This window comes from Brachyistius frenatus, unplaced genomic scaffold (assembly GCF_029030835.1).
Source record: "Brachyistius frenatus isolate BFR_SWC_R1_liver_20210118 unplaced genomic scaffold, ASM2903083v1 Contig_183, whole genome shotgun sequence".
NCBI classification, from domain to species: Eukaryota; Metazoa; Chordata; class Actinopteri; family Embiotocidae; genus Brachyistius; species Brachyistius frenatus.
Window position 1 is genome coordinate 1 of NW_027210782.1, and position 51,232 is coordinate 51,232.

The 51,232-nt window shown below is 41.8% G+C and overlaps 4 protein-coding genes across 11 annotated transcripts; 1 reads left to right on the forward strand and 3 right to left on the reverse strand.

Moving 5' to 3' along the window:
- Window positions 1-2,667: 2,667 nt before the first annotated feature.
- Window positions 2,668-11,135, reverse strand: adka (adenosine kinase a). 4 transcript variants are annotated; one of them, XM_069717916.1, is made up of 11 exons: window positions 11,088-11,135; window positions 8,184-8,258; window positions 7,513-7,566; window positions 5,862-5,940; window positions 5,521-5,693; window positions 5,324-5,432; window positions 4,973-5,143; window positions 4,836-4,871; window positions 4,614-4,728; window positions 4,438-4,524; window positions 2,668-4,335 (listed from the first exon to the last, which is right to left on the reverse strand). In XM_069717916.1, the coding sequence occupies exons 2-11, from the start codon at window positions 8,237-8,239 to the stop codon at window positions 4,211-4,213; spliced, it is 1,005 nt and encodes a 334-aa protein (XP_069574017.1). In that variant the 5' UTR covers window positions 8,240-8,258; window positions 11,088-11,135; the 3' UTR covers window positions 2,668-4,210. The 4 variants fall into 4 exon arrangements, with proteins under 4 accessions (XP_069574017.1, XP_069574014.1, XP_069574015.1 ...); XM_069717913.1 differs by lacking the exon at window positions 11,088-11,135 and adding an exon at window positions 10,373-10,548; XM_069717914.1 differs by lacking the exon at window positions 11,088-11,135 and adding an exon at window positions 10,090-10,228.
- A 78-nt stretch (window positions 11,136-11,213) lies between these two features.
- Window positions 11,214-16,071, forward strand: ap3m1 (adaptor related protein complex 3 subunit mu 1). The gene is made up of 9 exons (XM_069717934.1): window positions 11,214-11,527; window positions 11,855-12,175; window positions 12,701-12,872; window positions 13,009-13,146; window positions 13,266-13,351; window positions 13,477-13,610; window positions 13,837-14,044; window positions 14,744-14,888; window positions 15,082-16,071. Exons 2-9 carry the CDS (start codon window positions 11,903-11,905, stop codon window positions 15,180-15,182), a joined length of 1,257 nt encoding a protein of 418 aa, XP_069574035.1. The 5' UTR covers window positions 11,214-11,527; window positions 11,855-11,902; the 3' UTR covers window positions 15,183-16,071.
- A 545-nt stretch (window positions 16,072-16,616) lies between these two features.
- LOC138632361 (vinculin-like) lies at window positions 16,617-41,864 on the reverse strand. Of its 5 annotated transcripts, none has more exons than XM_069717872.1 (23): window positions 41,443-41,864; window positions 33,925-33,995; window positions 32,613-32,763; window positions 31,888-31,996; window positions 30,687-30,809; window positions 29,674-29,834; window positions 27,646-27,736; window positions 27,399-27,546; window positions 27,153-27,306; window positions 26,410-26,585; window positions 25,196-25,386; window positions 24,759-24,785; window positions 24,208-24,407; window positions 23,774-23,902; window positions 23,514-23,663; window positions 23,307-23,415; window positions 22,863-23,165; window positions 22,642-22,766; window positions 22,001-22,186; window positions 20,773-20,949; window positions 19,520-19,723; window positions 19,326-19,430; window positions 16,617-18,595 (listed from the first exon to the last, which is right to left on the reverse strand). In XM_069717872.1, exons 1-23 carry the CDS (start codon window positions 41,608-41,610, stop codon window positions 18,449-18,451), a joined length of 3,405 nt encoding a protein of 1,134 aa, XP_069573973.1. In that variant the 5' UTR covers window positions 41,611-41,864; the 3' UTR covers window positions 16,617-18,448. The 5 variants fall into 5 exon arrangements, with proteins under 5 accessions (XP_069573973.1, XP_069573972.1, XP_069573975.1 ...); XM_069717871.1 differs by having other exon boundaries at window positions 24,759-24,788; XM_069717874.1 differs by lacking the exon at window positions 24,759-24,785.
- Window positions 41,865-46,624: 4,760 nt separating this feature from the next.
- On the reverse strand, window positions 46,625-50,579 carry plaua (plasminogen activator, urokinase a). Its single transcript, XM_069717905.1, has 11 exons — window positions 50,458-50,579; window positions 49,634-49,727; window positions 49,496-49,529; window positions 49,264-49,402; window positions 49,102-49,184; window positions 48,938-48,982; window positions 48,656-48,833; window positions 48,377-48,522; window positions 48,146-48,286; window positions 47,906-48,054; window positions 46,625-47,162 (listed from the first exon to the last, which is right to left on the reverse strand). The coding sequence occupies exons 2-11, from the start codon at window positions 49,682-49,684 to the stop codon at window positions 46,968-46,970; spliced, it is 1,161 nt and encodes a 386-aa protein (XP_069574006.1). The 5' UTR covers window positions 49,685-49,727; window positions 50,458-50,579; the 3' UTR covers window positions 46,625-46,967.
- Window positions 50,580-51,232: the final 653 nt, after the last annotated feature.

Here is a 51,232-nt window from a genome sequence, read left to right on the forward strand (position 1 = left end):
AATTCCAGAATTTTTCCCTCATTCAAACACACACAATAAGAATCTGGATTATGTTCATAAGGATCAGTGGTGGCAATGCCAAATGTGCTGATCACCCCTTCTAGAAAATGCAATGAATGAAATGATTCCACCATTTAATTACATGGACAGGCAGCAACTACTCAAAATGTTGGCCAACAATACTCAACAGCTTGCCGTTTCCTTGAAAGAAAGACAAATGCAGGTTGAGGGTTAAAGAGCAGTTTTACTCCTACTTTATTCTGTGTGAGACTGGATTAGAGCTGTGGGTGTCTGGTTCAACTCTAATCCACGAGTTTACATAAGTGGTTTGGAGTGGACGCAGAGCTGGAACCCAAAGGAGCCTTTTGCCCTGTCAGGTCCACTCAGGTCCCGGAGGATGTGCCCCCAGTCCTGCAGACCCCTCACCGCTATCTCATCAGCATATACAGGGACAAGCTCTTCTTCCTCTCTGTCATCCAGACCGAAGTCCCCCCGCTCTTTGTCATCGAGTCCCTGCACAGAGTGCGCAGATGCATTTCAGGTGAAGCACATGTCTTAATATTGGCCTTAAAAAGTGGAACAAAACTCAGACAACCGTTGGCCGGCTTACGTCACTTCAACGTTCACATTAATGGTGTGAATGCAAACAGAAAATATCCCTAAAGGTGTGTATTTCTTAGGAGAACTCTCCTGAACTGCTTCGTCCTACAGCGCCTCCTGTCATGGACCAGCCAGCAATTTTAGACTGTTCTTACTGGCCTACATGACTTGACAAGACCGCAGTAGATTTACAGTGAAGCAGCTGGGTGGAAATGTGACAAGAAGTGGAGGACTTGGGGAGAGTGTCTATTTTTGTTTTATCAACTGGTTCCTGATGCATTATGTACCATTTTCTTTTGATTTAGCATTAATATTTGAATTATATTTTTTTAAGTGACATTTGTTGAAACAGATCTGTACTGATCAAGTCATCTAACAATAACTCTTACTGTCTGTCACTTGAACTTGTGGTTACAAAGAAGTGACATCTGTTATACCCAACAGCTGATGAAGTTTCTCCACCCCCAGAAAAACCTAAATGAATGGAGAGTATGTGTGAAAGCAGCTGATCACATTTAATTTCCTTTTTTAGACAAATTTGTGACTGGGAGCTTGCAATTTTTTCAAATTCCCGCCATTTTTCCGCAAAAAATGTCATCAGCAGAAGCTGTGCTAAAAGTATTCACGGCATAAAGTAAGTCTTTTCAGACAAAACTCGCTTTATTAAGAAAATAACTCATTTACGGTCCTGTAAAAAAAAAAGGGATTTCGGTATGTTCTGTTTTTTGGTGAGTGGTTCAAATTGAGTGAATGTGTCGTCTGTAAATAAGTCGCAAAAAAACACCAGACCGTTACTGTGCCAATGCTGAAGTGCTTTGTGTGGGACAGACGGTGGGAACAGCTGGTTGTTTGCTATTGGAAAGAGCCTGCTTGTATGTTTTAATCCAAAATGTCTTCTAAACTGTAGCCATATTCTGAGTGAAACTTTAACCACCGGGTTAGTTAATATGTATATTGCCGTTATGTGGCAGCGGAGAAGTAAGTGTGGGTCGGGGATTGGATACGAGTTCCATGTGAGCCCAGTCGGTGCCCTGTTTGTTCTCGTAAGTAAATGCCCAGTGGAGAAGTTTCACAAAGTTTGCAGCCCAGTAGTAGCCGATGAAGCTGGTAGACCCAGTCCCCTCTGCCTCTTTAGGAACCTCCAAATATATCTTCTAGGTTTAACTATCCTAGGGTTCGAGTTGTTCCAAATAAATGATGAAATTAGCCTATCTGGTTGTTGAAAAGTTGTCTTGGGTATGAATGTGGGAATCATTTAGAAAAGGTAAAGAAATTTAGATAGGATTGTCATTTTAACAATGTTGGTACGGCCCGCTAATGAAATTGGCAGTGTTGACCATTTTTTGAAGTCTTGTTTTGTTCGTTCTAGCAGTAGTTTAAAGTTATAGTTGTAAAGCCCCCCTATTGTGTGAGACTTTGATTCCTAGGTATGTGAATGCTTTACGTTCAAGTTTAAAAGGGAAGTTGGAATAGTCTTCACCAGTGTGGTTAATTGGGAAGAGCAGGCTCTTTGAGTAATTTATCTTGTAGCCAGATGGACGGCGAAAGTTCTCTAGAATAAGTAGCAGTTTCGGTATAGATTCTATTGGATGAGATATATATAGCAACAAATCGTCCGCATAGAGCGATAGTTTATGACATTTACCACCTCTGGAAACGGCTCTGATGCCATCCTCTGATCTAAGAGCAATCGCGAGCAGTTCCATTGCCGGGACGAAGAGGGGCTGCAACCTTGCCTGCAGCCCCTATGAAGTGGAAAGAAGTCAGACGTCACATTATTCGTCCGTACTGCAGCTGTCGGTGAGCGATATAACATCTGTATCCATGACCGGCATGATGGGCCAAAGAACAAACCTTTCCAGGGTAATAAACCTGTATTGCCGTTCTACACGATCAAACGCCTTCTCGGCATCCAGGGAAATCACTACTTCTTTCTGATTTGTGGAGTGTGGCGTACACAGCACATTTGAGTAGGCGGCGCATGTTGTAGAAGGCCCGTCTGCCTGGTATGAAACCAGCTTGACCCGGATCAACGGCCGTTGGGACCACAGCATCAAGACGGGTGGCTAAAATTTTAGATACTTTAATTTTGATCAGACAGCTCAGAGGCACATGAAGCTCTTTCACTTATACGTTGGTTTTGATTCGTCACAAATAAAATACATTATTAAAGGTATTTAACATTTAAAAAAAAAAAAAAAACAATCAAACAAAAACAAACAATACAATTAATATATTCATAATATTAATACAAGTTTTGTTTTTCAGTTTGAGGCATCAGTCTATTGCAGAAATAGGCAACTTGTTTGTTACTGAGACCAGGAATAATGGGTCAAATAAGGCTTGTTGGTGGTTCTGAAATATGTAAAGACAACTTATTAAATAGGTAACAGATAAAAAAAAGTTTCAACGCACCCCTAGCAGAGAACTGTATATAGTGTTACTTTTTAACAGTATGTCTATATTCAAGTATTCAGTGTTGCACAGATCACAACAAAACAGAAAGCCAAGAAAATACAGAGGACTTGAAATGTTTGGCCCCATATCACAGCTGGCTTCTGTTCTTGATATTCTTTGCTCCAATTTCTTTTATATCTTCCATTTGTACGAAGAGGTGTCACCCAATGAAAACATTAGAATCTGATGAGGTACAAATGGACATTTACATTTAATTTTTATCTGATTTAACAAAGTTTTCAGTCCTGAAGTTGGATTAACATAAACCAATTAAGAACACAGGTCACAAATTCAAGTGGAAAAGAATAAAAAAATTTAAAAAAAAAAATTGTTTTCTTCTGACAAAAACTTCAAAATAAAATGATCTCTTTCCAACAAACCACCTACCTTCCATGCATTTTAGCAATGTTGTGTCTATCTACACCCCTACGAGCCACCAGTTGCCCGTCACTGATGTAGCTTGCAAGACAGGTTCAAATAACACCTGCAGGCCTCTGCTCATCAAGTCTGTAAACTCTACACACTTGCAGAGGAAGACAGAAAGGCACTCGTGACTTGACGCAGCTCCTCACAAACTTCTGAGTACCACTGGCACGGTAAAACATTTAACAGCTGTAACAGGACTTGGTGAACAGACGCTTTGACACATTAAAAACACGTGCGCTTAATAAAACACTTTGGTTTCATAACTTGCCTGCTAAATTAAATCAAAGCAAAATTCCAAGAGGAAGAAGCAAGATGTCGACACGAATGCTTAACGGGTGTTAGTGCAGCCTGCTGCTGGAAGTGTCGGAGCCAAAATACATATAGAAAAAAATCCCCAAAACAACTGACCATTAAAAGAGGATTGTACATTTAGATCCCTTGTTTAAAGACAAAATGATCACGTTCCCTGATGATTCCTTTATGGCCATTTATAGGAAACACTTGACTCCCTTGTAGTTTAGTTGCACGATCCTCTAATGCCCCCTAGTGGAGAACATGGAGACAGGCAACCAACTATTAATAGGTAGGAAATGATGGGTGGATAGATAAAAAAAAAAAAAAAAAAAAAAAAGTGGTATGGACTGGTTACTGATTGGAAACCAAAAAAGGTTGTGGCTGCAGAGTGAGTACAAGGTTTCAGGCTGAAGGAAAAGTTTTCTGGGATTCCTCAGTTGAAGTCAGGTTTTTCTGGGAAGGTGCAGCCTGTTTGTCTGATGATGACATTGGCGGAGTAGTGAGCCGCCTTCACACACTGCTCCAGAGATTTCTCCTGGACCAGCTGAGAGAGGAAACCTGCATCGCAAAGGAAACGCTTTAACAAGAAATCGAAAGAAAACTCAGGACAGAAGCAAAACAACCAAGAAATGTATCTAATAAAAAACAGGAAAGTCTCACCTCCTACAAAGGCATCACCTGCACCGTTTGTGTCAACAATGTCCTTGGGGTCAATCTTTAGTACAGGGAAAGTCTTGACCTTGTCACCTGAACGGACAAAAGTAGAAAAATTATACTTTGCAGAAAACTTCTACAAGAGACATTAGAGAAAATGAAATAAAACTAGGAAATCTTACTTTGAGCCATGACAGTCCGATCCTTCCCCTGAGTAAAAACTACAATCCTCTGTCTCTTTGCGTTTTCTTTTTTTAAATCCCGAGTTTTCTCTGCAATTTCCTCGATGTCCTCAGTCTGCATACAAAACACATATTTACACAACCAGTTGACGACGCACAAATATGTGGAAAATGCAGCGTTGTTCATGTGCAAAAGCAGAACAAGACTGTCAGTCCGCTCACCTCGAAGTCCTGCTGTTTAGCAAAAGTAGCTGCCTCCTGAGAATACAAAAGCATTGCGTTTTACTCTTCAACATTTTGCGGATATTAACGACAGTACAAGTAATGTGTGGAGAATGTCCATTCAAAGTGTGGCTCACTGTCTCATTGCCGAACAGCACGTCGACGTAGGGCAGAACCTGCTGGAGGTTCTCCTTGAAGAACTCGCAGATGAAGGGCGCAGAGAGGTTCAGGCAAAACAGCTTGTTATTTTCAGACGCGTGCTTCGCCACTTTCAGGATGGACTCCAGAGAGACGGTCAGGAAGAAACCCTGGAGGGAAGGGATGACACTGGGTCAACACTAATCTGCTTTTTATATATACATATATATATATATATATCTGATGGTGTCTAATGAATCATATACAATAAGGTCATGAACAGAGCCATGCACCAGTACGTGACCTGAGTATCAGAAGCAAAAGCACAATCAGCCGTATTTAATACTCACAGCAATATAGAAGACTTTCGCTTTCTCCACCAGCTTCCAGTTTTCTTCCAGGTCTAGATGCTTATCCTTCTTATAACAGTTGGCAGCGGCTAAGTTGGCGACCAGAGACCTGAGAGGAGGAAACAGCAGGAATAGGGAGTTATATACAGATATGATCATGTTGAGGGAACATATGCTTTTGTATTTCAAATGCCCACCTGTCATCTCCGGTGATGAGAGCTGCACATGAGCCTGTGGGCTCCTCCTCTTGCTCGTAGTAGCGGGCGTCGATGTGGGCCTCCTCAGCCTTCAGCTTCAGGGTCTTTCCGAACTCGTCTTTGCCAATGCAGCCAAAGAAGGTTCCCACAAGATGGGGCTCTTGGATCATCCACTGCAGACAGCAACGACAGCTTGGATCAACACCAGCTGATTAACTCCGCTCACAGAGGCTAACATTTACAGTAAAACTAGTGTGTGTGTGTGTGTGTGTGTGTGTGTGTGTGTGTGTGTGTGTGTGTGTGTGTGTGTGTGTGTGTGTGTGTGTGTGTGTGTGGCTGACCTGTGCGATCTTTATAGAGTTCTGTGTGGCTCCTCCAGCGTGGTACTCAACCTCAAACTTTTCCACCAGCTCCTCAAATCTACACACATAATACAAACAATTATTACGATAATAAGAAAGTGAATCTGTAACTCTCCCAAAATGTTGAACTGCTCCTTTAAGTCTTACTTTTTCTTACACTGGAAATGTACAGTACCCAAGTACAATTTAGAGGTCATTTACTTGAGAATTTCCATTAACTATCAGGAGTTTGTTTTTTCTTCTATTCTCTCCCAGTACTCGACCAAATAGATCATGAATCACTTGTTTTGTTAACAAGTCATTTTGTGGGGATTGATACCCTAAAAACAGTTTATCCATCATTTTACAGCCACAGCCTTCGTAAGCACATGTTGACAGTGCTTTTGTAATTACTGCAAGTACAAGTATGATTTTTCATGCAGCACTTTTACCTGTAACGGAGTATTTCTACACCGTTGTATTGGTAATTTTACTCAAGTAAAGGGTCTGAATACAGCTTACACCACTGGCAGGGGGAAGCCTCATATTTCCTCCAGGTACAGTACACAATATATGCATGACTGACCCGATTACACAATCTGAATCTTTTACGTCTGTTATGTAATCCATAACACAATGACTACAGCCACGCTTTGATGTTCTGCTTTGAGCTAAAGCATCTCTAATACGCCATGTCAGGCCGTCCAAATATAGCTGGCGTATCGACCTGTATACCGATATGTGTTTGTGCGGTTGATGTTCAGAGATGTCGTGGGGAACTGTAACCGGCCCACTGCTGCTAAAGGCCCTGAGACTCAGCCAAAGGTTGCAGAGGGGGAGTCATCTGGGAGATGGGAAGAAACATGGAGTAGGGGTGACTGTCTACTGTTGGAGTGATATCACTGTTGCAGTCGCGTCCCTCAAGCATTTTCACCAGGGGGGGAAACCGTCAGCACATTTGGAGTCACTACCTGAGCACTAAAACAAGCGAGGGCACGCCAGACTGACAGGTTAGACGTGTGTGAACTCCCACCTTCATGTGGCCAATGACTCCTCTAGTAGGACCAACCCCCACTGATCTCTAGAGTTTAGTATAAATCGTTCCCTGACATTAATGGAAATCATTTCTAGGATGTAAAGTGTTTATGATGTAAACATCTGGCTTTATCAAATGTCATTTATCCTCAATAACATATAAAGTGTAAATGTGAGTATATAAAGGCAGATGTTACTGAGGGACAACCTGTGGATATATATATAACTGTAAAGAGTCAGAATATATCAGTTTAAACACAGTCACATACGACTGTCTTATCTCCTGCTGTTAAATGTTTGCTTTCTGGCTCTTGTCTCTGAGGGACTGGGAGGTGAAGTGTCCTGGGTTGCTATTGGATGAGACTGTCTCACTGCGCTGTGTCTGCTGCTCTGCCAATGGCCGTCTATACAGGGACAGAGGTCAATCATGGTGATTTCTGGTGTGCGCCTGTTTTGACTGGCCAGCTCCAGATCGGAGAGGCGCAAACGGGATGAACTCAGACGCAGTATTTTTCCTCCCTGTACTGAATAGAAACCCTGTGAGAAGGTTAGGTCAACTGACTGAGACCTCAACCACAACCTGTACAGCAAATGTTGCGATATTAAGGATACGTACAGTGGTTTGTGTTTGTCCTCCGCCAGGATCTGATCGTTGGGTTTCAGTCTGTACCTGCAAATAGTCAAAGGAGAGAAAAAAAAAAGAGGGATTATTTTCTCAGTCATCAGACATAAATTCCAGAATTTTTCCCTCATTCAAACACACACAATAAGAATCTGGATTATGTTCATAAGGATCAGTGGTGGCAATGCCAAATGTGCTGATCACCCCTTCTGGAAAATGCAATGAATGAAATGATTCCACCATTTAATTACATGGACAGGCAGGACTTCCATTTCTGCTGACGCTAATTATTGGGCTGCTCTGCTGTTTCCTGTGCTCTGCTCTCCTTTATTGTCATTATCTTGTTTCTCCATTGATCCAATTACATCAAATCTCTCTCTCACTGATACCAAAAGTCACTTGAACTGGTTGTGACTCAGCTTTATGGAGATTTCGCAGTATCAAAAAGATGGATTTATTAGTATTATTTTTGCTTAAACGTACTGGGGTTAATGGAAATGGTGGCAATCATTGTGTGCATTCATGTTTTGGAAATAAAGCAGCAGTTCAGGAGTCGCCAGCGTATGCATTATTTTATTTCCACTCATTATTACTCAACCGATCAGAAGTGAGGACTACAACCTCTTGTGACTACTTTCTTCAACTGCTGCAGTCTTCTAACTTACTTGTCCAACAAGTCTTTGTCCACAACAGCAGAGATGTCCAGTAACGGGTTTCCCATCCCGAAGAGAGCATTAGGGCTAAAACAAAAAGACCAAATGTTAAAAAAAAACAAAAAACAGAAACACACCTCTTAAATAGCTGCTTATAACCTGGACTAACTATCTTAATTAAATTGGCCTGGCAGTAATAACAGACATGTATTGTAGAGCTCATGCTGTCTTATCTCATTTATACAGATATATATATATATATATATATATTATAATAATAGTTCAACTGGATTGAGAGTCTGTTATGGCTTTAGACTGTTCGATTAATTCAATAATCAGGCGGCCCTCGTTTCAGCACTGCATGGAGATGATTTTCATGGCCTTGAAAATACATCTTTGTTCAATCCAATAACTGCGCTCTGCTTTTATCCCAGTGTTGAGCATTGATTTGCAAAAGCCACAGCGTTGCCTTGTGACTTCGGTCACATGTCTCAAAAGCTTCAACACACACAGAAAGAAAATCAGAAATGTCTTTTAGTTTAATGGAAACATGCGTGACTCATCTACAAACATTATGAAAAAATGTGGTCGTTGGCCTGGATTTAGTCAGTCGTGCATGCTATGACATGTACAGCAACGCAACATCAGGGAGGCAGCAGCAGTGTGTGTGTGTGTGTGTGCACTCTTTTCAGAGGCAAAAACTGAACACGGGGTTTGAATATCACAGTAAATCGTAGTCTCATGACGCCAAAAAGCACCATTGTAAAACAACACGGCGACATTCGCTCCACAGGGGCTCAACAAAATGAGACTAAAAGGCACCTCTGCGCTTTGTGTCAACACATAACAATCCCTCTGGAAACCGTCTTACACATCTGAAACAAATTACAGCCGTTGAGTCAGTCTGCAACTTGTGAGTTATTGTCCAGACTTATTGCTGTCGGCAGGAATGATCTCCTGTATCTGTCCAGGAAATTATGCAAAGTAGATGGCTTTTTATCACCAACAATACAGAAGATGCATCTCGCCAGCAGATGCCACACCCTTACTTCCATCTCCAACAAGCACATACATCTGCCAGTGATGATAACCGAGGTGGTGCAGGGAACCACGGCCATGCCTGCCTGTAGATCAGCTCTCCACATACGTCAACGTGCTCTTACCTTGCAGCAGACATGGTGTCCCTTTCTGTGCGCACCAGCTAGACAATGACAAGACCTGTTGAGTAACCCTAAAAACCGGCTCAGAAAAAGCTGAGCGTTCAAAAAACAACAACAACAACAAACAAAAAAAACTTCACAATTTCAGGTCGAGATTATCTGCTTGCACCGGCAGCTCCTCCTCCTACCCGGGGCCGACTGATTGGAGGCATCTGGAGGAGGAGGAGGAGGAGGAGGAAGGGCCACAGCAATGTGTGTGTGTGTGTGTGTGCGTGTCGGTGACCGGCTCGCCTTTTTGGGGCTAAATAACGCCGTGAAAAGCGCGCTGAGGAGAGACGCAACGATACAACAGCTGGCTGCGGTTCAGTTGAATATTTATCAAGCTGCTATCCAATTTCTTCAGGGAGGGAGGGAAAAGAGCTCCAAAAACAACATGACACATCATCGGCCATTTGACCGCTGTACGCTTCATTGTTTGTTTTTTGGTTTTTTTTGGGGGGGGCTGTGTGGACCAGGGGTGCCATGACCAGTCCAAGCAGCTCCTTCCTGCAACTTTTTTTTAATTTTTTAAATATGCACCACATGCGGTGGTCACGTTGCATTTAGATTAGATATTGGCACGCTTACGTGCCCCCCCCCCCCCCCCAAAAACAAAACAAAAACAAAAAAAAAAAACACCCTGCTGGAGTTTAGAGGACCTTCATTTAAACAAAACAAGTCACGCAGCTGACCTCGTGGGCTAACACGTTAGCTCTAACCCGGCTCTGCGTATCAGCATGTGACTAGATAACCAGACCCAAAGGACAAACCCGCGACCTCTCCTCCACCGCCGTGCCGGTTTTAAAACACGCGTTTAAATTTCACGACAGACACCAGATTGTCCAACCTCGACTCTTTCGTGCAAAACGTGCAAAAAAACCTCGATATTTGATTTTGCACGCTGGATGCAACCAAGAGGAGGAGGAGGAGGAGGAGCAGGAGGAGGAGGGTCGCGTCTCCTCGTTAAGTCACTATTTGAATTATTTTAAGGTTTCGGGTCACCTTAGTTTTGCGGGAGTCTTTTTGGTCGGAGACTGCGTCTTCTCCTCCTTTGTAAGTTTGAGTTTCTTTGCTTTCGGTTCTCCAGAAGCCATTGCTGAGTGGTCAAATCACGTCGGAGTCGTCTGGGTCGAAATGAGTTCAAACAATCAGGAACAGAGGATCCCCTTCTTCTTCTTCTCCCCGAGTTCAGACTTGAAGGCAGCGTGAAGCCTTTCACAGAGCCGCACCAATCAAAAGCCTTATATTTAGGTCAACTCTATTCGTGGAAACACTTGTGCCACCTTTATGGCTCTGGGTGGAAACGGTGGGTCTGGATCGGGAAGGTGAAGACACCCCCCCCCCCTCCTGCTCACCGATAGCAGAAAACTGACGTGCACCTGCACATATGTCTGATATCTAATCAATTGGGGAAGTATTTTCAGATGGGCTGCCAGAAAACGAATAAGTGAAGTACACCATTATGACGTGTGTACATTTTTTTTTAATTGACGTTGTATTTCATGATAAAGCTGAATATATATATATATATATATATATATGTGCTGTCACACCTCCCGCAGTTGAAGAGACCGTGTGAGTCACCGTAGTGTCCAATCTGCCCTCAGTCCAACATGAGAGGACGTCTTGCGGCAAATTGGAGGCGAGACAAGAATTAACATTGGTATTAAATCTCACATGTTGCCCCATTAAATTAAGAGGTAAAATTAATACGTACCGAGTAAGTAAGAGTCGAATTGTGTGGAAAAATAAAATACAACTTGACGTGATAGTTCAAGTTTAGGTTTAACACCTGCAAGACGTTACCCAGGGTGAAGAAAAAAAAAATCCATTTATGACCCCGCGTCGCTGGGGTGTAGCTGCCCGTAAATGTTGCCTGATTGAAAAAAAAAAAAAAACAAGAAACTTTACAATCAAACTATCGATCGGGTCAACGACGGGGTTTATTGATATTTAAACCGTCCGGAATATATTTCAACACCTGGATTACAGTACGCGGGCTTTATTATTGTGATTTCTTTTTTTTTTTAACTTGAGCTCGTGACTTTATTTTGTTTACGTGTGCAAAAATCCCGCAGGCGTCTCCTCAGCAGCTCGAGGCTTCGCTGCCATATTGGCACCAGTCAAATTGTTGGCAGACCCAGCTGGAGTCAGCAGGTAAAACTTTGAACGAACTGTGTAAACTTTGTACATATTACCCTCTGTTTAGAGTTTCCTCGTGTCTGTGACGCTTTTTAACTATCAAGTTTTTTGTTGTTTTTTCATTTATTTTCTTTCGTAAAATGTCAGATTGGTAGTCAGCCGGTTGAGTTACTTGAAGTTAATTTGACAGATTGACAGAACTTGAATATTAACAAGTGACACTTGCTTTGCATTGTTTTTAATTTAGGCACAACTAACTAGTGAGGAGTTATATATATATATATGTGTGTGTGTGTGTGTGTGTGTGTGTGCTGATTCAATCTCTGCTTGTCAATAACACAGAGCATCACTAACAACAACAACAACAAGCGCCTCATTGTTGCTGCTGAGATGATCCACAGTCTGTTCCTGATTAATCACTCGGGAGACATCTTCCTGGAGAAACACTGGAAGAGCGTCATCGGCCGCAGCGTCTGCGACTACTTTTTTGAGACAAAGGAGAAGGCAGAGGTCCCAGAGGATGTCCCCCCGGTCCTGCAGACCCCTCACCACTATCTCATCAGCATATACAGGGACAAGCTCTTCTTCCTGTCTGTCATCCAGACCGAAGTCCCCCCGCTGTTTGTCATCGAGTTCCTGCACAGAGTGGCAGACACATTTCAGGTGAAGCACGTGAAATGGATGTCTCCAGCGATCAGGCTTGCACTTCCTCGAGCTGACTCGGGGTTAAGTTTCAGTTTGGGGAACGAGGCAGATTACACAGTTAAGAGAGGAAGATGTTTGTTTTGTGTGTTTATACACAGACGCTAAATATGAGAACGGACCCAATAAACTGAATAGCTGCCAGATGATGATCTTGTTTCACTCCAGATCAGAGTTGTGTAGTGGTGCAGGTTTTTTTTTTTGTAGTGTGTTACATACTTACCTGAAAACAGTCACAGTTGCGTCTCGGTGCAGAGCTGACGGTAATCTTGCGGTCTTATCTGTGGTGTTATCTGTTCACGGAGACTTTTGTTTCCTTGAAGGCAGTTTCCTTGTTTGTAGTGTGGATTTGGGGAACAGCTAATGGAAAAGACAATCAGTGTTTTGTGAGACAACTGAAAAACCAAACGCATATTTCTGCTACAGGCTTTCCTTCGTGCGAGTTGAGTTTTAGCTTTCGAGTAACGGGTCTTTTTTTGTGGACAGGATTACTTCGGAGAATGCTCGGAGGGTGTTATTAAGGAAAACGTGGTGACGGTTTACGAGCTGTTGGAGGAGATGCTGGACAATGGGTTTCCGCTAGCAACAGAGTCCAACGTCCTCAAGGAGATGATCAGGCCGCCCACCATCCTCCGATCGGTCGTCAATACGCTGACAGGTAAACAGAGGTCGCCCTGACTCTGGGGTTAAAGGTCAGCCTCGCCGTCTGTGAACCTCTAAACTAAACTTCATGTCAAATCTCTAATGTTTATGTGTGTGTGCATGTTTTTGACTTTCTTCTGTGTGTTTTCCAGGAGGCAGTAATGTTGGAGACATGTTGCCAACAGGCCAATTGTCCAATGTCCCGTGGAGGCGAGCTGGAGTTAAATACACCAATAATGAGGCCTATTTTGACGTGATAGAGGAAATCGATGCCATTCTGGACAAATCAGGTACAAACAACCACTTGTTCAACCACCAGAGATGAAGAGTGTATTCATTGTTGACAGCAGTGTTTTCTTTATTCTCTACGGCTATATACTTATACACTCCTTCGATCTTTGTTGTCCAGGTACGACAGTCTTCGCAGAGATCCAGGGTGTAATTGAAGCTTGTGTGAGGCTCACTGGGATGCCTGACCTGACTCTGTCCTTCATGGTGCGTTCATTTCCTCTCAGCACTGTTTTGTTTTTTGTTTTGTTTTTTTATTTTACTGCAGTGGTCTTTTTGTACGTTTTGTCCAGGTGTAAAATTCACACACTGTGTTTTGTTTTTGTTGACAGAATCCTCGCCTTCTTGACGACATGAGCTTCCACCCGTGTGTGCGGTTTAAACGCTGGGAGTCGGAGCGCGTCCTGTCTTTTATCCCGCCTGATGGAAACTTCACACTCATGACCTACCATGTCAGCTCTCAAAAGTAAGAACAGACATCACTACGTGTCTTATTTCTTAATACGTACAGACTTGGCTTTTGTTCTGCTCACTAGTAAGAACTGACGAAAACAAATTCAATCAGTTTATCATTTTTCTTTTTTTTCTTTTTTCTTAGGTTTCAGCCTAGAAAAGTAGATTGAAACTCTGGTTTTATTTCTATAATGACACGTAATAAACACAAGCTGGTTGACGTCTATGTCGTTCTGCAGTCTCGTAGCCATCCCCGTGTACGTGAAGCAGAACATCTGCTTCTTTGAGACGGGATCTTGCGGTCGCCTGGACATCACCATTGGACCCAAGCAGACCATGGGGAAGACAGTGGAGGGTTTGATGGTCACTATCCACATGCCGAAAGCTGTGCTGAGTGCCAACCTCACAGCCACGCAGGGAAACTACAGCTACGACATCGCTACCAGGGTAACCAGTCAAATTGGTCAGCAACGTAACAATATAGCTGCCAGGAATTTCAGACCGAGGGTACTTTAGGAGGGTTTTAGGAGCTGTTGGAAAAAGAACCCTCTGTTTCTTATGTCTGCACTAGAGGAACTGAGGATGATCGTAGTTCGAGGAACGCCGTTTTGATTTTATTTAGCTCCTACTTCAGGGTAGGTACTTTCCTGGCAGAAGAGGAACTATAGTGATGTGAATATACAGTGTTTAGTCGAACATATGAGCCAGTGCAGCACCTGCAACTGCCGTTTTAGAAAACTTGTGTAAAACCTAAGCTGTTTAAACAACGGCTCTTAATATTAGCCTTAAAAGGTGGAACAAAACTCAGACAAATGAACCTTTGTTGTTGTTGTATGTCGCAATGGAGTGACGTTGCTTCACCAACCGTTGGCCGGCTTACGTCACTTCAGCGTTCACATTAATGGTGTGAATGCAAACAGAAAATATCCCTAAAGGTGTGTATTTCTTAGGAGAACTCTCCTGAAGTGCTTCGTCCTACAGCGCCTCCTGTCATGGACCAGCCAGCAATTTTAGACTGTGACTTGACAAGACCGCAGTAGATTTACAGTGAAGCAGCTGGGTGGAAATGTGACAAGAAGTGGAGGACTTGGGGAGAGTAAAGCTAAAAAAAAAAATTCAAAGCATTTATTCTGTTTGTTTTGCTAGGTGTTGGTTTGGGACATCGGGAAACTCAACCCGCAGAAGCTTCCCAACTTGCGCGGAAGTCTGAGTATGCAGGCGGGAGTCCCGAGACCTGAAGAGAACCCCTCACTCAACATCAACCTGAAGATCCAGCAGCTGGCCATATCAGGTAATCCACATTGCATGACCGCTTAATCTTCTAACTCTGACAAGTTTAAGTCCCAAACAATTTAACTAATGAGTCTTTTCAGCCCCGATTACCTCTCTCTCCACCTTTGTTGAGGATATCCGGTTTGATGTTGTCAAAGTTGATGTCATCGATTTTGATCTCCAACGCCTTTTCTTGTCTCCCCTTTGTGCAGGTCTAAAAGTGAGTCGTCTTGACATGTACGGAGAGAAGTACAAGCCCTTTAAAGGGGTCAAATATGTGACTAAAGCAGGAAAATTCCAAGTGCGGACCTGAGCAACGACTATCAGAGGCCAAATGTTAGCAATCCAACGTGCCAAATCGGGGTCCAGCTTACCGCTGACTCCGGCTCGTCGTTATTAACGAACAGTTCAGCATTCTAACAGTTATTTATTATGTGTTTGGCATTACGTAAATATGTGACCGGATGGTTTTGTGGCCTGTAAAGGGAAGCCTTAATAATCAATGTGACTCTGTTGAAGTGCTATTAATTTCTGTCCAGTTTAAATGTGCTGCATTGTGCAGATCATTCCTTTCTATTTGGATTATTATTATTATTTAAATCTAAACACCTTCTGAGTGTCATCTAAGGGAAATATTTAGGTTTGAAAAAGAACACTTGTTCACCACACCACCTAACCGCATATTGCCTGCACGTTGCCTGAAGTAAACACACATGCCTTTAAAAACCTTTTTACAGGATATAAAGTAGCCAGTTAAATATACATATATGTTTATTTTAAAAACAAATCTAATGTCGTATCTACTTTTGAGTAGCTGCAGTGTGTCTTGAGGCACTGTCTTCAGTGCGGGTATTTTTGCACACTCACTCTTCAATGTGGCCTTGTTCGAGTCAGTGCTTTGTAATGTATCACTATAGCACAAACTGCATGTTTTGAAGACCTGGGGGAGGTATATTTAAAAAAATATATCATATTTGTGGTACATACTTTGGTGCACAACTATCTGCAGGGTGCAGTTAGTGATTCAGGCAGTCTGTTGGGAACAGTAGTGTAAAAATTACACATCTTGAATGCAACCTCTTCACTCAGCACAGCATTTGCACAATCAAGTATCCACATGTAAAATAAAACTTAAAAGCTGTTGTATGAAATTGAATTTGTATCTCGGTTTATAAGATGTCTTATAAAAGCTTTAAAATGTGTTCATGTGTGTTTTATTTCTACCCATTATAGCAGCATGGCAGTGGAGATGGTCAGTTTGTAGATCCACCACTTTGGGTTGGAAGGATTGCCAGGAAATATGCCGTGAGTTAATTAATCTCGCTGACTTTACGCCTTAATGTTTTTTCTAGCTCCACCATGAGGTTGACTTTTGTGGTTATGTGATGTCTTGACAACTGTGTGGATTACCATGAAGGTTGGTGCAGGCATTTATATTTCACAGTAAAATGTAAGTACGGGTGATCCTTTAGCTTTGTATGGCGTGCCACCAGCTGGTCAAAATTTACTGTCGTTTATTCTCATCTTGTCAGCTTCAGCTTTACTGTGTTTTCAGTGCTAAGTAACAAATGCTGGCACCTTACAATAATCCAAGATACATGTCAAACTTCAGCCTCACAGCACTGTTAATATGAACATCTCAGCACACTGGAGATGAGTTTTTAGCAGAAAGCATCACTGTGCCTCAGTAACCTCACTCATTTCATGTAGTGCTACTAATGGAAGCGAGTTAAGAGGCCGACTCCAGTCATCATTATAGTCTTTTATTCTTCCAAGGCACAGCAGATGTGTTGGCAGGGCTAGAAGCTATCAGAATACATTCAGGGTGTGAATGAACACACCAAGTACACACAGATCTACACTCTGTCGCTCTCAGTGAGGGGTCAGTGACTGCTACATGCTCAGTAGGCCCAAATAAAAATAAAACCGCAGTGAACATTCTGTGCTGCTATTCAGAGCTCCGTCCAGAACCACCGTGGCGACGGCTCGCTAATACTGTTTAAGTGAAGGGACTTCACACATACACATACAAGTTCTCCATTAAACAGTTAAATCTACCCAGCTATTGTTAAAAAAAAAGAAATAAAACCTTACTGTTTAGGGAATGAAAATATGCATTCACTGATCTGTTGCATGTGATGTCGAGTTTCTGAACTTTAATCTTTTAATCCCAAACAGAAGCACTCGTTTTAAAACAGTATTTAGATTTAAACCTAAAAAACATCGAGACTGGTAGGCTGGCATTAGTGCCGGATATCACATGAAAATGTTGTTTTTGTTCTCAAACCACCAGGGTCACTGAGAAAACGTTTTAAAATAATGCCGTAGAGTGTTCAGAGTGGGACTGCTGAGCATACACATGGAGACGAGTCGGTCTAAAATCATTGGCTTTGATGACTTTTTGAAAAGTCCCAAACAGTTCAACTGTTACAGAGAGTGCAGACAGAAAGTTCAACAGGTTGATAAAAAAAAATTAAAGCAGAGCAAAACAATCACTTTTGTTCTTGCTAAAAAAAAAATAACAGACCTCAAAAAGTAGTCCAGGATCTCAACAGAAAACGCTCTGTATTGTTTGTAATAACCTGGATTATGAACTTTATGAAGCTTACAGTAATGTAAAACAAATCCTTTGGCATTGTTCACTGTGAAATTTAAATAAAAATAAAACATAGAACTCAAAAACACACATTAAAAACATGTCAACTTAACTTTTACCTTCCTGTCACTCATACTGTTGCTGTCAAGTGAAAACCTCTCAGCTATTAAGAATCAACCTTCCTGCAATCGACAAAAAACAGCTGTGTGATTGACGACCGTACAATTTCTCTAATAACACAATTTCTTTTAAAACTATCATATACTATATTTGTATACATCACACTTTAAATCCAAAAGACCTTTTAGTTCTTCAAGTATAAACATCTCCAGATCAGACAGCTGTGATGATGAATCACCTGTGAATTCATAGATCTTTAGCTAATAACACCGTTATTACTAAAAGTAAACTTGGAGAGGAGAGCCCACCAGCTCGCACAAGACTCCACACTTTAGTGTTAAACTCAGTGAATAAAGCTCATAGCGGAGTACTGTCTATAACACAAATAATTGTTGTATATACAATAGACAATAAGAAACTCTCACTGAAAAAACTGAATGCAAAGTAAACATCCTCTAGGTGATGAGAATCTTAATGTCATAATTCACCTTTAGAAAATACAAAAAAATGTTCATGCAAAAAATATATAGCTACCTGGGATTTGGATAAAGTCTTGTAACACAACATACCAAAAATATATATTTAAAACTGTCTCCGGTAAGCCTGCGTGATTCCACAGTTACATATAAAGGGAACTGGAGAGAAAAGCTGACTCGATCCAATAAATAAAACCTGCATGGTACCACATCTAATGGTTCCTGGAGCACACACCCAAACTACAGTGGAGAATGGCTCAAAACCCTGCAGTTTCCTCTTGGATGCTGACTCATGTTGAGTACGCACATTGCTACTTTTACTCATGGTTTGTGCTATCGATGCCAAGTTAAGAGTACAGTGTAACTAGTTTCATAGATCAGGTGTGTTTATTGGTACCAGGGGGTCTTGCGCACCCAGCGCAGGGTGCATCCTGCGTCTGTGCGGATCTTGATGGAGGCTGCTTCTGCTTCTCTGACCGTCTCCTTCACCGACTGCATCAGATTCTGGGCGTTGTGGACCAACATGTCTGTGGCCTGGTCGGGGAAACATTCAGAAGTGAAGCAGTTATGGGCGAAATAACAACAGGCATGAAACAAAATGAAGGAAACGTTTTCAGATCCTTCAAAACAATGTACGAAAGTATCAAAAGTAAAAGTAAATGTCCCTTATAGCTGATATATTGTAATGCATGACCTTATTATATTGCTAATACTGATGCATCTGTGTGTAAGTGGCAGTTTACTGTTGTAGCTGGCTGCTATGGAGAAACTTTTAAGTACTTTATATGCTTTTATAAATCTGTGGGGTAGTTATTTGATTACTAAAGTATGTAGGAAATAAAACAAAAAAAACCTTATTCTATATGTATTAATTTTTACCTTTACTCAAAGGTTTTTGTGTGGAATTGTAAATTAGTTGACTTCTTCTAAACCATCTGCTAAGTTTAGAAGGCAAATGTCTCCATTTTGGTTGAATTACAAACACCTGACATCTGAAACCTGAGTTGAGTACCTCAGAGGTATTTACAGTACTTGTGTAAGTGTACTTCGTTAATTCCCACCACTGTGGAAGTTCTCAGAGATGCACTGATCCAAGACTCAATTCAGTGAATTGGCCATGATATGACCGATCATAAAAACAGGGGAAAAAGACAGCTCTGGTCTTGAAGTGGTACTCTGCAACAGCAGATTGAAGTATCTGTACAAATATAGAGAAAAGTTGATTGTGCATCCCTCCAAGTTATGTGCAGTTTTGTGAGTTTACCTGCTCAGACTCCTCTTCACTGATGTTTGTTCGTCCCAGCATGGTGGCTTTGACAGTCGAGAGGATCTTCAGCTGAGTGCTGATGGTTGGGATTCGTTCACAGACCTTTGGGAAGGAGGGACATATGTAAATTGTTTCCTCTTCAAGCTAAAGAGGGTTTTTTTCAGTTTGTGTCTGTGTTGAGATGTCCTTACCTGCAGCAGGTTAGTTCTGATGCGTCTGTCAGTGCACTGCTTGGCTACTTCTTTAGCCAGTCTCGTCACCTCATCTGAGGCCTTGGCGATGTCCTTAGCGCACTGAATCAGTGCCCGCTTGTTCCCACTTCCACCGCGCACCAGCCGAGACATTTCTGCCATGAGCAGAGCCATCCGCTTGGCTGCTGCTATGATGTCATTGCCCTGTGAGGAATGGGGAGGAGGTGGAGGAGGAAGCGGTGAGAGGTTTGATCAGAGAAAAATGACTTTAGAGAAGAGATCAGAATGGGAACATTTTGTATGAGGCATGTGTCCGCACATTTCCCAATAACCAAATGTAGGACAATGAAAGCAGATTTATCGAACACTTAACAAATGCTAGTGCTTTGTATGAATGGAATTAAAGTACAAAAGCAAAACAGGCATTCAATTTAAGCGTGGATAGCAGAAGGCTGCATGCAGTGTCAGTGCAAGTCACATATTCTTCAACCCTCAGGGCAGAAAATTTGAAATCTAATCGATTTATTTATAATTTGAGGTTCTCACCGTCTCCCTCACATCAGTCAACCTGAGGTTAGTACCGATGAGGTGATGTTCACAGTGTTGGAGTGATTAGTGCACACCCTGAGACTAAGAAGCAGAAGCAGGTGACCATACTTGGTAAGCAGGCGGTCTAACGTCAAAGCTACACCACCCAGAAGTCTTTGGAAAACTGTCATCCTTGGCTTCACAGGTTGGCCAGAACAACCAATGACTGACAACAGTGGCAACAGCGAGGCAGCGCACCTGGCTCCTCCTTTGAACCACTTTACCTAACCATGAACATAAGGGAGGAACTTGTGAAGCCAGTACCAGTTTATCCATGTGGTGCAACAAACAAACTTGCCATTCCCAGTCCTCGACTTTTAGTGCAACCTCAGCATGGCATCAGTGGAACTGTGTGTCAACCATGTCTGAGTGTAATGCAACAAGAGTAAGACAGCAGCAGCAGCCGGTTGGAGGCTTCCACGGTAGTTTCAGATGCAGAGCTCATTGTTGGCAGAGTCACTGTCAGCTAGTGCTCCAGAGGGTGCATCTTGTCCTGCAGGGCTTTCCTTGAGTGGTGCATTTATGTTGGCATGCTTGGATGTGAGTGCGTGCGTGTGTGGGGTCAAACAGTACTTTATGATACTCAAAGCTGCTGAGACTTCTACAACTACTGTCTGACCAGCGTCTGGTTGTGTGTGCGCTCATGTGCATGTATGTGCGCAGACCTTGCTGGACCACTTGCGCGCCTCCTGGTGGAGAGACTGGGCAGCTGCCAGAATGGGTTGATTGACAGGCTGGTTGGAGGGCATCATCAGCAGTTCTGGCTCATAGTCATCCTCACCATCAGTAAACTCATCTTCATCATCTACCTCCCTCTCCTCCACTGCCTCCTCATCCTCAGGCTGGGCCAGGCAGGGAGGGAGGGGGGGTTGGAGTGGTGGTGGTTGGAGGACCAATTGAGATGGGAAGGAAGGGGAAGGAGCAAAAGGGGAGGGAGGAAGAGGGAAAATAAGGAGAAATGTGCAGAAGAAGGGGGAGGAGAAAGCCAGGGATGGCGAGAGGGAAGGAAGCATGGGAAAAGGAGGCATTTAGTACAGTATGAGAGGCATTTGGATGGAAGAACAGAGGACAGGAGGTTTACAGGAGGGAGGAGGAGCGTATGCAAGCACGGTGAAGGAGCAGGGACAGGGGAGGTGAAACTACACTCACAGGTGCAGATGGCTTTGAGGCAGAAAAAAAGAGGAAAGAGGAGCTGGTTTGGGATGGCAGCAGGAGGATGATGCGCCTTACTCTGAGGCAACAATCAAACAACTATGACCAAAACCAGTGGTTGGAGTCACTTCAGTGTATATAGGGGACTAGCAGTGTGCAGGGACACCGAGTTTGACCCAAGAGATATTTGGTGCCTTGGTTCCAAAGACACCTAAAACATAAAACAGCTGTGGAAAAACTGTTCGCAGCGCCATCAAGAGGAAAATGGTTATGAGCTCCACAGAGAGGTCATCACTCCTGGATAATCATGGGTTATTCATACACAATTTATACTGTTCCTACGGACAGTTCTTCAACACAAAAACAGTTGGATGCACACATACAGACACTGACAGGAGGAGGGAACACAATGTCTACTGCAAATACCGTGAGCTTGTTCTGTACCTCAACTATTTTGTGTCTCCGCAGATGACTGTTTTTGGTCTTACATGTACTTTGTGCATGTAACAACCTTACATGCGACACCCTGAACACATGACAGTTTCCATATACCCTCTGAAAGTGGAATCGAGCCTCTGATCTCCACATTTCAGGATTGAAGTGATTTCAGAAAATTCCGATTTTCACAGAATTCAAAAAGGCAGATTGAACAGACAGAGAGAAAAAGTATCCTGTTATTATCACTGTTTGTGTACATGTGTATCGTACTATATGTTCCTGTGTGTGTTTGTGTGAACTGACCTTGCTGGACCACTTGCGTGCCTCATCGTGCAGCTGCCTGGCTGCCACCATCATGGGCTCGCTGAGCACCTCTCCAGCCTTCTGCTCTGGGAACTCCTCATCCTTTTCCTCTGGAGGAGGCGGCCGAGGCGGAGGCACCTCGCCCTCTGGCAAGGGCGGCTTGGGTGGTGCCTGCTCATCACTAACCTGGAAAATACACACATAGACACACGTCGCCTGTGAATTTGTAGTTCAGGAACAAAGGAAGTGTGAGGAGAAGATGATTCAGTCACAATATTATATATTGCCTGGTTTACTTCACGTGTGGCTGCTTAAATTAAAATGTTTTCAATCTGAAGTTGACCGATACAAAAGCTGACAACATCTTATTCCCACCATTAAAAAAGTAAAAGTAGAATTAAAACCCCTGTGAATTTGGTTTAAAATCAAGTTTTTAATCTGTAACAGGGACACTTAGATATTTAGGACCGAATAATTAATCAAGTTAATTTTTGGAAGATGAAAACATTGTTGTTTTTTTGTTATTATTTCAGGGTGACTCAAAAACTCAGCTGACAAGTCACAAAAGTGACATTTAGTGAAATGGTCATTCAAAGGTTTGCCATGAATAACAGAGAATATGTGTGTGTGAACATGTTTACATGGAGCTGATCCAGGTCAGGAGGTGGAGGCGGGAAGTCCGGCTCCTGAGGTTGGAAAGCTCCTCTGACTTTTCCGACCGCAGCCAGGATCCTCAGACATGAGTCCAAGTAAGCTTTCTGCAGAGCTGTGGAAGAGAGGGGAGAATTATAGACATCAAGATGTGACGAGGTAAATTAACTTGTGTAATTCTTTGTCGTACAGTCTCTCATTTGTCCTGTACCTTTATCTTGTATGTTCCCAGCCACAGCTTTGGCATCCATCACCATGGGTGAGATCGTGTGTGAGAGGATGTCCGAGGCATGTTTCACCGTGTCTCTGAACCGCGGATCTTCTGAGTTCTCAACTTCCCTCTTGGCCACCAACAGGACACGATTAGCTCGTCTTGCTATGCTTGTTGCCCCGGCAACAAGCATTTGGGGCTGAACATTTGCCATGGCAACTCGGCACTTGTCGATGTCCTTCTTTATAGCCTCCTCAGAAGCATCTAACAGAGATTTGGTGTCGATGGCCTCGTCCACCAGACCTAGGGGCGCAAACACAAAAATACACACTTAATACACATCGAGTCATAACTTATGTCGTTATTGCAGACTGCTGTACCAAAGCAACTATTATGACCCGTCTCTATTTTAAGTAACACAAGAATTGTTGAGAAAATCCTCACCGGTGAGTCTCTCTACGTTGTCAATCCACTGGTTCTTCATGGTGTCAAAGTGCTCATATGCTGCTTTGTTTCCAGGATTCTTCAACAAGATCTGAGCGGCTGAGGTCACCTGGACATCAACCAAGATGCCACACTCAGATTATTGTGTGACAGCCACATGCTTCATCCACATTTGTAATCATTCACATCAGGAAAACCAAAGCAAACCTGTGGCGTGAGCTCCCTGGCATGTTTCACAGCAGCATGAATCCCTTCTACTGTGCTCTTATTGCCTGTTCCCACGGCAGCAGCTTTCTCTGCGGTCGCCCCCAGCCGACCTGCGTGGGTCTCAAAGTTCCCTGCGCGCTCTTCGAAAACCTTCGGCAAACATTATAGATGTCATCATCCTGCTGCATTGTACAACCAAAACAACAGTAAACAGCTAAGTGGGAGGAATTACTGGGACCATGGTTTTGTACATTTCTGACCTCCTCTCTGTTGGGGGCATCGGGAGGAGCAGTTGCAGCCACAGCCAGCAGTTTGATAGGGGTGGTGGTGTCACTGAAAACATCCGATACCTCCTGGGTCATCACCTCCTGCATGTGCTGCCTCAGAGCCTGGTGGAAGCAAGAGTGTGGTATCAGTCCACCAGGTGGAGCTCTGCACCTTTACTTTCAATAATAACAACCCTGCATGCATTGTAGATTAAACAGTATTTTATAGCTGTCTTATTTAATCAAATTAAATTTTCCAGACACCTTGTGCAACCTTTTATTGACAATATTAAGCCAGACATATATGGTATATTTGCAATTTTTTTTATTTAAATTTATATACGTTTGTAATGAAAGTGCAGGTTAAATGAACTTGGGCATTCATTCATTAATAAATCAATGTGTGTGTTTGTGAGAAGCTGAGATACCTTGAGGGTGTCCTGCAGTTGTGCAGCAGTCGCTCGTGCATGAGGAGCCTCAGCCTCACCCCTGCCAGCCATGTCGGCCAAATTCGTCATGAGGGCCTCTGTTCGTTCGCAGCGTCCAATCATATCCTGTCGATACGGGCCTAACAGGCCTCCTGCCAGCCTCCTGCCTTCCCCAACCATTCCTCTGATTGCTGCCTGACCTGTGGAGTGACAGAGGGCAGAAATCACTCTCACACAACATCTGGATACTGAATATCTTCTTAGTGTTAAATAAAAATTTTAAAAAACACAGACACAACAATCATAGGTCCTTATTTGGGCATGGAAGTCTAAATTACATCGCAGTGTTTTTGTATTTGTTGGTAACATGAGCAACAAGTTTTAGGACTGGCAAGCGTGAGAAATGACTGTACATATACCTTGTAAATTAGAGAAGAGGATGTTGAATTTTGTGGTACATGCTGACATCAGAGTTTCTAGGAAGTCATTATGTTATCAATATCTGTAGTGTTTAGTTGCATCTTCTAAGAAAGCCTACAGTGGGACGGTACCTGTTATCCACTGTAGTCTCTCACACTCTGCTTCCATAGGGAAGCATGGGAGAAAATAGGAAACAATCAAATGACAAAACAGGAAGATAACAAAGCATGAAAACAATACAACACTCCCCGACTGACTAGGTCGTGTTAGTCACACACTGATTCATCATGCATGAGGTACATCACTAGGGGCATTTAAGGAAATGGCATGCATATTTCTGTACTACATTTAGATATGTTTCCTGCCTGAGACACTTTGCAGTCACCTCACAGACCACAAACACCTCACATCCTCCATGATTCATAACTAAGTACCAGGTGCTGACTACTTTCACACGCCGTCCATCAGCCACACACGCTGCCAAAAAGGCACGGAAGGTCAGAGTGCTTATTTTTGAGCCACACCACTTGATCATCCCTCCCTGGAGTCGTCATCCAACCCCGCTTACCTACTCCTCTGTCGTCCACTCCAGGGTTGTTCACCCAACGGAGGGCCTGCTCCATCTTGCCTTCCAAGGTGACGGCAGGCTTGGCTGGTCTCATGTTGGCCACGGCCCGGTTGGTTTTGGACTGCAGGGTCAGCAGTGCCCCCCCAATCTGCTTTGCCAATGCACGGGCCTCCGGGCTGTCACCTTTACCCCTGAGACAGTAAAGAAGGAAAAGAGAGGCATGACATGAGAGATCAAATTTTTTTTAAAAAGAGCCAATAAAAATACAGACTTCAAACCCATCAAATCTTTAAAGTCTCAATACAAACCCAGTAGACGCCATTTTGAAAGGGAAATACCACTGATGTCACTATTTCATGTGTCATATAAATATAGATATAAATATAAATATAAAATGTTGGCATTTCTGGTTTCTACTGGAAGTATTTGTATCTATTTTACAGACAAAAGGTAGAAATTCTTGCTCAGGACAATAATTCAGGGTTCTTGAAGCATATTTTCAGCAACGTGCGTGAAATGTGAATTACGTGTAATAATTTTAAAGATTACAGACTTTATAAATGTATTTCTTTTGCGGCCCCAGTCAGTTCTCACAAGGTCACACAGGGGTGATATATCTACCGAGCCACATATTGTAAAAGTTCTATCTGTTCCAGATTAGAAAATGCTTGATAATCCTCTCAAATCCTCCTGTGTACTACTGTAGCCACATTTTCTCCTTATACAGCTCAGATCCGTAGCTCATGTATGAGTCTGGACAACAGTTGAGTCATTTGGTTTACTTCTACAAATTTATATCTATCTGTTTTCTCTTCATGGTCAATAAAAGTGCAAAAAATATATTCCTTACAGCTGTCATTATCTGGATGAGAGTACAATTTAGTAGTAAAAACTTCTGTATCAGAAATGTTTACAATTTTAAAGTCTGTTGTTAAATCAAGTGGTATTTCCCTTAAAATTGTACTATGTTTTGTCCCTCAAACTGTTATCGAGCCTCCACAAATATACACCATATTCAAACAGTTAGAAGCCTTATTGTAGGACTGATACCCAAGGTTGACAGGCAACAACATCTTTTCCAGGCAGGTAAAATATGCCAGCTATTGGTGGCATGAGGCTGCAGTCTCAGCCTGGAAAAAGAGGATCTAAGAATTACGTAACGCATTCACAGTACATCCTCGATCATGCACGTAACCAGAGGAGGGAAAGCATACTGTCTGCGTAGCTCCATGAGCCGGGCGGTGAGTCCTGCAATCTCACTTATGGAGCGCAGGATGTCATCCCTCTCTTTGGGATCTTCACACAGATCTGCGATGCGTTTGGCCTCTGCTAGTAGCGCTCGGATGTTCTCCTCTCCCTCAGGACCGCCATTAGGATCAGCCAGCCATGCCTAAAAATGCACAGATACGATTATTAGATTCACAGCTGATGAAATAAGCAATACACTCCGGTAGAAAAACACCACGAGGAAGCTTCAAAGATGAGAGGAGTCAATTAATACTGAAAAATTAACCCTGAGTAACTGGACAACCACTAAGTTGACACTTTAGTTTGTTATAAACTGCAGCTTTGAAAAAAACATACACGCATATATTGTATTTTTGTGTTGAAAAAAAGAATGAAATGGAATAAATTCCACTGTTGTTTTGCTTTTATATTTAGATATTTAGAATATGGTGAGGGTGCTGTAGTATTAAAGTAATGAAAACTATCAAAGAGTTTCTTGCTTGTATTTCATAGGACTGAATTTATACTGTTTTTATAAAGTGAGCAGCAGCAGACCGCAGAGGATTAAAGCATTAAGTTTCAACTCTTATCCACATTAGCTTGACTTGGGAGCTGAAAACAATTTAAAACCACTTGCTTGGAGAAGATTTACAGCAAAAGAGACACAAATAGGATGACTATAGCACAGGGAGGGTGCACTATTCACTGGATTACTGTTGTTCTATCTGACCTGCGCAGCGTCCAGCCTCCTGGCAATGGCCTGCTTGGCATTGATTAAAGCCTCCAGTCTGCGTGCAGCACTGTCCACTTTGCCAAATAACAAGTCTAAGCCCTGTGAGCACTGGCCGGCACGCTGCACACACCCCGGGGTCGGGCCCTGGCCTCTGTCAGACAAATGATAAACACTTTCAGCAGACGCGTGACAACAAAATACGTTTCTGTAAAGGCAACTTGTTATTTTGCACAAAAACGCTACCTGGCTCGTAAATCTGCGATCTGGTCAGTCATTTGTCCCAGAGCCTTGGTGGTTGCCAGTATGTCTTTCCTCTCCTTCCCGGCACAAAGCTCTCCCACCTTACCAGCTTCGTCCAGTATCACACGCAGCGCCACCTCACCGGGGTCTCCTATGAACAACAACATACCAACGCATGGAGTAACATAAAGTGGGGATGTTTTAGCTGGAAAGTCAACAAACAAGAAAAAAAAAAAAAAACAACAGTTACCTGGCTGTCCATGAGGGTCTTTGAGCCAGCTTTTAGCGTGTGCCATCTTTGACTCAATCAAAGCCAGAGATCTCTTCAAAGCCTCCATATCCTGAGGGAAAGAGAAAAGACAGTTGTTGAGCACTTTACGATATGGCAAACAGTAAATAAAGAGTTGTCAGTAATGACTTTGGTGGTTTATAATAACTGTTTTGCCAACAAGATGCTAAAATAACCTGTATCTTTACTGAAAAAATTTTAGATTTTGCATTTGTTGGGGACTATTTTCAGCTGTGGATTAATATACATTTGGTGGTTAAGTCAGTATTTATGGCTTTTGGACAGTGTACAAGACTAACTGAAAACAAACTACAGGTCGTGTGTAAATGGTAATGAGGGGTCATGTCACTAATAGTGTGACAACAGTGTTATCAGTATTTAGGCTTTGACTCGGTATGATACTTTGTTATTTTGGTCTTCTAATGGAATTTATTTAAAATGAGAAAAAATACTAACTATGACCGAGGTATTAGAGCTGTATTTATTTAGTTAATCATTTTACCAGCGATATACAAACATTTATAGCTGTAAACTAAAGTTTACAATGTGTGTTTAATGGCCACTAATAAATGAACTGCAATCTCTTTCATCTTTAAGCAGTATTATCTACTAATTTTACCATGAGTAGAGCCATTTGAAACAACACAGGTCTTCATGTTGTACTGTAAAATGGGGTTTTCAGAAAAACGCGGCACTAACCCAGTAATTAACAGATACAATGTAAAAATAATTACTGATCATAAAGGGTGCAATGAGACATTTAATGGAGTTTAAACATCGCACATCTAAAATGTCACAACCTCTTTCACTGCTTCATATCAGGAGAAAAAAAGAAAGAAGATTTTTCTGGCTCAGAGAAGAATGAACTGCTTAAGTGGAACCGTTCAATACAGCACATCCATTATGGATGTGTCTGGAAACCAAGCAGCTTATTTCTATAATTCATAACCCGAGAGGAGCACAGTCATCGTGTGCCAGAGGTTTCCCCTCACACACTGACAGTAAGTGCTTATCACAGCTCGTACACAGAGTATGCAGTATTTCCACAGAAAACACATACGCGCACACACACACAGATCATTGTCTGAGGAAGCTTTGTGCAGAAACATGCAGGTTTGAGCAGAGCTTAACTTTCCCATAAATGACATCATTACACAGTTTTTCCCCCAAAAATGTCTCTCTGAAAGAGAATATTCTGCCCCAAACAGCATCTTGTTGTGAAACTGACAGCTTTATCTCACAGTAAACATGAGCAACACAAGAGAGAGAATACCATAACTGAAGATGGACTGAATCATTTTAAATGAATATAAGTAATAAGGCTGAAAATAAACTGTCATCTGTTTCAAGCCATTTGACTCAAATGGACATCTCGAGACAAACGGATGCACATATAACAATATAGTGAAGAAGTATGCGCACTGTACATCATCACATCAGCTAACAGTCAGTAAAACAGATGACACACTTATTGTTCAATACCAGCATGACAGAAATACATACGTACATGTAAGCATGAGGACATAATGTATTTCCTTCTGTCTGTCTCTGTCTCTCTCTGTCTCGCGCGCACGCACCGCACGCACACACACACACACACACACACGCACACACACGCACACACACACACGCACACTTGCATGCTGGAAACTGCAGAGGGGGAGAGAGACGGGCTTACCTTCTACAGGGAGGAAAAGAATGGAGGAGGAAGTTAAAGAAAGAAAAGAAAAAGAAAAACCAGGAGTTATACTATCGAGCAAAAAGAAAAGTGGAGACAGAAAGTAAAGGGTGATTTTCTTTTTAAGAGGTGCAGCTCAGTGGGACATGTTGACAGAGTGTGTGGCTATGTGTGTGTGAACAGGCACTCCAAATCAAAAGTGATTATCTGATTTATGCATGTGGGGCTTTTTTTTAAAAGTTGTTTATTTGTGAGGGTTCAGGGTTTAAAATGAAGAAAATCAGAGTCTTTGTGCGCAGCACAGCTCGTACCTTATTGGCCCAGGCGTCTTCATCCCACGTGGTGAGCTGTAAGACTCTAATGATCTCACTGATTTCAGCGCTCATCTTTTCAAAAGTAAACCTTCGGTTTCTCTCTGCCTCCTCAACGCCGGCACCTCGGCTGCTCTTGGTTGCGACAAAAATCTTAATAGCTAAGGACAAAAATATGAGTATTAATGTTTACAGTCACATTTTTAACAAGCAGAAAGATAACCTATTATTAAAAATTGGATTTATTTGAAAAACCCTAGTTAGACATTCTCTCACCACAATTTTTTTTTTTACTTAAAGTAGTTTAAAGCTGTCTTTGTGTCCCTTTGGTGGAAGCTGAAACAACTTTATTAAAAACTGAATCATTGGTACACATTTGGAGTCGTGTTTCTGGCCACTCGGTGAATGCAAGGATAACATTTCATGTCCTTTTAGCTCCATTTTTGGCCTCCCCCAACTCTTTCTTTTGAAATATCCAGATGTTTAGCTGCTCAATGCTCTACTTTGTTCACCAATGAATTGCTTATTTTGTCTGAACACTGTTTGATGCTTTGATATATGAGCTTTTTCACTGAAACAGCTGCCTATTAGGGATTTATGCAACGCACAAGAGCAACGTGAGTAAACTAAAAGAGTTAGTTTGTGACCTTCAAACCATTATTGCCTCGATGAGTTGCCAAAAGGTTTGTAAACTTTCTAGAATAAAGTATTGACACAAACGTTTCTGACACTGCAGCCACAGTAAACATGCATGTTTGAATGAACAGCTTGTAAACGCTTAAAGTGTTTCGCTTAAACAGTGTTTCTCTTCTTTGCTGGTGGAGTGCAGAGTATGAGAAATGCTAGTACTGCTAGGAGTTGATGATGTATGTGTGTAGTCAGTCTAACATCCACAGTACCTAATGACTGGAATTATCAGCGTTGCTATAACAACTATTGGATGTTCAGTGGCCTGCACTATCATTTGCCCCCCCCCCCCCCACACACACACACACACACACACACACACACACCTGAGATAAGGACAGGCAGCAGCTCTTTGATAGTGTTCATAGAGTTGACAAGCATCTGTCTGTGTTCCTGGTGCGTCAGCTCCTGCTGCCTCTCCTCAATCATCTTTGACATTTTGGTCATCCCTGAGGGAAACAGAGAAAAACGGGGAGAATTTATCATCCTGTGAGAGTTAGAGGTTACAAAAATCACAGGTTAAATGTAGAAACTGTTTGTGACTTTAATATTGGCACAGTTGTAACTGCAACACATTTAAACATCATGGGTGATTGAGCTTGCCCAATGACAGCATCAGTTGAGTGTTAGGCAACCTTGGCATCAGATTTCCACCAGCTCATTATGACACAGTGCACTGACCTGTTGCCTCAGATGTTAAATAGCCTGTTTATGGCGCTCCTGCCAGTGAAAAGGCCGAAGATGCTGTAATTATTAATCCCAGTATTTTAGAGTCAGAGGAGCAGTCAGTAGTTAATTCAGTTTCTAATCATAACAGATGGATCTTTAACCTAAAAAAACTGTCAAAAACAAAAGGTTTCTACTTTCTGAAGCTCTGCCACCAAATCCAAATAGTGTGATGCGCTATTTTCTATATTATAAAGACAATATCTGTCTTATCTGTGCAGTTTACAGACTCTATAAGGACTTTGTATACTTTGAAAAATTTGTGTAAAACATTCCGCTCATTTCAGATTGCTTAGTTTTTTCTGACTCAAAAAAGTACTTGTTTTTCAGATGAAGTAATTGTTGATTGTCTCACTGGTGAACCGACTAGCTGCTCTGTTGAAACGCTGCTGTTGCAGCCTGCTGTGTGTTGTAGATGCATTTTAAGGCTATTACGGTTCACATGAAATGGGAGCAGTAAAATATTACCTTTTAATTTCCTATCTGGGGGTTGTTTAAACCATCTGTCCCTCACTTCACATATTTGAAAACTGTTTGCACTATCAACTATTGAATAAAGGCACAAATGACCAAAACATAACCTTTACATATATGTTTTGATTGAAATGAATACATTTAAATGTTCCAATAAATTGTCACGGGTGTCTCTTTTTACGAGAATTCTGAGTTATTTTTAATCAAACTGTGAGAAACGTCTTCTTAAAGTGTCATTTCAAGAAGCAGGTGGAGTCATCTTCACAGAGGAGTGGCTATGAAACAGTGCTTTTTTCTTCTTCTTTTTTTTAAAAAGCTCCTGCTGACCTGGTCCGAGGTTCTTGGTATATGTGATGAGGTCCTCCATGGTCTCCACCACCTCAGCAACTGCCAGATACTCTAGGATACCTTTACACACTCGGATTATCTTACGCACCTACAACACAACAGACACAATCATAAGCAGATAAGATCACGTATAGAAGCATAAAACGCAAAATAGTGATTCGAGGTTAACTTCATTATGAAAACAATGAAATTCATTCTGTGCAGGAGCTTTTTTTAGACAGAGATGAAGTGACTGTTGTTTGTGTGGTGTGCGGTGTGTGTGTGCGTGTGTGTGTGTGCGTGTGTGTGTGTGTGTGTGTCTGTTTACAGTCTTGTGATGTACATCTTGTGACTGTGAGATGTTGCTCTCTAAAAAAATGAGGCTAGTGATGAGACATGGTGAGCACAATCACGTGCCCAATGTGATTCCACTTATGGAGCTGCCATTGAACATTCACACTGGTGTATACACAAACACACACACACAGACACACATACACACATACAAACAGACACACACAGAGAGACACAGTTATGACAGAGGGAAGTCATTTGAGATCAGTGATTAGATCTGCCTGCATTCGAGACTCCATTACAGCTCTAAGCTGAGTTCCTCCTTCCTCTGCACAGCTATATAAAGATGTATTTCCCTGAAAGATACCACTCCACTAAAGTAAGACTGATTATAAGAACACACACGGATGTAAGGAGGTAACCACACACACCTCTGCCTCATCGAAGGTGAGGAGCAGGTCGGACGTTCCAGACAGAATCCCTCTGGATCCATCGATCAGGTAATCTCGTGCAGGAACAGAGTATGGATCTGCCTTCAGCATCTGAGCCGCCTGGACGAGCTTAGAGGACGAGTTCTCCACCCTGAAAACACACAGCTGGCTTAGGACATCATACCCAACACAGTGACCAATCACAACAATCAATCACCTGGTAAATTACATATCAAACCTGACACCCATCAAGGGACACAAACAGACACACAGCAGAGGAGTGAGGCTTATAATGTGTCAGGCTAAGCTGCTTTGCTGCCCACAGGCAGAAGTGCATCGTGCTCTTTGGGCCATATTTAAAGAGCACTTGAAAGTTTGTCTCCTTCATCTAAGGAGCTAAATTTGAGAATTTCTCATAATAAAATTGGGGATTTAGATTTTAGAGTTGCTACGATTGGTACAAATTATGTAACCTTCAATCCTTCAAGATCTGCAATTTTAGATAAACAAAATGATATGCATTGATTTTGAAACTTGAATTGTATCTTTCTTGGCGATCAGTGATTAGCTTAGCCTGTAGAAGGCGATGGATTTTCAGGGCATTCACATAAAGCCAAGTTCCTCCTCTTTCTGACCCCTATTGGTCAGGGTATCAATGGCTGCTGGTTCATCTATATTTAGGCAGGTTCACATTCCCACATGCCCCCTCCTAAGCCCTGTGAGTGAGATTTATGGTGTAGTGTCCCATGTATGTGTGAGCGAGCAGCGAGAGGGTGGCATGTGGATCTGCTTGAGGTCTGGAACCTTTACATTAAACTGAAATACTAATTCAAAATTGAAAAACAAGCAATGAAAGAAACGGAAATGAGGGAAACAAATGATAAGGCTGTAAACACTCAGTAAAAGCATTGCATCCAAAGCAACACATACAGGCAAGCGGACACAGCCTGATGTCTGTGTCCCAGAACTGCTGAGTAGCAGCTCTCAGCCAGGACCCAGAGTTCATGTCAGCTCTTTGGATGCAAGCTGGAAAACAACAAACAGCCTCTCAGCAGTATGGATGCTGGAGCCGGACGGTCACCCGGGCTCGGCCTCAGAAGTGGCTCTTTGTTGCAGCTGGGAACGCAGCCACGTTTCCGAACATTAAACCGCACGGAATCCTCTGTCTGCTGAGATAAAGTGGATCGCTTCCATAATTTTGCCCCAATATGTTTGTTGTGAGTGCCTGAGAGAGTCAGAGGGAAGAACACAAAGAGACAGCAGCAGTGCTCGCTCTTCCAAAACATGCCCACTGCTTCAGAGACAGACTTACTTAATGAACGCAGGAGGCATGTCTCTCTTCATCACCTGGTCCTCCGTGGTTTGAACGGTCTCCTTCCCCACCTGTAACACACACAGACAGACCATTTATTTCATTATCATTAGCTGCAGGGAGACTGGGAATTGTGCTCACGCAAGCACTATTAATACTCAGAGGGGTGAATCGGTGTGTATCAATTCACACCTATGTCAACCATGCATGCATGTCATATCTTTGCTTCGAGGGGGAAGTAGCTCCGGCTCTGGTTTATTCCCGGGGGCAGGATGGGGGAGGGACGTTTGTGTTGCTCAAATTTGAATCTTGAGATGAAACATTCACGAACTGAAGGTCTGTAACACCGACTTCATCGATTCATCAGTACGGCAACACCATCGCAGGACTAATAATGTTCCACATTAACTCAAGACACAGATGATATTCAGGACCTGGTCAAGGTAAATGTGCTTTTTTACTGAACAAAATGGACCCTGGCAGTCTGAAATGCGAATATTGATTTTTATATCAGAGCTGCTTGACTTTCCCCTCCATCTGTGCCCCACTGTTATCTCATCTGAATGTGATTCAAACTAAAAAGTGATGATTTAATGCCTTCAAACTTAATTAAAAACACTGAGCACATCGTATTGTTCAAAGTGTTTATGTGCTGCTGTGCATTTTATTGCATTAAGCAATTTTCTCTTTTAATATTGTCTTCAGTGCAAAGACACATGTCTACAATGAGTAAAATTAAACCTTTTGGAAAAAGGTAAATTTTGTCAAAACAAAATATGGAAATTCTAATTTTGATGTTGTTTGACAACACAATTAAAAATATAGATGACTCAATTTTGTATATAACATTTTAATTTGACTTGACATTGTCCGCTTTAACTTATCATCGAGCAAATGTTTTTTTTTTTTTATATTGAAGTGGAATATTTTACAAACCCCAGGACTCTCCCCTTATAAAGCAGCAGACATATTTGCACTGTTAAAAACTGAGGATAAGAAGTTTTACAAAGATTGTTGTAGCATTTCATTTCTCTTGAAGACTAAAACCTGCATAAATGGCACACAATTAGACATAAAGATGCACAAATCATGAATGCCAAATCACGCACACGCATTCACACCCAAACATACAGGTAGACAACACAGCAGGGCAACATTTCTCCCTTGTTCAGATGTTCACGATGCAGCCATGTGGCTCTGAAACACTGGCTCTGACTTGCAAAAAACAAATCCTATAACACACACAAGCTTTCCCCCTCAAACACACACACACACACACACACACACACACACACACACACACACACACACACACACACACACACACACACACACACACACACACACACACACACACACACTCACTTGAGATGCAATTACAGCCAGATGACGACATCAGTCTGTTGCTGCTGCATCAGTGAAATATGTCTATTAGAGTTTCTGGCTCCAGAGACTCAGAAGCAGACAGCACACAGAAAGTATGAGATCCAACCGTTCTTCTTCTAACGTGATTCCATTTTATCTTATGGGCGCTTTTACATTTATAAACATGCATGTGTGCTGTCGAGGTTTTCCTAAACCCTAGTTTCAGTTAGGGTTCAGCTACTCTATTTTGTGTTAGCATTACATAAATAATCGGTCATCATCAGTGGTTAGACTTTATGAACCACAGAAACAAGGAATCTGATTTCATCAGGGTTTTCATGTTTGTGTTACTGACGTACAAAACAGACAATAACTTTGATGGAACAAGCAAAGATCAATGTTTCAAGCATGAACTTGAACTAAAACACCAGGGAACCTTTAATCAGGGATTTTATATCTGACTGCAACAAGACACGCTCTACTGACAAAACACCAAACATGAAAACATAGAGACAAAAGCTTTCACATTCTAATAACGTATTTTCAGCCCCCAAAAGTATCAGCAATTCTGTCAGTAAGTCTCAAGGAGATTCATACAGTTATTTTATGAAATCTTAGATAGACTGGTTTCGCACAACAATAAATACTTTTTTTTTTCTCCTAGAAAAACAAAACAAAAAACAAGTTGCCATTTGACAAAGCTTGAAAAAAAGGTTCTAAATGTCAACTAAAAGTATCTGGACTATCCAAGTTCTGATTGTCAACCTTCATCGTTAACGTGATCAACGACACCTGTGGTCACACTGCTCGGGGCACCTGGTTGAACTTAAAGGTAATTAACTTCGTACAACCATTGGATGTATAAAATAGGCAAAGACAAATGGATGTGAGCTCAGAGAAAAGGTCAATTATTGTTTGTTCGCACAAAGACGACTCTTTTTGTCAGCTCAGCAAAAATCTTCCATCCTCCACCAAAAGGCTCGGACATGAAACCGCAGCGCGGAGCGGGGGAGCCTTAGGAAGACCAGCAGCAGACTGGATCACATAATGGTGTGTAACATCAAGCAAAAACGATCAACGAGATTTATCAGACACAACTCGGTTCACAGTCTATTTGAAATATTACCAAAAAGTGTGAGCACAAAGGGAGATTGATAAAGCATGAACTATTCATATAAGCTCAGATGGCCTCAAGAGTTTAAAAAGCATGCACAGAAAGTCAGCATGTGAATGTGTGTGTTTTTTTTTTTTTTTAGATGAGTACAAACTCAGCCTACAGAGATGTGTGTTGAAAGGAAGAACTCTAACCAGACAGCACTAAGGGTTCAGTAGAGCATGTAGGTGGGAACGACAAAGTCTGGAGCTGTTTTTCAAATAACTGTCTACGGGTATTTTCGATGCAAGCTTGAAGATATCGGGCCAAAACATTTTTGAGTGACAGAAGTGGATCTTTAAGCAGGATAATGATTCAAAGCACACCAGCTGGCTGTTGAAAGAATATTTTGTTCGAGAAAAATCTGAGTCTTAAAACATTCCTCGCAGAGCACGGACCTAAATCCCACACAGCACCTGTGGGATACCACCAAGAAAAAAAAAGTCAGTTCATCAATGAATTAAAGGTTTTGGTGGCTGAAACATGGAAGAAACTTTCACTACAGAAACTGTTTGGTTCCCATCGTAGATGCGCGTTGTCCAGCAGTTCAGCTAATTACTAAACACTGATCTTTAGTGACGCCATGACTGAATGTCAGCATACTTTTTGTCTTCATTTTCAGGGGGACACTGTGTACTTTAGCAACCTGCCATAGTCATTTCCCATTCAATAAACCTGTATAATACATAGTCCATATATTACACTGCTATTCTTCTGTCACTATGAGATGTTCAAAATAATATGAAAAAGAAAACAATTAAAATGGCTGAAGCCTTTTGTTTTTTCTTGCTGAATATCCGTGTTAAAAAATGCAGGAAGATTCCCAACTCAAAAATGTGAGGACTGCAGCTCTGCAAGTAGAGAGCAGCCTGAAGTCACCCTCCAGCCAACGAGTCCCATAAGGTGACTGATCAAAGAGCTGTGGGAGCTCTTCAGTTTCCTGTAAGCAGCAACACTTGCCATTGATTATTCAATACATTATTAATGTGCAGTTAAGTGGTTTGCTGGACACTTGCGGTGAGATTTGCGTGCGGTTGTACATCCTGAAACGTGTAACTGATCCAGCAGAAAACCACCAGCTGCCAATCACAGCTCGTCTCACCTGAGACTCGCGGGCATCAGTTCTGATGAAGGTACAGCTTTCATACTCAAATGTTTTATGAATGTATTGTTTTGGATTTTGATGTTATAATGAATCTACAAACAAATATTTTATTACAGAACATTGTGGTGGCCAGTAATTCTAAAATAACGACCACATAATCACAACGTCTGATGTTGGAAGTTATCTGGGAACTTTTTTGTTTGTTGTGTTTCATTTCTTGTCACCTCTATACACTCTTTTTAGCACTCTTTTGGTTTCCACTAATCCCCGAAGAAAATATCACGCTCTTTATTGCAAAATGCTTCAATTTGTTTACCAGATCATTGATAACTTTGTCTGCCGTTTGGTGCTGGGCACGTAGTTTTTAGTGCGTGAGAATGTTTTCACTAAAAACAGCTGCCTGCTGCTGCAGCTGGTGAAACCTGCAAGACTGAACAGAAACATTAATGTTGTGGCCTTAAAACCAAAACAAAGAGCTGAAAGGTGCTAAAACAGTCTGAAGCTAGGAGGAACAGCAGACTGGACCCTCTTTATATTAAACATGGTCATTTCATCTGCACATACACAAAATACAGTTGTTTACTGCAGCTTTGGAGGGATAAATATTTTAAAAAAAAAAGAAAAAAAAAAGAAAAAAAAGAATTATTATTATTATTATTATTATTATTATTTTGCTATAACACATAGGCCAGGAGTAGATTTAAGGCAGACTTAGAAGCAGAGGGAATGTGCGGACACACAGCCAGAAACTAAGACTCAAACTTGGGCCTGCCAAAGAATAAGAAGATATGGGTCCTATTAGCAGGCTGAGGACAGTTTGTGTGTGTGTGTGTGTGTGTGTGTGTGTGTGTGTGTGTGTGTGTGTGTGTGTGTGTGTGTGTGTGTGTGTGTGTGTGTGTGTGTGTGTGTGTGTGTGTGTGTGTGTGTGTACAAGGGGGTGGAGGTGGGAGGGTGGACCATGAAGCTTGGCAGGATCTGGTCTGAAGAAGCCAGAGACACTTTCCCTCCCAGCCGGCGACCATCTGAAAGTGTCTTTTTCTCTTCCTCTTTTCCTCTTCTTGACTCATTCTGCATCGCGCTGTTCGACAGTTTTAGTCGAGTCTCACTCCTCGCATGCCTCCTCTCCCTTCTTTCTGCTCTGTTTGTCAGTGTGTAGTTACTTCACTCAACGGTAAATCTATTTATTCCTTCCTCCCCCTCCCCCAGACATACTCAGGATCTATGTTGACTCCTTCAGGAGCACACACACTTCACGAACACCAATGAGGCAGCTCTGTCATCTGCAGAACTTCAGCAAGCTCACACTTTCAACCAAAAACACCACCAGCATCTTTCAGATCTTTAGTCGAATCTGCATCAACCCACGCACAACCTCCGACATATTGAGACTGACACCGTCTTGTGTGTCTAAGTGACCTAGATTTTAAGTAACCCCCCACAGTCAGCACACCCTGGACGGGGTTAACTGTGTAATTGTATCAGTGTGCGTTGGGGCACTTGCGGTGACGGTGGCATCTTGCTGTATACTGTGTTATATCTTAGCTCAAACTGCACAACTGTAGAAATGAATCAGCTTTCTAAAATAAAGCATATGTGCTCAGAAGAGGGTCTGTTAGCACCTTAGGTGTCCTTTACATCCAAGTAAGTTTATCTACCCAGCAACCAACTACTGACTCATTATACAAGCTCTGTTCTCAAGCACCTTTTTGTCACCCACTTCTTAACTCTTGCCCCTCAATCAGCGAAACCATCATCTCTTACTATACCGCCATCCTAACAACATTTCCTCTGTCCGACACCCTCCTGTGCCTCTCTGTGCTCAGCCCTGATCCGACTGTGGCCTCTCATCTCCATCATCTGGGACTTAGCAACAAGCCTGAGGCTGCTATTAGCCTCCTTCTGCTCAGTGTCTGGGTGGATCAACTGAATGGATCAACAAGGACGAAAGAGAGATGGAGAAGTGGGCCCGGTAGCAACGGGAAATCAAGGACTGAATCTAGCTGGATAGTATCGCATAATAGGGGATTTTTCCATTAATACATGGACAGAGTTTGAGTTCAAACTGAGCAGCCCTTTTCATTATCAGTTAATGAGATATTTATCAAAATGATCTTGCGTGTCATTGCACAGGGAAGCAGCAGCACAGTGTAAGACCTTTTCAAAAACAACGACTAGAAAAACAAAAGATGCCCTATTGACTTTTAAGTTAGTTTGCAATAGTACTTAACACAACAAGTACTATAACACTTACTTTTCCACTTAAGGAGGGAAAACTATCCAGTCACTATTTCCATGTTTTGTCTCCAAAGCTACATGAGGTTTCTCAATACTTTCAGACAACTGAAAGCTGGGTTTGTGTGTTTGGGTAAATTACCCTCTTTAATATTCATCAGTAATAATTTTGCGGTGTATTATTTCAGATAGCAACAAAAAAACCCGACTATAATGACTTCTACATATTTAAAAGTCAAGGTGGACACTGACTGTGCAAAATATGAAACTTCCCAATATGTATGTATAACGCAAATATACTTGTCATATGTCAAAACCTCATCCTTACTGATGCTGATTAATATAAAAAAAAAATGCATTGAACAAGCACTTTCAGATGTAGCCTGTAATTTAGTACTTTGCAGAGAGGAATTCATGGTCTCTGAATCCCACTATCATATTGAAATAAAAACTCAAAACTTAACTAAGAAAGCAGTCCTGGGGAAAATAAGCATCTTGTTTTTAGCAGAAGAACCATGAACAGAAGAGCCCCATGTGCTTCAACAATATATTACAAAATACAGTAAGTTGACAACAACAAAAAACTGACCAGCAAAAACAAAGAACAAACCTCCACATTTTGACACCGATTATTTGGAAACCGTCTTTTTCCGTCAGACTTAAACAAGGAAGTGTTTCCATCTGTCTGCTGCTGAGTTCTCCTGAGTGAGTGAAGGCAGTGGCCCCTGCACCATTAAAAATGACCCTGGATCAGCATTAATGATGTGACCCATATTGATTTTTCCATGTGCTGCATACAGAAGAGACATAAATGTTTGTCTGACTGAAGCTTTGCTTTCTCTATCAAAATGACCAATTAGACTCAAGAGGGCCGACTAGAAACGAGAGAATAAGTGAAAAGGGAAAAAAAAGAGGTGAAAGAAGTTGGTAAAAGAGCACAAGGAGAGAGGAGAAGTTAAACAGAGAAGAGGTGGGAGGCTGATAAATGAACAGAGTGGATCTATTCTCTGTGGAGGTTGTTGAAATGAATGGATGACTTTCTCAAATAAACTGCAAAGTCTGCAATAATGCGAAGCAGCTTGATGAAAGTCCGCCTCTTCCAATGGCACAAGTGGCATTTACTGATACCACAGGGAGTGTGTGGGTGAGAGAGAAAACACACAACCTTTTAATTCAAATCAACACTCGTTTCTTCAGCCCCACAACTTCATTGAGCTCAGGTGCCATCCGATTATCAATCTGGGCAAAGTTTGACGTGTTGTGTATGGCCGTGTTGTGTGCACACTGAGACGCACACAAACTACTGCAGGAGCTGTTAAACACGCATGAGCATCAGCTGGGTGTGTGGCAGGCAGTTTTATATCCTTTTAATGGCGAGTAAAGATCAAGCCGGGATTTCCATACAATTTATCTGGCAGCCACATAGAGATGAAATTAACAGCTCCGTGCAGGACAGTTTGATGACCTGCTGTTCTATTGATTTATGACACTCATTAAATAAACGTTCAAGACTACTGCCTCACCAGTCATTGCACCAGTCAGTCCCCAGAAATGTCGGTTTCTGCGGGATTGGGAAGTTTGGATGATAAATGTCAATGGATGCAGACACTTTGTTATTGAGCTTACAATGAATTGACGCCCTGGATCAAAACTAGGGACTCACCCGTACAAGGTTGCTGACTGCCGCCTGCACCGCGGCCACCGGCACCGTCAGATCCGGGATGGCTTTACCGTCCACCTCCCCCTCCTCGTGCATGATGACGAGGTGGGAGATCTGCTGGGCCACCGGCTCCAGGATACTCTCGATGGTCTTGGTGTGAAACACCGGCATCGTGAACGACTTTTACCGCAGCCCTGACAGAAGAAAGGCGGCTGGTCGCTCCAGCACTGATGATCTCCCCTCTCTCCTCTCCTTCCCTCTCCTCCTCCTCACCGAGACCAACTGGAAGACAAATATCGAGCTGTCAGTCCAGCCCCTGAGAAGAAACCCTCTCCTCCCGGTGTGCACCGTCTCCCCCGTTCAGCACCTCGGTAAAGGCTGGACGGTCGGTGTCTTCCAGTGGGAGCGACCCAAATCGTGACAGAAGGAATCACCGCCCTCCACCCAATCACAGCGAAGGAATACAGCTGCCAAGCGGGTTGGTGTTGGTGCACACTGACGCTTTCCCTGCGCGCGCGCGCACACACACACACACACACACACACACACACACACACACACACACACACACACACACACACACCATGCACATAAACACACTGCAAACGAGAGCTCTTCCCAAATTACGTCATGCATGCAAGTGGCCCCAAAAAGGAAAAGTGTTGGGGTAACTTAATGGGAAGAGAGGGTGATTATATGGGAGAGGAGGTGCAACATCTACAACGAGGAAAGGTAGTAAACGTGTTGTCTCCACTTCATGCAGGCCTCATAAAGGTCAGTTTCACATCTATGAAACTGTAGAGGACACCAGTCATGAGCGGAGGATCTGCACCTCTGCCTACAATGCGAAAGAAAATTATGGAGGTGTTTTTTGGAAATGAAGCTTCAAACCTTCATCTGACATATGATCTATGTTCATTAAAAGGTGGGTCAGGAGTTCATGTCTCCTGGCCTCAATGTGCACGTCTAAATAAAGACCAAGGATTCAGCTTGCTGCTGGCTGAAGCTGAAAGAAGCAGTCTCACTGATCATTGCACAGCACCCACAGTGTTACTTTTTTTTTTTTTTTTTTTTTTTTTTTACTGAAATACATTCATTAAAGGCAATTGTCGTATGGGTGTATCTGCAGTGGTTTGGTTTCTCTTTTACTCTGAATGTGTGTGACTGGTTGTCCCTGGTCCTTAGATCTGAATCGGTATCGGGGAAACCAGAGAACCCAGCAGCTAAAACAGCAGTATTTATACCCCCGAGACCCCCTGTTGAGCCTGCAGCCAGAAGACCCCCCCCCCCCCCCCGTATGTGTGTATGTGTAGACAAGAGGCTGCTGTCCAAACCAGACAGACTGGACGCTCTGGTCCTCCAGGTCCTCCAGTAACTGCCCTCTCCTCTTGTCTCCTCGCCTCCTCTGGAATTGTCCTTAAAGAGGAGTAAGAGTCGTACTCGCTGCATCAAACCCATATACGGATAGAGGCAGCGTAAGAGATGCAGTAAAGTAAACTAGTCTCAGTGATTAATTGAGGGGTGGTTGGACAGACTCTGATTGGCTCCAGTAGCCTTGCTGTGAACTATCTGTATATGTGGACTTGTCCAAACATACTATGATAGAAAGCATTGGAGCTTGGTTGCTTGGAGAGGTTTTGAAGTATGCGTTCAGTAATGATGCGATGACCATCACACCGTTAATCTGTTTGTCATGGTTGGAGCAGTGATGCTGAGTGTTCCTGTGAAATGTTCCTCTTTTTTTTTTAGGTGGGTGTTTGCGGTAATGCACAAATTAAAACTAAACCACAATTTCTTACAGTAGCCCTAAAATAAACATTTATTTTTAAAACCACATAAAACGTAAAGTATAGAACAGTATTCACCCTTCAGTACAGCTGATTCAGGGACAGAAATGTGTCATCTGTGCGCAGTCAGGCGTTTATAGCCGAAGTCAGCACAGTAAATCAGCAATGATTCTTACAAAATTATGGATTTTTGCCATCATGGCTTAAGGGACGACCACGTCATTCTGTCAGCCTGTCTAGCATTCTTTTAGTTTCTTAAAGACATTTTGCCTCAGACATTTAAAATTCTATTCGCTGCATTTCCATGAAATTTTGTATAAACATAATTTTTTTGAGGGTGAATCTTTGTGACTTTGGGGATCCTGACGTTTTCCCCTCGACCCAGCCAGTTGATATTTGTTGTTTTCCGTGAAATGTCTCAATAACAACATCAAATGTTTGATCGATTTCAATGAAATTTGGTTTATACATTTTTCAGGATTAAATGTATTGTTTGGTGACTTTTCATCTCGCACCATCGTCAGGTGAAGTTTCAAGATGTCAAGTACTTTGGTTTATGACCAAATAAATTATAGACATTAACACCAGCTTTGTTTTCAACAAACATAATAAATTGAACAAGACAAACCTACCTGCTTGACATCACGATGTTTTCATTGTCACCGTGAGCAGAGAATTTGAAAAAGGTCCGACTGGGGTACTAGATTCTAAAACGGGCAACATGGCCTCCCTCAGGGAATCTGCTTGATTTCTGTTGTCAAAATACAGATAAGGGACAAACAACCTCTTCAACATCCATATAAGTCAACTCAGAAACAAAATGGAACTTTAACGTGACATTTTAAACATTTAGCAGCTATTAAACTAGATAGATCTGGATAATCAAGTCTGGCTATTTTCAGAGCACGTACATTTCTTCCTTTCACCACAAATGCTGCCATGGCAAGTGACATCCAACCTAATTGTCATGGATCTCAAAACCTTCCACTTTCCAGCTGGAATATTCCTAGTTTGACAGGTGTTCAGGTGTATTTTCTTCAAGGGCTGGAACGATTAAGACATTTTTGCTGACTATAAATTGTCATCAAAATAATTACAATTGTTTAAATTCCTTTTCAGTTCACTTTATGCCACTAATATAAGCTTAATCATAGTTTAATCATGCACATATACCTTATAAAGAAGTAGAGCCATTTGTTGGCATTGAATACTGGAATACAATTTTTATTTTTGTTTGCCCTTTTGACTTTGTTAAATTGCACAGGGAAGATATGACATATATAACTTAAATATACCAAGCCTATCACTGAAGTATACAGAGAAATTACTGACAAAGACAGGCACCAATAATCAAAATAAACAATGAACTAAGGTGGCGCTAATTGTCCACTCATGTTGATGACATCATTAAAGGAGCGCATGTCAAACTTCACAAGATGTGGAATTAGTGATGAAAATTTGAAATTTCCCCCACTTGGAGGTTTGAACTTTCCTACTTCCAAATTGCTCTTGAAAGCACCATTACTCTTGTTTCTGTGCAAACCATCTTTTTTTTTTTTTTTTAACCAAAGTACAAACTTTTTGCCCGCGCTTAACTATTGTGCTGAGATGGTTTTTGTTTAAAAACCAATGCTGTGACCTGAACTTTCTTTAGGACGTCAAGACCGTCCACCTTTATTACACTAATAGTAAGTAACTCAATAATAAGTAATTCAGAGACCAGAAACAGGCAGGTTAAAAAAAAAAAAAAGGCTGTAAAGCTGCAGCTGGGTTGGCACAATAGATAATCAGGTAGGGGGCATTGGACCATAAACTACAGAGGTAAAGCGGGAATGGGCAACAGGTGAGCAGGTGGATGGGTGTGGGGAATCAAGTGACCAGGATAGAAGGGGTTATAGCGGGACAGATGGGAGTGGCGGGATCTCAAACAACAGGAGAGCAGCGATAGCAAAGGGCAGACAGCAACAAAAACTGTGACAGAAAAGAGCTGGAAAGCAGTTCATCTATTGTGCTACTGGTAGTTTCTTTACATCAGAGAAAGAAGACAAAAATGACAAACATCCTGAGACTGAGTAGCATTTTCTTTTGTCTGCAGGAGAGCTTCATTGGGAGAGTTTTAAACCATGGTGAGAATCATTTGCAGTATACTCGGTGTGACAATAAAACGTAAATGCAGGCTTAAAATCAGGACAAAAAGCCAGCAAGAATCAATCAACCATTTGCTGCCATCATCTTTCTTTTTCATATGGACCTATCGCATATAAAGATGAATCTGTTGCAGTCCATTTGACAGATGTTTAGTGCAAGAATTCACAACATCTTTAGGGATACCAGAACAAAGCCACAAATATTTTGTCAAGGCTTTTGAAGAATTAAATAGTGGAAATTAAAGTTTTATAAACACACCATCTAATATTAAGCTACTATCTCTAGTTTAATTTGTATTGCATTTCTTTAGTAAATGAAATTTTCTGCTCTATTAATTCACATCTCCAAACTGCTACACACCCGATTGGTGCGTAACAAGTAGCCTATAGTTTAAGCCTACAGATGACCTAATTCATGAACACAGTGACTCAGTTTTCAAGTCAACATTATTTCTACTAAAATTACTTTCATACTCTTTATTATGTGAGACTACGCAGGTGCCCGTATGCACGTTTTACACAGCAGCGCCCCCTACTGTTTGACTCGGAGACACCTGAACTCACAAACTGAGTGCCAGACTCACTTGATTTGGATTGTCAGGTTACTTACAGGAAGGGAGTGGACCCAAACACAGGGCACCGGAAGCGGGAGGTTTGAGAATAACCGCAAGCTTTACTCACACAGTCCTGCAGGTTACAGGCCAAGGGACTGGCAGAAGTCTTACACGAGGAGGAATGAGCAAGAGAGCAATCATTTCTCAAGAAGGAAAGAGGACGTGACGACCTTGCAAATGAAACCGGGGAGAGGCGAAACTACACAACTGTGCTGATGAGCTAGTGAGACACAGGTGAGCCCAAAAACACAGGAAGTAAAACGAAAAAGACAGAAGAGGTGAGTGATTTCAAAGTAAAACAGGAAACCCTACAAACTAAAAGCAGAATCATAACAGTCACATGAAGTTACTTTTAGTAAGATGTATTTAGATATACTTTACTTGTTAGGCTCATTTTTTTTTTTTTTTTTTTTTTTTTTGTATGTCCGCCAGCAGCTGCTAACTGCTGCTTCTGACGTATAAACACAGGACAAGAAATATGAGGCCTAAAGCCAGTGAGTGTGTACATGTTTAGTTGTGTTTATGTGTAAGCACAAGCAAAACGGAGACAGAAATATGTGGGGAATTGAAATAAAGGAGCAAGATGACCATGTAATACTTTTTTTAAATTTTTATTTACTTAAACAAATATTGCAGGTTCAACCTTCTACAAGAGGAAATGTATATTGAATTAAATTAGTCAAGATAAATAAACTTTCTTATTGCTTGTTTAAAAAATCTATACTTTAACAATGAAAAGTTTATGTACAAGTAACAAACAGATTTTATGCACTATATACAATAAAACATTCACTTAGAACTGTCACAGTAGACTATTACTGTGCAAAAGTATTTTCACTGTTCATTAATTTCAGTCTCAAAACCAAACGTGCAACATCTGCACATGCTTGCATACACAGAGCTCAGCTTACAAAACTGCTGCCAAACTTTACTTTATGAAACATTCAATGCCCGACAGAAAACAAACCCTTGCCACTGTTTCATTTTTGAGGGTACATCCGTCCATCTGTGTAGTTGGGGAGTCCTGTTTCTGTTGCGATCCACTGGTTGTAGTTGGTGACCCGTGTGTAAACGCCTGGTTTGTTCCAATTGGCGCATCCTTCCCCCCAGCTCACCACCCCGAACAGAAATATTCGGCCTGATACTTCACACGCCAGCGGACCACCAGAGTCACCCTGTGAAGAGAGGGCACCACAGTTTGTCAGTCAGTAAAACATGAAGTATTGTTCCAATTATATCGTTTTTAAAAGATCGTATGAATACTGACAGACAATAAAAAAAGAATGGTGGTAGGTGTACTTCAAATTCTTTCCATTTGTTTACTTTTCCTACTGAGATCCAGGTATTTAGTGTTGTTCTAATGATTTTATTCTGACCCAATGTGGTCTAAAACTGAATTTAGACAATGGCACTAAGCTTCTCCACTGAAATTGGAATAATTTGAAAGTACCTTAAGGAGCTCTTTGGGTCAATGACCAATTCTTTATTACACACTAACTCAGTTCTGGTGTGACAATTAGTGAAATGTTTCTTTCCTAACAATAATAATGTATTTAATAAAACAAAATATAATTTGAATGTGAAAAAATAAACCATGTTAATGTAGAAATACAATGAAAAGATATTCATAAAACATTACACAAAAGTGAGAAAGAATAAAAACTTCTTGCTTGCAAAGAGTTTTTTGAGCCGCACACCGTGGGAGTAAATATTTTCAGCACTGTTCAAGATCAATACTCTTCTTCAACAAGTGAAATAAATAGTTTTCAGATCCTCTTTAATGCTACCAAAAGGTCACTTTACTTTACCCACTTCTGTTTTTGAATACGTAAGTAGCCTCCAGTTTTCTTTCTCTTTATGCGCTTAGCTCTTTAAATTCTTGTTTATTCATTCATTTATAAACTGGACTCTTGTTTACCTTGCAGGCATCAGTGCTCCAATCAGGGCTCCCAGCACAGAGCATGTTCTCAGTGATGAGATTGTCATAGTGAAGTTCACTATTACAATTAGTGTTGGAGAGCAGTTCAACGTTGGCCTGTTTCAGGAACTGTGAGTACTGCCACGACTCTGCAGACGACACAATGTCAGGTGTAACAATCATAGAAAAGGCTGAGAGAGCAGTCATGAGTCTGAAGGTCGGAGGCTCTGCAGGACTTACCGGGACGCTCCTTTCCAAATCCTGCGATGCTGCATGTAAATCCTGCAGGAAGCTGAGTGTGAGCAGGAGGGAGACAAACTGTCCGTACAGAAGGTGACCTCACTGCACATCCTCCATCGGTGCTTTTGATCTTCAACAGTGCTGAAATGTAAAGATAAACTTGTTTAAGTCCTGCGTACAGACGACTTACTCACTCACACAGCAAATAAACACAGCAATGTTTGCACACACCAATGTCGTTGTTGTAGTTTGAATCATTGTATTGTTGGTGGATGATCAGTTTTTCCACAACAAAGCGCTGCTCCTTGTTGGCATATGTCTCATTGATGGCAGTCTTCCCCAGGTATACGGACAGATCTTTGGTTTTGACCAGCTCACTGAACACAAACACAAAAGGTTGATATAAACACACGGGTGTGTAAACATATTACATCACCAATGTGAGTCATATGGCCTGTATAGTTTGATAATTGCAGTGGTGTACGTGTGTGTGTGTTTGTGGTTTCTCACCTATCAGAGAAGCAGTGAGCAGCTGTGAGAACCCAGCACGGCGAGATGAGCGAGCCACCACAGAGGAAACCGTAGCTGTAAAAGATAGCAGCGACCCACGGGTGCGACTCTATAGGTGTGAAAGAACCACCTACGATTTTATGCATCTGCCGCTCAGACCTCTCGCCACATGTCAGCTCTGGAGGGACATACGAGAAGAGTCGGGTGAGTGCTGATGAAGGAAATCACGTGATGCCAGTGATAAAAAAAAAAAAAAAAAGTGGACGTAAACAACAAAGCTACCTGTATCCATAGGGGATGGGGGTTTTACTGTTGGTGGTGTGGAGCCTGTATAGGAGAAGAAACTATTAGAAAAGTCCAAATCAAACATACAATGATTCCATGAAATATTGTTTACAAATAAAGTTTAATAAATAAATTTTATAAATTCCCAATGTCAGTCTTACATCTGGGAATATTGCAGAAAGCTCTCACAGTCCTTTTTCCTTTTCGGATATGACACCAAGGCTCCGTGCTCTGGTTCGGATTCCTAGTGTTCAAGTGCAATAATATTAAACATGTGATACCTCTCTCTAACACATCTCTGCATCAGATGGGTGACTGTGTACCTGCAATAATTATGGTTGCCAAGTCCCTTTGAAGGTCTCCAGAAGTTTTCAAACATGTTCCAGTTGAGACACCTGTAGCCATTTGATGACTTGTTGACAAATCCTCTGTAACTGCTCCCATCCCCAGACTGACACATCTCTGTGGATCACAGCGCAAAGAGAGGCAAGGACATTTAATGCATCCAGTTATAAACAAGGAATATTAGGAGGCCTGTCTAGACATTTGACTTACTGCCTCTCTTTTTGGAGGATCTTCGGGAAAAAGCCTGTGATGAGCAGAGACAAACTGAGTCATAAAGATTTATAAAAAACCTTCTGTGTACCCAGATTGCTATTAATCCTTAATTTACTTCCTCTTATTGCTGCTTACCACGTTCACACTGAAGGCTGCAAAGACGACGATGATGACAGAAAGATTCATCTTCACTTCTGGTTTCGCTTCTGCTTCCTGGAAATATTTTTGTCTGGAATTACAGAAATGGAACATAACGAGTGGATGTAAAGCCCCTGTGCTCTTATATGGATTGTAAAGCACATGACAGAGGAAACGCACGTTAAAGAGACATTTGGTTTCTTTGTCTGGGTTCAAGAGTGAAGCAGAAAAATACTCACTTTAATATGTTCTTTTGTAACTTGCTAATAGGACCCCAAGAGGAAAGATTGCATTGAAATTTCAGTCATGGCTTCCTCAGTGTCAATGTATCCATCATCAGTACACAAAGTATTGCACATACACGTTTCTGATGATTGTATGTGCACATTTGAAGAAAACACTGTGTTGTCGAGGTTTTAATTTGAGAGCAACAGATAGAGGATGTTTAGTGTGTGTGTGCTCTGTACTGTCAACATAATCTCTATCTCTACACTAAGTGCGATATCAATTTATATTAGTTGATTACAGCGTAGCATGTGCACACCATTGCATCACATTAGTTTTGCACTGCATACAGTTCAAACATCAAACTTCTAGATGTTCCTGGAACACAGTGTCAGCTTGATAAAGGCAAAAGCAAATGTCTGAGGCTTTACTTTAAATATTTGACAACAAAGAGTTGATGCACTGTATCTACTAGATTAAGATACCTGTGTCAGATTTCATTGTTCTTATTCATAAAGTTAATCAGAACAACAACATCTTATATTTTACATAACATGACAGTCTACCGCAGAAAGCTTTGTTAAAGATCTATTTACCTTTCTGTCCAGACTTGCAGTTCTAATGAAAGCCTCTATTTCTTCCAGCTGAGGTGACTCCGCTCCTCTCTGTATCCTCTGATATGCACTTGTGTTGTCGGAAGACTTGAACTCGCACTGTTGTTCTCGTGTTGCAGTGCTGATCCTCTCCGTGTCACCTCCCTTTTTATAACCCAGCGGCTACGAGCGGGAGGAGTTTAAATGAAAACATCACTCGCGACTAATTGCTGAGCAAATCATAAAATTCTTGACCAAAGAATTTGTCATTTCCCGTGACACATACCCGATGACCAAACTCTCTGAATGTTTATCCAAATTGGGAGATGTGTACAATAAAAGCATCCGATTCAAAAGTCGAGCGTTGTTGCAGATAAATAACATAAAAAAGTGTCATTTTTTACAGTCTGTTCACCATAAACAAAAGACAAAACAAGATTTAAAAAAATAAATGGACTCAGTGCAGAGTGCACTCAGAAGTCTCTAATCAGTGCAAATAATCCTTTAATGTTCAATGCAAGTACAATGCAAGTAGTTACACTGTTACTCTACACAATGACATAACTCAGAGATTCAGCTACAGCTCTAAATCTTCATTTAAGTAATAACAAATTCTTTAACTTTGTTTGCCTCTGTCTTATTTCAGTGCATTATATTACAGTCTCAGTCATTGGCAGCTTTTAACCAAGTGAACACATTGACCCTCCTCAGTCTACCATTTACCGTTAAAGCATTATTGTTAATCTAAAACCATTCATGGTGTTGCTCCTTTTTGCAT

Bases quoted from the DNA above. Each gene is read 5' to 3' on its own strand.
- adka (XM_069717913.1), bottom strand. From the start codon at position 10,464: ATGGCTTCTGGAGAACCGAAAGCAAAGAAACTCAAACTTACAAAGGAG. The intron at 5,941-7,512 runs GTACGTATCCTT...TTATGTGTGTAG, and splicing joins GAGGACAAACACAAACCACT to ATTTGAGGAGCTGGTGGAAA. The intron at 4,729-4,835 runs GTGAGCGGACTG...TTTTGTATGCAG, and splicing joins CTAAACAGCAGGACTTCGAG to ACTGAGGACATCGAGGAAAT.
- ap3m1 (XM_069717934.1), top strand. From the start codon at position 11,903: ATGATCCACAGTCTGTTCCTGATTAATCACTCGGGAGACATCTTCCTG. The intron at 13,147-13,265 runs GTACAAACAACC...TTTGTTGTCCAG, and splicing joins TGCCATTCTGGACAAATCAG to GTACGACAGTCTTCGCAGAG. The intron at 14,045-14,743 runs GTAACCAGTCAA...TTGTTTTGCTAG, and splicing joins GCTACGACATCGCTACCAGG to GTGTTGGTTTGGGACATCGG.
- LOC138632361 (XM_069717871.1), bottom strand. From the start codon at position 41,610: ATGCCGGTGTTTCACACCAAGACCATCGAGAGTATCCTGGAGCCGGTG. The intron at 30,810-31,887 runs GTCAGCAGGAGC...TGTTTCCCTCAG, and splicing joins TACCAAGAACCTCGGACCAG to GGATGACCAAAATGTCAAAG. The intron at 27,307-27,398 runs GTAGCGTTTTTG...TTTGTCTGACAG, and splicing joins ATCGCAGATTTACGAGCCAG to AGGCCAGGGCCCGACCCCGG.
- plaua (XM_069717905.1), bottom strand. From the start codon at position 49,684: ATGAATCTTTCTGTCATCATCGTCGTCTTTGCAGCCTTCAGTGTGAAC. The intron at 48,983-49,101 runs GTAAGACTGACA...TCTCCTATACAG, and splicing joins TTTCTGCAATATTCCCAGAT to GCTCCACACCACCAACAGTA. The intron at 48,523-48,655 runs GTGAGAAACCAC...GTTTGTGTTCAG, and splicing joins GCTCACTGCTTCTCTGATAG to TGAGCTGGTCAAAACCAAAG.